The sequence below is a fragment of the Pyrus communis genome, chromosome 4 (assembly GCF_963583255.1).
Source record: "Pyrus communis chromosome 4, drPyrComm1.1, whole genome shotgun sequence".
NCBI classification, from domain to species: Eukaryota; Viridiplantae; Streptophyta; class Magnoliopsida; order Rosales; family Rosaceae; genus Pyrus; species Pyrus communis.
Window position 1 is genome coordinate 11177755 of NC_084806.1, and position 71423 is coordinate 11249177.

The following is a 71423-nucleotide window of genomic DNA, read 5'->3' on the forward strand; positions in this document are numbered from 1 at the left end:
CTCATGGCACCATGGCCATGGCCGAAGCCATGTCACTCCAAGCCTACTGTGAGCCCAACGCGTTACCAAGACGAGCCCTAGCTTCGCTCCCACGTGTGCCATATGCCGAGCAGCCCATTCTCGTGGCCCAGCCTGCTCTCGCTGAACAATCTGCTCTCATGGCCCAGCCTGCTTCCATGGTCCAACCTACTCCCACCGAGCAACCTACTCCCATGGCTTAGCCTGTTCTCACAGCCCAGTCTGTTCTCGTGGCCTTCCAAGTAGCCTAAATTGGTCCAAGACTAGTTCAACCGTCCTGTCTCCAAATTTCCGGACCGATGATCAAACTGAGAGCATTTTCACCATATTTTTCTGCAGATTTGACATTTCCCAGCTCAAATCTCGTTCCCGGAGTCTACCACACTTTCACTGCTCAAGAAGAAACATTCATTCCAAGCTCTTCCAACCTAAATGGCGAACAACACTTGTCTCGACAAGTTATAAAGTTGACGAGTGCCCTAGCACAGCAAACGACCTTGGTGAACCAGCTCTTGCAGCGCACCAAGATGCAATGTGTTCCAAACGAGGTGTTCCGAAGAAGGACAAGGGCAGACGAAGAACCTCTCTAGCAGCGTCCCGACAAGCAGCCACTTGACCAACCATGAACCGAGCGTTTGGGCAATGTACACTTCCGATTAGGCCCCCAAGATAGTGTATACTCCCGTCTTAGCTTGCAGAGGAGCGTGCACTTCTCGGCTAGGCCCACAGATGATCATACATTCACGGTTGGGATCACACTCCGATAGTCAACATGAGCAACCTTCCAAGTGAAGTGTTCATTCGCGGCTACAAAGAACATCATCCACCTTACATCGGAGTAGGCAGTACGACGGATGGAGAGAATCAGTCACTCAATTCGGCTCAAGTTCAATCGGCAGTCTGTGAAGAACTCGCTCGCCTGCTAAGAACGCACCACAAACATTGCATCCGCGGCATAGACGAGCTAAACACATGGAAGAGCAACCTAGAACAGTAAGTCATGACTGGGGGCAGCCGATGGCTCTGCCACCCCAACAATGGCAAATTCAGGAAGAAGTAGAAATACTCTTGAACGAGTGATTGCCTGATTTCCTGCGCAACGAAGCTATTGATAAGGCGCTTCTATAAGACATGACCAACATAAGTAGGTCATCTTTCAATGACAAGATTGAACAGACGGGACTACCCTATATAGATTGCTGGATATAAAGACTACTTCTATTCCGACAAATGTAGCGGCTCAACCTAATGGCACGTCGGGGGTGGACGAGTACCAAAAGGACACACCAAGCCTAACTACTAAGAACTGGGGGCAGGTTAAAGATTATTTCGGTTGTCCCAGCAGTCTAGTTTTCCTCAGTTACACTCACGACAATGATTTTCATGCTCTCCAGTGTGAGAGGGTAAACTAATTCCCCGACACCCATATGGGTTTGCTTTACAGTACGAGAGGGTAAACCAATTCCCCAACACCTGTATGGGTCTGTTCTCTAGTGCGAGATGATAAACTAATTGCTCTCTAGTGCGAGAGGGTAAACCAATTCATCGACACCCATATGGGTTTACTCTTCAGTGTGAGAGGATACACTAATTGCTCTCCAGTGCAAGATGGTAAACTAATTGCTCTCCAGTGCGAGAGGGTAAACTAATTCCCCGACACCCATATGGGTTTACTCTCCAGTGTGAGAGGATAAACTAATTGCTCTCTAGTACGAGAGGGTAAATTAATTTCCCGACACCCATATGGGTATGCTCTCCAGTGCGAGAGAATAAACTAATTCATCTTCAGTGCGAGAGGGTAAACCAATTCCTCAACATCCGTATGGGTCTGCTCTCCAGGGTAAACCAATTCTTCGACATCTGTATAGGTCTGCTCTTCAGTGCAAGAGGATAAACTAATTGCTCTCCAGTGCAAAAGGGTAAACCAATTCCCCGACAGACGTATAGGTTTGCTCTCCAGTGCGAGAGGATAAACTAATTGCTCTCTGGTGCGAGAGGGTAAACCAATTCCCCAACACCCATATAGGTTTACTCCAGTACGAGAGGGTAAACTAATTGCTCTCCAGTGCCAGAGGGTAAACTAATTGCTCTCTAACGCGAGAGGGTAAACTAATTGCTCTCCAGTGTGAGAGGGTAAACTAATTGCTCTTCAGTGCCAGAGGGTAAACTAATTCCCTAACACCTATTTAGGTATGCTCTCCAGTGCGAGAAGGCCACATAGCTTAAAAGATCGAATGCTTGAAGATCAACTAGGCAGCAAATGGTCAAGGGGCAGTAGCCACTTTTGCACTTAACAGTTCACTCATCCGACATTTCATCTTCAGCAGCTCCGATCTTGGCAACTTTATCCTTGACTGCTCTATCTACGTCAGTTGAGAAATCAAACTCAAGCAGTTTCCTCATTTTTGGCAAAACAACTTAGACATGGCAGCCTAAACCATTGCCCATGCCACGTCAATTCCTCGACTCATGCCGAGCCAATCCTTGGCTTCAATCAAGCCGGGTAACACAAGCAATGACCCCTGCTACACCACATCCTAGGCCCATGACAAGCCGACTCCTAGCCTTTGCCAACCGACGTACCGCACCACCTTAACGGCTGCCCCGTGGAAGCACCACCCAAGAAGAAGACAAGGAGAATTAAGTTTTTCTTACATCGGTGCGACGCGAAGAAGACGAAGAAAGCAACGAAAGCCGATCATTTGCACGGGCAAGTGTAGAAAATTGCTAAGGGATGAGGAACAAATATCCTCTAGCTTTTTCTTTCTTGTAGGGTAGAATAAATTGCTCTCCAAAGTTGATTTAACAAACCACTTAAGGTGGACTTAAATAAGCTTTGAGAGAAATTTATTTCCCTTTCCTAGAATGATCTAATTTCATATTAAAGAGGGAATCTACATCAAAATAGGAAGTAGTACTAGAGCAAGAAGATCTTTACACCTGTTTCCCTTTCCTACGAGCAGCCCAGCAGGTGTGGGGGTATTTGTGGAGCAAAAAATAATCAAGAGGCGACATGTGGATTTTCAGGTAAAGAGGACAAAATTACCCTCGAGACACACCGGGTTTCCTACACGCAAGCAGTGGAGAATCATCCATCGATCGAGTCAAGAGTGCCCAAAATAGGTAACAAGTTCAAATTTATCTCATCCATCTTTACTCCATATCATCTACAAGGAAATCATTCCATAACCTTCAAAACCTTCCTTATAAATTAAATTAATTAAGCTAATTAATGGATTAATTCCTAATTAATCCATTAATCACCCAATTAATCACCCATTAATCACCATTACATCACCCAAAAAACATCTAAGGGCCGGCCATTCTCTCTTCCAAAGAGGGCGGGCCATGCTCTATAAATAAGACTCCATTTTCTTTGAAAGACTAGTCCCACACTCTTGCAAAACTCCCAAAAACTCTCAAACACTTTTTTCTCTAAATTTTAACTTTGGCATCGGAGGTTCTTCGGCCAAAGCCCTCCCCATTCATCGTGGGTGCGTAAGGCTCTTGGCTTTGACCTAAGGTGTTATTTGTTTTGTAGGTGCAATTTTGTCCAAGATCAAGGAGGAAGAAATTTGCATCCATAAATATGTCTTGGTGTTGAATTCGTTGATGTATCATGTCTTGGTCGGGTTGATACATACGGCATAATCTTCATGGATCATTGTTGGGACTCAACGATGAATGAAAACAACAATTATTTCGAATATGCTCAATAAGAACTCCTAACCATGTCTCACGTGTGCTGTAGTGAAGTGAGGTGAGTCTTGGAACGTTTTGAAGATTTCGCAATTAAGGTCATATAGTGGACCTTCAAGATATTGTATATCCCTTAATGGTAAAGACATAACCACTCGGGGATTTTACCTTGTTCGGGTTTGATAAGTAACCAACGTCAATATAACAACAAGGCAAACATCATTTCGAAGATCAGGGGGGTCAGATCTGCTCGAGATATGTTAGGATTTGCCCAAATCCGTAGTACTTTTAGGGTACGTCTTTAATACTAATTCAATGGTTGCGTGTAGGCGCAGTGCTGCATCTTTACCAATAGATCAACAACAAATGAGATGTCATGTATATAACGTCTTCAATGAGCTAAGTACAACAAAACGCAAAGTTGAACTCATATATGGAATTTCAGACTCCAAAACCTCTTCAAAGGTCTCATTTGTATATAACGTATGAAAGATCACAGGTATACTCAAAGGTAACACATTCAGGGTGTAGTTCGATTGGTAGACCAAAGTACCGTTAGAACAATACTTCAACTTCAGCTCAAGGCATAAACGAGTTTTCTCAAGATCCTTCATCTTAAATTTCATCTTCAGGTGTGAGGCAGTTTTCTCAAGCTATTCTAAAGTTTTAGTGAGATCCATGTCAACGACATAAACTGTAACTCTAGCAATTCAGAATAAGACTTCATAGTTTAACACGCAAGGGCATTCATTCATATCCCTGACTGATCAAATAATCACTTAGACGAGTATACAACATCCATCGGATTGTTTCAATTTGTAAGTGAATGCCTCAAACAAGTTAATAGGGTGTTCCGTGGTTTGAAATTAATTGAACCAACCCATGTAATTCTTCAAAAACTTACATGTAAATCTCCGTATCTATATCCCCATGGAGAAACACTAACCATATTTCATAATGCTATTATCAATCACAAAACATTTGAGAGAAATCTTGTGCCGTAAGGCGTGCATTATATCGCATTATTTCATTCATCTCATTACACTTCCTTTCCCACTTGTAATACAACATATTTACCTTGGGCAGTGTAGGAACGATATGTCCAAAACACACTTTGGTAAGGAATTTGACCTAGATTGTAATTTCGATTGTTCAATCAGTTCTACGTTGTCACTTAATCAACGGAACACAGTTCGATATCGTCACTTTTCATTTATGTCGGTAGCTACCATATAAGTGAAAACACCATTGATGGTAATCTTATTTCAATTCCATTAACTTATCCAAACTAGTATACTGGACCAAGAACTTCAAGTCTCGAGAGTAATCCGGATTAATCTTATGAGATGGGAATGATTTGAGACAACGATTAGTATAGATTCATTTTGTGCCGTGTCTTCCTCTTCTAGGGAAGTGAATCCTATAAACCGAGTGATCTGTCGTGCTCTAGGCCAAGACAGATTGATTAACTATCCGTCGGTGTACCAAGTCATCCAAAAGAGGATGCTAAACTGTCCAACAAGGGTGGCACACCTTTTGGGGATGTTGACTCGACATCCGTTAAATACATCTATCTCTACAGGCATGTTTGCAGTTGGTATATGATCTTATCACTTCACCTAGATCAGAGGAATGAGTCTGGAGCAACATTCTGAAAGCTAGAATTCATCGCACTTACTTATCACACTTGTGCGGTATGAGGATCGGGATGACACATAGTGGGCAATGTCTACACAAATTCGTGCCGTTCTCCAGGAATGTTGACGTTCTTTTCTCTCCCTAACGGCGGGATGACTGTCTCATTGAAGTGATAATTCACAAATGAGCGGTAAAGAGATCGCATGCAAAGGCTCTATGAGAGCTAGTGTGAAAGAGAATTATGATTGACAAAGATTCACATCCTTCTTTTGAGGACCCATATTAGTTCGTTGTGGCGGCACAACTTGGCACATGGAATGCACACCCAAATACGTAAGTATGAAACGTCAGGTTCATACCCAGTAACCAACTGTAACGTCAAATTAGTTAGGTGATACACCCCGATCCCAATGTCCGGAGAACAGCAGGATGGCCACGTGTTGGCCTACACCTGAGGGTGACGCAAGCCATTTAATGAATGCATATGCTGAGAGCATGTGAAACATGCATATAAATTTCTTTGTCCTGAGGGGGTGCAAAACAAAACATGAGTGAACCAAGTTTATTTATGAGTAGTACTAAAACAGTTATTCATCAATGTACTAATCTCTAGCTTAGAAAACTCATATAGCTAATAAGTAATAAGTTTCTCCGAAAACCCTAGCATGCCATAAAACTTCATAAAACAAAAATCATATATAGTGTGCTTAATAGTGGTATCACAATCGCATGTAGGCATTACATCTCCCGGCCGAAGCCAATATAAGTATCTTCCACTCGTAGGCACTACATCTCCCGGCTGAAGCCAATATAATTATCTTCCGCCAATATGCACTGCATCTCCCGGCCGAAGCCAATATATAAGTATCATTCACCCGTAGGCACATAGTATAAGTAACCACTAAATAAGCACAGAAAAATATGAACATAATATTTCCAAAATATAGCTCATCGAAGCTCAATAGTTCAAACATCATATCATGAATCATATTCGTAAATATCTAAGTAAAGTATGATATTTCATAAAACGTAAATCCAATTTACTCATAAACGTTTCATAAAATGTAGCCATAAAATCATGCTTTTCATATATGCATTTCTAATAGTAAAAATCATGCATTTTGGAAGGGGGTCCACTCACAGATACTCCGTCGTCGAAAAGTCATACGAACTAGGGAGAACGGAAATGCCACTAACCAACACACCTAAGTACATAAAGGGACCAATTAATAAAACCCTACTGAAACAGTTGAATTTCAGAAAGCAAATGTCATAAATAGATTCAGAATGTCGAAAAACATAAGGAGGGACCTCGGGTACCCCCATGCACCGCCACGGGGCAACGACCCAGATGGCCATGAGCCAAGTTCGGTCACCAAAAAGTTGGTTGAACAAGTTATCAACGCTGCCGTGGACGACGGCGGAGCACAATACCTATAGTGGAGGCGTGTGTGTTACAAGCGTCGACCAAGACAAACGCCCCACGCGTGCCCATGTGTAGGCCCATGCGTAAACCCACACACTGACTGGGATCTGGGATCCGATCAGGTTGGGTCAGATCTGGGTTTTGGGTTGGGCTTGGTTATGGGTTTGGGCCTAAGATTCTGGGCTGGGTTAGTGGGTCACAAATATGGATTTGGGCTGGATAGTTGTGCTGGGTAGTAACTTGGGTTTGAAATCAGGTTTAAGGTTATCGGGTTAGGTCGACCTAGTTTCAGGCCGTGGGTCGGCCAGTTTCTGGGCAAACTTTCAAACGCTTATAACTTTTTCCATAGTCAACCAAATCAAGTGATTCAAAAACAAAAATCATAGTTCTCAATGAGACGAAGAGAATGGTATGTTGCACGATGGCTAACTTGTCGTGGTTTGGCTGGAAAATGGCCTGGAAGTCACGGGTTCTCGCTGGAATCTGGGGAAAGCTCACTCTGAGCTAAAACTGCTTTTAACAAGGGTGTACAACGTAAAACAAGCATTGATCTAACCTTAAAACATGTCCTATGGGTGTGAAGAAGCTTACCTACGTCGAAAAAGTCTCGAAAGCCACCGGAGCTCATCGGGGAAGGTGTGCATCATGGCTATCACAATGGGGTTCCCTATTTTGGTCTGATGTTCTTGAAGCCTTTCAATCTAGGTGATGAGCTTAGGGTTGATGTTGCTGAGCTCAGAGATGAGAGTGAGAGTTTGAAGAGAGGTGAGAGCTCAGTGATTTTTAAGGGAGAAAAAGAGAAAGTGAGGGGGAAAAAGAGATAAAGAAAGTGTTATAAAAGGAAATAAGAAAATCTGAAAAGGGGGGAGGGTATCTGGATAGGGTAAGGTTAAGGGGACAAGAATCCAAAGTGGGTCCCTTTGGTTCGCAATTTAAGAATGTATAAAACAAAACATAAATATCCGAAAACGTTTAACGGTTCGAACGTAGAACCTTCGTTATACGTCCTATTTTGAATTCATTTGCACCTACGTGTTTGTGTCGATAAGTATGATACGAATAAATTAATTAACTTAAGATTACGAGTTTTGACGATTTGGTCAACGAAAGTCAACTCAAGGGTAATTTGGTAATTTCATAAGTCCAACAATATGAAAATACAAGAAGTTAAGGACAGGGTTTCACATTGGGTGGCAATAGGCCTCGAGGTGGACTAACATAGCTGTGTACAAGATTGCATAGCCCTAGGCAGAAACCAAAAACTCGGTACATTCACCAAGGTCCGGGGGATCATTTAAATTTCGCTTTATGATCACTATGCGAGGCTATTTGGGGTTAACATGGGAATTCATTGTTCGATTATAAACCCAAAAAACATGTAATACTTTATCGAAAACCGTCGATATAAACTCTCTTGCATTATCCAGTTTCCCAGACTTTAAGGGATAAGTAGGGTGGTGAACCCTTAAAATTGGCTAGGAGGTTTAGCATCAATGTGTGTGGACAAACATATGACCAGATTCATCAACCAAAACCATAATTATTTATATGGTCCGTATTTTGGTTGGATTAGTCCATATACATTCCATTGAATCCACTGTGAAAAAAGAGTCGTTCCGTATCTTTGCAAGGAATGATATAAAAATCAAATTTCTCAAACGAGCAGGTTTGGGCTAGGGGCGCAAGGACAGGGCCTAGCATGTGGCTACAGGTCATGCTGGAGATGGGTTGGGCTATAAGCTTAACTGAAAACTTGCCCAAGCTAGAAGCCTGGTCAGTCTTGCACGCAACAAGCCAAAAAGGCTGCTGCCTTGGTTCGGATGTCAAACGACGTCGTCTTGGTGGTTGCTCAACACGGCTGGGCTTCAGGACAGCCAACGTGTTTTGGCTTGGCTTAAGGTCGTGACTCATGTCACAAAAAAAAAAAAAAAAAAATCTCAATTTTTAACTTTTTTTTTTCGACACTAAGGTTTGAAAAACCCTAATTGCTTCTAATTTATTTTGATGCTATGGCTCACAAATTCCACATAGCAAAAAATGCGTAATGCATGAAACATATATATATATATATATATATATATATATATGTATTGACAAATATATGAAACATATACAATATATATATATCGGAAGGTTTTGTAAATGTAAGGGGTTCATGCATCATAGGGAATGTTTTCATACTTCATGGTCATTTCAAATATCCTCTTTTATTTTAAGCCGACCTGATTGACAAAAAACAATAAAAGCCTTTGAATTTGTAGAAGATCATTCTCAGAAAGCCGTAATTGCATCTCCAATGCATTATATCACGTTCAACACAGAAAAATTAAATTGAATCAATAGCATGTAGATCAATTCAATAAAATAATAAATTAATCATAAAAAGAATGATTAAAACGTAATACTTCCCTGATTGAAGAATAAACTTTCTTTAGCGCAGCTTCAAGAGTGTGCTGATAACGTGTTGTAGGCATAATTTACTAAACAATTATGGAGGCCATAGGGAGATGGGGTGCAACACATGGAGAGAAGAGAGAGATGTGTAATTGTGAGGTGTGTTCTATTCCACCCCATAGTGCCTTTATTTATAGTAGTAAGGAAGGTTAATTCCTTACCCTTTTAGGATCACAACTCTAATAGGATAATATCTAGTCCAAGAGATATGGTAGAATCCCATAAGGATATCCTAGATATGTTAAGATTTACGCAATCATATTCCTAATCTAATAGGACTGCAACATAATTTAGATTGTCGTTCACTTAATACTTAAACTTTCAATTATGATGCTTTATTTGACCCTCAAATAAAACTTAAAGTCTCATTTTAATTATGTACTTGAATATTCGAAAACATTAAAAAAAACTTGTAAAATATATGACTGTGTAAATTATGTTATGAATTTTTTTTAAGGGTACTATGATTTTGAAACTTCTAAATAACTCAAAAGTTTCAAGTTTGAAAACTTTTTCTAATCCAAACTTTTTGGAATGAAAATTGAAAGCTTTGTTCTTGGTCCGATCTATTCAAAAATCATCTCTAGTGTTTATCTTTAGTATTTTTTTTTTAACAAGCAATATTATCTACACTAAAAGGATGAGAAAGTGGGCTATGTCTCACAATGGGCAAGCCATAAGTTTGTCATTTTGTTCAAATTCACTTTAGGTTTGCAATCTTGGTCATGTTGTCACTATATTCAAATTGGAAAATAATCATTAATTCATATAAAAGTACAACAATATTTATTTTAAAATACAAAAATTATTTATAAAAAGAATTAAAATTCAAAAGTAATAATTATAAGTAGGCATTTTAGGCTTGAAGTGATTTCAAAATGGGCCACAAAGTTTCAATTTTCTCATCTTGCAGCTCAAGATATTGAAATTATACCAATTTGTGCACTTGTCTAATTGATTGTATGATAATTCATTAAATTGATGATGTGGTGAGCTTGAAGCTCCTATATAGACTAATTGTAAAGGATCAAGATTTTCTGCCCTCCTACTTTCCATCCCCTTCCATCCCTTCCTACTTTTCTAACCATTGATTTCATGTTAACTTAATTTAATGTTCCAGATTTTGCCACCTCAGCAACTCCTCCAAAGCATCTTTAAAGCCCAATTTTTCAGACTTTTTCTACTGCCTTTCCCGCCTCATTCTTTCCTCTCTCTCTCTATCTCTCTATCTTTCTCCACTCCTCCACTCTCTCTCCTCCTTTGAGACCCATAAACCAAAACAATGTATGAACTTTGAATCCCCATAAATCCACATCCCCACCCAATTCACCAAAAACACCATCTGGGTTTCCACCAAAATACATTCCCCAAGCCAAAGGCTTTCCCTTTCCTTCTTCTCCCTGCTGGTTTTGCTCCTTCTTGTAAAACCAAATCTGGCTTCTGACCACGCTGCTCTACTAGCCCTGGGCTCCTCCATCGGCGGCCGAACTTTGCTTTGGAGTAGAAAAAGTCTAGAAAATTTGGCTTTAAAGATGCTTTGGAGGAGTTGGTGAGGTGGCAAAGTCTGGAGTATTAAATTAACTTAACATGAAATTAATGGTTAAAAAAGTAGAAGGGGATGGAAAGTAGGAGGGCAGACAATCTTAGTCCAATTGTAAAAGCACATTTCTATCATATTGACAAAAAACTCATTAATTTAATGGATGATTAGACATCCAAAAAGACAAATCGTTGCATTGATACAATTTTAAATTCTCAGTGTAATGTATGAAAATTAAAAGGGTAATGCTAGGGGGACTAAATTTATAAACCAAATTTGCAAACGAAATAATGTGCCACCAATAAGAAACTAGCATGTTAATCTAAATTTATAAACCAAATTTGCAAATGAAATGATGTGTCGTCAATAATAAACAAGCATGTTAATCGACACTTAATTAGTAATCCAATCATCTACAGCCACATCATTTAGTTTGCAAATTTGATTTAAAAAATTTGATCTCTTTAGCATTATCCAAATTAAAAACTCATGACCCATTTTGAAAGCACATCAAACGAATAATTATTATAATTTTCTTGTCATCGACAAATGTAAATGTAAGGGAGGAATAAAGAGATTCAAAATTTGTTCTCGAAAACATTTAAATAAGGTTTGGGTAAGATATAAGCACATTAATTAATATTTAAATAATAATTCAATCATCAATTTTCATGTCATTTAGTTTGCAAATTTAGTCTATCTGACATTACTCTTACTTTTTAATTTTCTCTTTGAATAGAAAGATATATTTACACTATTTAGCCATAAGAATTTAATTTGAATTCGTTTTCGATAAGAGTTGAACCTAAAACTTCATATTTTTTTCATTTTTGAGGAACTTATATCTCGCACTTACAAATGAATAGAAATTGGTAGACTAAAATTTGTAAACTATATTTGCAGACTAAATTTTGTAAACTAAATGATATAGAAGTTGATGACTGGATTATTACTTAAGTGTTGATTAATGTACTTATTTTTTTGTTACTGACACATTATATGGTTTATAATTTTAGCCTACCTAACATTACACAACATTTTTTATTATCAAAGTTAAAAGATACGAATCATCCATGTTAATTATTAATTAAAAAGTTGTTTGAAGAATGATCCGGCATTCTCTTTTGAGTAAATTACATAAAACTACCTAAACTATTAGGTCATTAACAGTTTCATACCTCATCTTTAAAAAGTTTCAATGTCATACCTTATCTTCGAATTTTGTTGCAATGTCATACCTTTCGTCAGTTGTCTGTCAATTCCTCTGTTAAATGCTGACATGGCTTGTGACGTGGCACACTTTATATTAAAAAACTAATAAACTATTATTAAAAATTTAATTAAATATTAAAAAAATTAAAAAAAAAATCATTAATTTTTTTTTTTTTTGCACGGGGACTGACCCCGTACCCTTTATTCCCCCTCCATTTTCTCCCCTACTTCTCTCCTTCACCGTGCCCAGAACCCGATCCATCGTCCCCATTCGTCCCCCTCACCCCGCGTCATCTTCCCCATCCATCGTCCCTCCCTACACCCATCCTTCACCTCCTCTACGCACCCATTTCCCATCTTCCTCCCCTTCAACCCGAGCCCAACCTGCAACCCAGAAAAAAAAAAAAAAAAAAAAAAAAAAAAAAAAAAAAAACCCATCTTCATCCCCCCTTTCTTTGCAACCTAGATCCTGTCTTTTCCAATGGATGTGGATTTAAGGAGTGGAGTGTGTAAAGGAGGGAAAAGGGTGGGTGTGCTTTTTTTTTTTATTTTTGCCTTTTTCTTTTTTTTTCTTCTTCTTTTGGGTTGCAGGTTGGGTTTGGCAAGGGGAGGGGGAGGGGAGGACGAATTGGGTTTACTTTTTTTTTTTTTTTTTTTTTTTCCTTCTCATCATCATCATCATCATCATCATCTTCTTCTTCTTCTCATCTTCTTTTCCTGGGTTGCAGGTTGGGTGAGGGGGGGATGAATTGGGTTTGTTTTTTTTTTTTTTGTTTTTTTTCTTCTCTTCTTCTTCTAGGTTGCAGGTTGGGTGGTGGGGGGAGGGGACGAATTGGGTTTGCATCTTTTTTTTTTTTTTTTAAATTTTTTTTATTTTTTTCTCTTCTTCTGGGTTGCAAGTTGGGGTGGGGGAGGGGGGACGAACTGCGTTTGCTTCTTTTTTTTTTTAATTTTTTTTCCCCTTCTTCTTCTTCTTCTTCTTCTTCTTCTTCTTCTAGGTTGCAGGTTGGGTGGGGAAAAGGGGACGGGGTTTCGGGGGGTGGGGTTGGGCGGGCAGGTGATGGGATATGGGTTTAGTTTTTATTTATTTATTTTTTTAAATTAATTTTAATTTTTTAATATTAGTTAATATTTTTTTAAAGTTTTTAATAATTTTTTTTAATATAAAGTGTGCCATGTCACAAGCCACGTCATTATTTAATAGAGGAATTGACAAACAACTGACGGAAGGTATGACATTGCAACAAAATTCGAAGATAAGGTATGACATTGAAACTTTTTAAAGACGATGTATGAAACTGTTAATGACCTAAAATTTGAGGTAGTTTTTTGTAATTTACCTTCTCTTTTTCTCTAGCACTGGGATTATCATAAGGAGATATTTTTTAGTTTGAGCAGCACACAAAATGGTACACCACGTGTCATTATACAAATGGTAGGATATATGTGTGTTAAAAAAGTTAATAACTTAAAAAACAAAATTTTCCACCACTTACATCAAAACATGTGGTGTACCACCCGTGTTCCTGTTATAATAAAAAAAATTTCTAAAATAAGAGGAGCAAGTAGAGAAATCCACCAAGACCACAAATTCGGACCCTTAAAATTTGATTCAACGACTAAAGTTATTATAATTTTTAAAGTAGACTTCTATCTGTATCCGTTACATCAAATTTTAAAAATCCGAATACGTGGGGTTAGTGTATTTGATGGAAGGGATTCGGGAAAGTACGCCTTTCCCAAGTAGAGCGTGGAATGCATCATTCGGGTGCCGTTGACTTGATTTCTCCTGCATCTCTGGTCTTCTTCTCTGCAAACTGCAATCTATCTCTCTCCCCTTTGCTGATTGCTTCTTCACAAACAGAAAACAAAACAAAGATGGTAGAAGCAGTTCCATTTGGCATCGCCACCCACTTACTGGTGAAGCTTGGTTCTTCCACTTTCCAAGAACTTGGCCTCATCTACGGCGTCGACAAGGAGCTGACCAAGCTCGAAAGCACACTTTCCACCATCAGAGCTGTTCTTTCCGACGCCGAGGAGAAACAAGAGACGAGCCATTTGGTGCAAGAATGGATGAGGAAGCTCAAAGATGTTGTGTACCGTGCTGATAACGTGTTCGATGTTTTCGAAACCAAAGCTAATGACGGCAAAGATCAGCTGCTGCTGCTGCAGGTACGCGGGTTTTTTTCACCTTCAAACCATCTCGCTTTTCGTCACAAGATGGGGCGCGAGATCAAAGAGATTAGAGAGAGTCTAGATGAGATTGCTGCTGATATTTCCAAGTTCAACTTCAGGGCGGGATCGGTGACAGTTTATGCAGATATTGGGCTCCAAAATGGTTACGAGAAGGAAGAGACACACTCTTTTGTGTTGCCTTCGACTGTAATTGGAAGAGACAAAGATAAAGAGGAGATGGTGAGATCTTTGATGTGGGAATGCGACCGAGAGAATGTGTCTATCGCGGCCATTGTTGGTATTGGGGGACTGGGGAAGACTACTCTTGCGAAAATGTTGTACAATGACGAGAGGGTAGTGAGCTATTTTCAGCTTAAGATGTGGGTGTGGGCTTATGGAAACTTCGATGTGCGATCAATTGCTTCGAAGATTTTGAGTACTGGCACTGCAGATGAATTACAAGAGTCGGAATTTTCTCATCTGCGAAATGGTCCGCAGAAAAAAATGGTCATGGAATTGGAGGAATTGCAGATTCTGCTTCGAAAGAAATTGGATGGGAAACTCTACCTACTTGTTCTTGACGATGTATGGAATGAAAATCGTAATAGTTGGCTTCAGCTGAATGATTTGTTAAGTGGTGGTGCCAAGGGAAGCAAGATTGTGGTAACAACTCGTAGCACCAAGGTTACCTCGGTTATGGATATAGATTCACCTTATGTGCTGCAAGGTCTACGAGAGGAAGAGTGTTGGACATTGTTCAAGAAAATGGCATTCAGAAAAGGAAGGGAGGATGAGAACCCGATGTTGGTGCCAATTGGAAGAAGAATTGCAGACAAGTGCCAAGGCGTTCCTCTTGCAATAAGGACTCTCGGAAGCTTGATGAGATACAAAACTAGCGAAAGCGAGTGGCTGGCAATTCAAAATAAAGAAATTTGGGAGTTTCCGAAGGAGGAGAACGACATTTTAGCAGTACTGAAGCTAAGCTATGACCACATGCCAGTTTATTTGAAACAATGCTTCTCCTACTGTGCCTTGTTCCCCAAGGGATATGAAATTGGTAAAAGGTTGTTGATCCAGCTGTGGATAGCTCAAGGTTACATTCACCCACCAAGTAAAGACAGCAACTTAGAAGATATCGGTGATACATATTTCAAAGAATTGTTATGGAGGTCATTGCTTCAAGAGGTTAAGAAAGACGTTGATGGAAATGTAATTAGTTGCAATATGCATGACCTTATACAGGATCTTGCACGAGCAGTTGCAGGATCCGAATGCTCAATTTGCAATGTTGATTCAGGAAATGTATCTGAAAGAGTTCATCATGTTTCATTTAGTCAATATCTGCCTTCCTCATGGGAAGTTCCAACAACGTTGCTCAAAGCAAGGAAGGTGAGGACATTTGTTTTACCACTTCAGTATCAAACACATAAGATCTCCACCAGCCACAGTACAATCATTTCAAGTTTGAGGTGTCTGCGCGCATTGGATCTACATAACATAAGAACTAAGGAGCTTCCGGATGTCATAGGCAAGTTGACTCATCTTAGGTATCTTGATCTCTCTGGTAATGTTTATCTGGTGGTACTGCCTGGTTCGATATGCAATCTGCAGAATCTGCAGACACTTAAACTCAATCGGTGTTACAGGCTTAAGCACCTCCCTAGAAATCTCGGGAAGATGATCAGCCTCAGACATCTGGAGATCAGTGGTTGCTGCAACTTGACCCACATGCCGCCTGGGCTGGGAAAATTGATCTCTCTTCAGACATTACCAATATTCGTCTTGTGCAAGAAGTCTCTTTCTTCTAGTGGACTAGACGAGTTGAGTGGCCTGAACTGTCTCAGAGGGATGCTTCATATTGTTCATTTAGAACATGTCAAAAACGTTACAAGAGGGTCGAACAGATCAATCTTGAGCCAAAAGCAATGTCTTCAGTCGTTAAAGTTATCCTGGTGCAGAGAGGAGGACAAAGGTTGTAATGGAGATGACATATTGTTGGAAGGCCTACGACCCCATCAGAATTTGAAGGCACTGCACATAGCTGGGTATTGCAGCGTTCAATTCCCTAACTGGTTGATGCCCAACACTGCATTGTCTTTGCCAAGTCTAGTTGAAATCACTATTGAGGGTTGGAGCAGATGCCAACATCTTCCGCCATTCGACCAACTGCCTTCTCTGAAATTTCTCAAAATCTACTCTTTAGGTAGTGTTGAGTACATCAACAATGGCGCCAACTGTTCTTCCACTACTCGTTTGGTTGATGGGAAAAGAGAAGCATTGTTTTTTCCCTCCTTGAAAGAGCTTGTACTTTATGATTTGCCACTCTTGAAGGAATGGCAAGCACAGATAGTAAAAACAGACACCATGGGAACAGGAAGTACGCCAAAACATCAGTCGCTATCATTTCCTTCCCTCACCAAATTAACTATTATGGACACCCCCAGTTTGCTGTCCATGCCAATGCTTCCACAAGTTGAAGAACTGATTATGGTCAATGTCACTGAGAAGCTGCTCAAGTCAATGGTGACAGTAGTAAAAGCAGCTCTGGAAAGCCCAACAGCCTCTTCCTCATCCTCCTCCACCTCCCCCTCCTCCCTTGCTATGTTGAAGTTTCTGAGAATCCAATCCTGCAACGATCTCATGTCTTTGCCTGATAACGGGATGCAGAACCTCACTTCTCTTGAGCTCCTAGAGATTGTAGATTGTGAAAATTTGAAATCTCTACCTAAAGAAATGCATTGCAAGTGCACTTGGTCAGGATTTAAGAATGCAGAACTCTGCATCGTCTAGTGACAAAATGCTAAGGCATCAGCTTCAGAGACGGTTGGGGAGGTTTATACAACATTGTTTTTTGAATACATTGCTGAGTGATTCATCATAAATATTTTATACGTCTAATACTTGTCCTGTAGTTATACATAGAAGTATGGAATTGTTCGAAAGATCCAATGTTATATATAACACATATGTGATCAGCGCAATGACAGGAACGGAAATGCAACTTGTACTGAAAGCCACAAAAATTTATTTCGAAGATCGAAGCTGAAGAATTATACACATTGCCTACTTTATTTTCCTCAGTTCTTGAAAAATAACATGAAAAAAAAAAAAAGAACTACATAATTCTCCTTTATTTTGGTTTCTAAGATAAAGGACTTGAATGAATACTGATAAACTGCATTTATTTACAAGCGAAGAGTCACCGGTTATGTAGATCTTTCTGAGACAGCAACTTGAGCTGCTGCTAGCCTAGCAATAGGTACCCTGTCAAAGAATTTGGATCAGTAATCGATGTAGTTATAGACATAGTCTATGCAACTTAAGTAGACAGGTGAAAGAAAAAGAAAACCTGAATGGAGAACATGAAACATAGTCTAGTCCGGCCTCTGCGAAAAATGCAACAGAAGAAGGCTCTCCACCATGCTCTCCGCATATTCCAACCTGTTTGTTTATAATCACGTGGGAAATTATCAGAAGAAGAGAAAAATGGAAGAAGAAAAATCTTGTTACCATATGACGCATCATTCAAATCAAGTTGACACCCCAATTTCTTATACAATGCTTGTGCATTGCTGGTTACCTTTAAGCTAGGCCTAGCTGCACGACCCTTTTCCGTTGCCATCTTGATGAGCTGCCCAACACCTTGTTGATCAAGTACCTGCAGAAAGCCTTGTGAGACGATTCTGGTAATATCGAAGAAAACCTATTCGTGATGAAGCCTGCATGGACTTGCATAATATGTGACTAACCTGGAAGGGATCGTTCTGAAGAAGGCCTTTGGAGAGGTAAATAGGTAGAAACTTGCCCACATCATCTCTACTGTACCCGAATGTCATTTGTGTGAGATCATTGGTCCCGAAGGAGAAGAACTCAGCTTCCTTTGCAATCTATCATCGTAGATCAAAGAAAAAAAAAGATATTATTCAGCAGAATATGAATAATTCTTCAATCTACATTGAAATAACAAAGTCAGCCTATCAATTTACTCTTACCTCATCTGCAACCAGAGCAGCTCTAGGGATCTCGATCATAGTTCCAACCTTATAGCTCACGGTGGTACCCATCTCAGAGAACACGTTAACCGCGACACTGTGAATGAGCTTCACTTGATGTCCCAGTTCCTGAAGGCAAAAATTTCATTTAGGATGAAATCTCTATCACTTTGCATTTCTCACAAGTCCATACGAATGAATTATGAAGTCAGTATGTTTACCAAAAAAATGAAAAATTATGAATCCAATATCGTAAATAAATAATGAGAAATGAGAAAGTGAAGAAAAAGAATGCAGGATCATGCCTGAGGTATTCCGACAAGGGGAACCATTATCTCAGGGAAAACTTTGACACCCTGGTTGCTCACTGAGACTGCAGCTTGAAAGATTGCGCGTGCCTGCATTTCGGTGAGCTCTGGGTAGGATATCCCTAGCCTGTTGACACATTAGAAGTTCTTCATTTAAATTTTATCAACCCATTTATGCATAGAAGCATTCGTGCAGCAAAAACATGTGACGCTGAGATATGAAACTTTTGTCAGAGTTGCAAATAACATAGATCCAACGTGATAGGCAACCAAGTTTATGATGCATATGAACTATGAAGTTACTAAATCAAGTGAATGAAGTTCATCAGTTAGAGAACGTTTTCCGGAACAATTAAAATTGGAGTGAATATTTAGATTGGAGAGCCCATGTGAAGAATGAAGAGCCACGAAACCTGCAGCCGCGGAAACCAAGCATGGGGTTCACTTCTGATAATTTTTCAACTCTGGAGAAAACTTCGTCCTCAGTCATGCCAGTCTGTGCAGTTAGTTGGCCGACAATCTGCTCCAAGTTACCTTCTGGAAGAAATTCATGAAGTGGAGGGTCTAACAGGCGGATTGTTACCGGAAGACCTGAAATTTCATAAATTTATGTGATAAATAAGCTAATAAAACTACAAAGTTAAAGCAAAATATTGATAAAATCTTAAATACATATACTACGGTCCTAACAATCACAGGGAATTTTGTCAATGAGGTAAACATACTAACAAATTTCAAATTTATAAATCAAATTTGTGAAAAATACCATCCATTGCACGGAAAATTCCTTCAAAGTCAGATCTCTGATATGGTAGTAAGAGGTCCATTGCCGCCTTCCTCTGTTCAGGTGTAGCCGCCATGATCATTTTTCTTACTGCCTTTATTCTATCATCCGAAGCAAAGAACTGAAACATAAAAAACATGTGAAATATAAAAAGAGATCTACAACCTGACATTATTTGTTAACAGCCAAACATTTTAGCAACGACAAATAATTACCATGTGTTCTGTCCTGCAAAGTCCAATCCCTTGTGCACCGTTATTTCTTGCTGTTATCGCATCTTCAGGCGTGTCAGCATTTGCCATCACCTGTTGCAACATTACCATGAACATTGTTAGAGAAATCGGTACTCGTACCAGTGAAAAGGAAAAAAAGGGAAGGAAATAAGTCACCTTGAGACGCCTGACTTTATCAGCCCAAGACATAAAGGTTTCCAAATCGCCACTCAAAGCCGGAGGAGAAAGTGGCTGTTTTCCCAATATGACTTCACCAGTCGATCCATTGAGTGAAAGCCATTCTCCTTCATTGACCACCGTTTTCCCGATCAAAACCAGCTGTATAATCAATGAATAACCCTCATTTAATACCATTCTCTTGACACTTCACAGAAAAAATATATTGTTTACAAGGGAAAGCTGTTACTACCACCTTCTCTCTGTCATTTACTCGGATGTCAGCGCAGCCAGAAACACAACATTTGCCCCACCCACGGGCTACAACAGCTGCATGAGATGTCATGCCACCTCTAGCTGTCAAGATTCCAGCAGCGGCATGCATACCCCCAACATCTTCGGGGCTAGTTTCAGTCCTTACCTGTAATAGTGCACAACAACGATTCTCAATGATGAAATAGGGCCATGGCTCAACATATTCCGGAAGATAAATATGATTATTTAGCTTACCAGGATAACTTTCTTTCCTTGTGCATGCCATGATTCAGCATCTTCTGCATTGAACACGACTTGTCCTACTGCTGCTCCTGGAGATGCAGGTAACCCAGTGGCGAGCACTTTGTCTTTGTAAGCGGTTGGATTCTCAAACTAATCAGACAAAATTATACATAAGGAAGTTATAAATTCATCGGTACATTACACAAATCGGCCTATTGATATGTAAACTTAGAAATGAGTATAAATACCTGTGGATGAAGAAGTTGGTCAAGGTGCTGTGGTTCCACCATCTTGATTGCAGCATGCTTATTCACAAGCCCTTCGTTAGCCATGTCTACGGCTATCTTAACAGCTCCTTTACCAGTACGCTTTCCAACACGGCATTGCAACATCCACAACCTATTTTCTTGGACTGTGAACTCAATGTCCTGTAATTGTTCCCCATGCTTATAAAAAACTGTATGTTCCGATAAACCAAATAGATGTGAATGTAATACTGATAGGAATATATCATATATGGAAATGATAACTCTTACCATCATATCTTTGTAATGCTTTTCCAGAATTTCACAGTTCTCCACAAGCTCCTTGTAAGCTTCGGGCATGCAATTTTTCATAGCATCCACATCTTCTGGCGTCCTGATCCCGGCAACTACATCTTCTCCCTATTCATTCCAATTTTTGAGCTATAAACAGTATACTACTATCGACTTAGAAAAAGAAGTTTGGTATATATAGCAGTATCAAAAACCTGAGCATTGACTAGAAACTCGCCATAAAGCTTCCTTTCACCCGTGCTTGGATTTCTAGTGAACAGAACACCTGTCCCTGAAGTACTTCCCATGTTCCCGAAAACCATGCACTGAATGTTAACTGCGGTTCCCTTCAAACCTGTTATCTGATTGATGCTCCGGTATTTAATGGCCCTTGAGCTGTCCCAAGAATCGAAAACTGCTTTAACAGCCAAGAGAAGCTGTTGTTTTGCATCTGCAAATATACATGGGAACAAGGACATGTAAACGCAGAGTTGTGCCACGAAAAAGTGGAAAATATGAAGTTGTTGTCGTTTTACTTTGTACCTGAAGGGAACTTTTCACCAGTCGTTTCAAGATAGACATTTTTGTATTGGTCTACCAGCTCTTTAAGATCAGAAGCTGTTAGCTTTGTATCAAGCTCAACTCCTTTTTTACCTTTTAGTTTTTCCAATTTCTCCTCGAACGATGAGTGTGGAATTCCCATAACCTTCAAACATAAAATGGATGAATTCATAATACATCTTGACAAAAAAATCATCAATTTTCACATATGAACATTGCTAGATGTATCAATTAAGACTTACAACATCTCCAAACATGTCTAGGAAACGTCTATACGAGTCATAAGCAAAGCGCTCTCCGCTTTTTGCGGCCAAACCAGCAACCACCTTGTCATTGAGTCCAAGGTTGAGGACAGTGTCCATCATGCCAGGCATGGAAATCTAGGCGCAATGGGCGAAAATCAGTTGGTGCACGACATAAACTAATTCTTATTAAACAGACTGTTGTCCTTTTGCCATTGCTAAGATAAATACAGAAGCCATAAAGGCTGTAAATTCGAAGAATTGAAAAACTCTTACAGCGGCACCAGAGCGAACAGAGACAAGAAGAGGCTTGGAAGGATCACCAAGAATAGCACCAATATCCTTCTGCACAATCTCCAAGCCCTCTAATATCTCCTCCCACAAACCTTGTGGTAAGTCTTTGCCATTGAGTTGATACTCTTGGCATGCTTCTGTTGATATAGTAAGTCCAGGCGGGACGGATAGGCCAATGCTAGCCATTTCTGCCAGGTTTGCCCCTTTCCCTCCCAACTACAATGCAAAGGCATGATGAACAAAATTCAGATTCTATGACTAAATCGAACATGTAAATCAATGGACAAGTACAAACTGAACAATTATGTTATGTAGCATAAACATATGTTCGATTGAGTTAAATGTAAAACTCCTCGTGCAAAACCGGGCTGTACAAATGCTAGCACTTCACTTTCTCGCACTGGTAGCATGTCAAAAGTGAAGTAAAACTTACCAATGACTTCATGCCCTTGTTGCCTTCACTGTTTCCTTTTCCGAAAGTAAATACTCGCTGTGGACACAAAAGAGAAGCCTTTTAATAACTACAGGCATCTTGAACAAAATGCTTATACAAAGTTCATAACCAGTCAAAATGATCATGATAATTAGTAATGAAACCGCTCAATATAAGTTCGATTTGCATTTTTTTCAGGTTTCCAATGTGAAACTTTACAACGGATGTAGAGGTCCAAGATGTCCAAAGGATTAGAATAATCCGAGGCGGGCTTTTTATCTTTTCAACAGAGGATACAATATGAGTACCTTTTTGATTGTTGCTGCATTTTGATCTGCAACTGGGGACAGAACGGATTTTGCTTGGCTTTGTCCAGGCTCATACTTCTTCAGGTTTGGGTTCGTGGTCCCGTTTACTTTCACAGTGGACGGCATTTTTTCTACTCTCCCTGCTTGAGAAACCCAAGCAAATATTAACAATGTACACAAATCATACAACAATGTTTAATTGATGAGTACTAATACACTTCTAAGCAATATAAAATAATTTTAACTGAAATCATAAAAATTGGATTTGAAAATGGAATTGTTATAAGCACTGCAAAATAGTCATCGTGCACTCATGCGGCCTTGATATTTTTCGTTTGGGAGGAATGCATAATTGATTATTTTGGAGGGCTGATAACAGCTCCGCACAGAGAATTATTGTGAAATCTTAATAGAAATCATACTAATTAGATTAAAAAAGAGAATTCTTATAAACACTCCAAGGTATTCGTTCTACACTCCTCCACCCTAGTTAAAATTCATTATGGACGAGCGCATGATTGGCTGTTTTAAAGTGCCAATAACAACTCATATACATACTTGCTGAAGATTGAACTGAGCAGAAGAAGAGTGAGAACAGCTGCAAAAGTTGCTAAGTGATCTTGAGCTCCAACTCTTTGCTTTGTTTGTAAGTGTAATGGTGTGATGAATTGTAGCGCTAACTCCTCCTTTTAAAGGCACAGCCACCTGGCGGAGATGATGACATGTAAGAAGCCAAATATTATTTTTTACCACTCCGTTTAAGTAATATTAAGAGCTTTTTTAGTTGGTGATGAGTTGAAAACGGAGATCTAGATCCGGGCACAGTCAAGTTGACTAAATCAGTTATTGTTTGGATAACTCTTTGATAAATATTAATACCTTTATAAATAAATAAATAAAAGTTATTATTACCGTGGACGGTGTCTGATGATGACTTGGCAAACTCTCAAGTCCAAAGTTACGCACACCAAACCTAATCAATGAATGAGGATCCTCGCCGAATCCTCTTTGAGGATTCAGAAGATCTTCAAATTACATCCGTTTATGGTATGTCATGCGATTAGAAATCATTGTAAATTTTTTTATTTAAAATTGAATATAAATAGTACCTGACGAAAATTGGCCGTACAATCTACAATGAACGGATGTGATTAGAGGATCACCGGGATCCTCAAAATGAGAACCCTAATGATCAATAACCACGTCATTTTAGAAATAATTGTTTTTCTTGTTTATATATTTACTTTCTAAATTACCCAAAACCCAAAACCCTACCTATTTATCTTTTTTACAAAAAAGGAAACTACGAATTTAATACTAATTTAGATTCCTCTTATTTTGATGCTTATAATTTTGATTTTGCCGCAAAATATCTTATTGGTTCGACTTTTGTATTGTTATTAAAGTTGGAAGATGTTCTATGTTCGAATCACCTTTTGAACATTCAATGCCTTTCCTATTAATGTGAAATTCAATCTCAACACCTTCTTGGATTGTAGTGCATTGACTCTCTGAAGAGGAAGCTTGTTAGGGAGCCATTGCTAATAAACTCACACTACTAGAAATCATGGCAAAACACCGCCAGAAATGCCATTTAGTCACGTTTTAAATAAATGTGCGCAAAGTGGTTTAGGCTCCAAATGGACACACTACCTTCACTTCAACTGAAGAAACCATACAGAAAAAAACCCCAATAGAAACATAAAGGAGCTTTGAAGCTCATTCAGGTTTTGAATTATTTCCACATTTTGTGATTTTGAGTGTGAACAAAATTGTATTTTCGCACCACTTTTGTGAATTTCGCGAATACACATATCATTAACATGATAGTGGATTATAAGGAAAATAAACTCTGGTTTCTAGCTAACATTTAATGGGAAGCGTATGAATTGAATTGAACAAAGCTTCACTAATTTTGTGAGGAAGACTAATATCATTTAACTCCGTAATTGTCATTCAAGATTTAATTTACAACATAAATAATTTTAGATGAGATATTTGAGAAAATTAAAATCAAGAATATCATTTTCATTTTTGGAATATCTTTTTTACTTTTTGTTAAGCTGAACGAGGTTGTAATCACTCTTATCATTTTAATTTTTTTTTTTATCAAATATGCACATATATGCATGCTGAGGATTGAATTGCTTTCTGATCAGAAGAAGAGTCAAGAACTGCTTGCATAAGTTGCAAATAGATTTTGATCTCCTAACTCTTGCTTTGTTTGTGACTGTAATAGTGTGATATATACAGCGCTAAATTCTTCATTTCAAACAGATAGTTTATCTACTACAACGTGACACATAGCATAGCTAATAACATGTCACATGTCTAATGCCTTACTATTGTAATTAATTAGCTTTTTTTTTCATTGAACAACCTAAAAGTTTGGAACTTATCTACTACTAATTTGTTGTAAAATGCAAAAGTTTTTTTAGTTCACGATAAGTTGAAAAATGAAAATCTAAATACGAGTGCGGTCGAGTTGACTAAACCAGTTTAATATTAATATTAATACCGTTTTTAAATGAAAAAAGATGTTATATTATTGTTGACACTGTCCAGTGATAGACCTGGCAAACTCCCGAGTCCAAAGCTGTTATGATATAATTTATGACCAAAGAGTTGTTACGATGGCACCGGCTCCTCCTCTTCCTTTGTAGAAAATCTGAAACCAAAGAGCTCATGCCACGTAGATATGGATATCGGTGGAGCCATGCTGCCGAAGGAGAGTGAAAAGTTTGCATTGTTCTTGGTCTAAAACTTCTTTGAAATCTTCATGTAGAACTAGGCGTTGAATTCTCAGTTAGTTTCTTCTTTCCAAATACTTGATTGAAGAAATTGACCTGTCAATGTTTGAATCCGTAGCTGAATATCATCCGTTCGTGTCTTCATATCATTCGCATGGTTCATGTTTTATTTCGGTGCCACAAGGAGATAAGCTAAAGAAGTGAAGTTGCCTCTTTGTGAAGATTGAAGACTACTACATCTAGTGCAACATGAAGTTGCACAAAGGTACAAGCTGCTCCACAGAATAGGTCTAGGAATTGAGTTTGTTATTATTATCCTTGTATGAACCTTATTTCCACTAGTAGACCAGACTCCATAGAGTCTCCCAATTTTTTATCTAGTTATGTATTTTCCAGGCACAAAATTGATGTGTGTATTTTGGTTCATGTTGTCTACATTTATGGTTGTGGTCAGAATACTTGCATAATGAACTGATAAGTTAATTGTCTAATCATTTCAATTAAAAAATTATGCCGAATTTAAGTTATCCGTTCCAACCCAATCTTTTATACCAAATGATAGCTATATGAATCCAAGCGAAGTGATATGCAATCTCCAAAATTTGCCCAACTTGACAAAAGAATTTTTGAATATCATGGAAAATAAGAAGAAATTTCATGGCCGTCCAATTCATTCTTGTTGACTGTGATTTTGATATGTAAATAGAAAAAGAAAAATCGTTAGGCTTCACACATATAATATGCTCTAGTACCATGAAGAAAGTTGAAATTCCATCATAAAATCATTGGTAATCTGAGGAGTATCCCAATTACTTATAAGCACATGAAAGTCTCTTCTCTTATCAATGTGTGATTCATTCTCACACACCTTCTTCGATAGTTTGACATCGACTCTTTAGGCACCAAATAAACACACTACCTTCAACTCAAGAAACCATAAAACTACACGGCTCAGTTCTACCAGACCAAATCTAACAGCAAGGAAAAGACAATAAACAAAAAGGCAAAAGAAAATAAAATAAACCATAGCCCAGTAGAGACACATAAGGAGGTTTTAAATTCTTTCAGGTTTTGAATTATTTTTCCACATTTAATTTGTGAATTTGAGTGTGAACAAAATTGTATCATCACACCACTTTTGTGAACATGATAGTGAATTATAAGGAAAAGAAACTTTGGTTTCTAACTAGTATTCACGAGGAAGCGTATGGATATTGGATTGAACAAAATTTCCATAATTTTGTGACGAACATGAATTTCATTTAACTCCTCTATTTTGAATAGTTTATATTCAGATGAAAGTAGTTTTAGATGAGATATTTGAGAAAACTAAAAATGATCAATATCATGTTTCATTTTTGGTTAATAAGCAAGCAAGGTTGTAACCACTCTATAACCATAATTAGTCTCATATTTGTTTTATTTACCCAAATTTCTATATACTAAAATCCAGTCGGAAAAATAATGTTAACCAACAGTGTTACACTGTTTCTTTTCCTTTTTATTTTTCAATTTGCACAATAAAATTACTAGAATGCCCTTTAGTCATCTTACCGTTTCATTCCTTTTCTTTTCTCCTTTTCTCTCTCTTGACTCTTTCTCTCCTCACGACTCCGACTAGTTTCCTTCGAATCTGGGCATGGCATGGGTCGGGATCACCACCAAATGATTTCTATTGAACTCAGGTACATGGTAGAACAATTGCATGTGAAGTTTTATCTCGATTCAGTGTTGATTTGAATGAGAGTTTACCGACTTCTTTTTTTGGCGAGTTGTAGGGGTTTGGCGAAGCTTTCCCAACCAAATCTTTGGATTGCAGTTGGTTATGTTTGCTTTCACCATTTCCCATTTCTTCAGTCTATATTTTCTTTTACGTCGGCATATTTTCACTCTTTCACAATGTGATCCAATATCTCTCAATCCCACTTTAGGGTTTCGAAAATTTCAAAACTAAAATTTTCTTTTCAAATTTCAAACCCCAGCTTGGAGATCACCTAAGGCTCTGATTCAAGAAGCGTATGCTGTTGGCTGTTAAGATTCTGATTTATGACGTGTCCCAGAGCAGGTACCATTTAGGTTTTTTAAACTTATTTATTTATTTTAATTTTTTGTTTGGGTTATGGGTTTCTGATATTTATGTGCATGCGCGGATTCAGAATTTTGATATAGGCTGGTTTCAATATAAGAGTTTCAAAACTAAAGAGTGTGATATTGGTGGAGAAAGGTGGTGGAGATCAGAATAATTGATAACGTTGCATGTCTTCTTGTTTCTCAAGGATTTTGACTGTTCAATCACTCACGTCGCCGACTTTGGCAATTTCGACTCTCTTGCAACCTTTTTACTGTTCTAGGTTTCGACTCTCTTGCAACCTTTTTGCATGTTCTAGGAGAACAATACTCAATTTATACAACTGTTAATTTTAAGTGTGCCGATTCTGTAGATTGCTATATAAATATCATGCATGTGATCAATGCAAACACAGGAATGCAACTTGTACTGTTGTATCAAGTCACGAGTTTAACATTAAAGATAATTTATTCCCAAAGATCCCACTTTATTTTCCCTGTTCTTATAAATTAATATGAAAAATAAAAAAAATTTACAAGTGCAGATTCGCTGTTATGCAGTATTTCTCACACAGCAACTTGAGCAGCTGCTAGCCTAGCAATAGGTACCCTGTCAAAGAATTTAGGATCAGGAATTTGATCTGGATGCAACTTTAAGTTGATAGAGGAAAGAAAAAGAGAACCTGAATGGAGAGCACGAAACATAGTCTAGTCCGGCCTCTGCAAAAAAGGCAATAGAAGAAGGCTCTCCACCATGCTCTCCACATATTCCAACCTGTTCATTTATAATCACAGTACGAAAATATCAGATGAAGAAAATAATGGAAGAAGAAAAATCTTGTAACCATATGGAGCATCATCAATATTAAGTTCACACCCAAATTTGTGATAGGATGCTTAAAATCACTGCAATGCCAGTTACCTTTAAGCTAGGCCTAGCTGCGCGTCCCTTTTCCGTGGCCGTCTTAATGAGCTGCCCGACACCTCCTTGATCCAGTACCTGCAGTCAACAAATCAGTTTGAATTATTTTAATGTTCCCTTATAAAACGATTCTGGTGCCATTGGAAAACCCCTATCTGCAATTATGACTAACCTGGAATGGATCGCTTTGAAGAAGGCCTTTGGACAGGTAAACAGGTAGAAACTTGCCCACATCATCTCTACTGTATCCAAAGGTCATTTGGGTGAGATCATTGGTCCCGAAGGAGAAGAAGTCAGCTTCTTTCGCAATCTGTAATAGTTGATAGAAGATAAATATCATATAATTTAGTAGAAAATATGAACATCATCTTCCTCCTACGCAGGGAAGTTTCGAAAAGTAAAAAATAAAAGGGAAAACATATCAATTTAGCCTTACCTCATCTGCAACAAGAGCAGCTCTAGGGATCTCAATCATGGTTCCAACCTTATAGCTCAAGGTGGTACCCATCTCGGAGAACACTTTAACTGCAACACTGTGGATGACCTTCACTTGATGTCCTAGTTCCTGAAAGACGAATATTCAATCAGGATTGAATTTGCATCTCATTTTTTTTCACAAATAAATTAAGATAAAGAAGAAAGGGAGGAAAAAGAATTGCAGGATCATGCCTGAGGTATTCCGACAAGGGGAACCATTATCTCGGGGAAAACTTTGACACCCTGGTTGCTCATTGAGACTGCTGCCTCCAAGATTGCACGGGCCTGCATTTCAGTGAGTTCTGGGTACGATATGCCTAGTCTGTTGATTACATCATTAGAACCCTTTCATCAATAACAAAGAGATCAACTATTTATCAACTATTTAAGCATATAACATTCATGTAGCGAAAACATGTGACACCAAGATATCAAACTTGTGCCATATTTCCATATAACATTATTATGGATACAAAGCAGGTAACTAATTTTATGGTTTTTTGCTGATTGAAGTTCATCAGTTAAAAGCGCTTTGTTAGAGAAATTTTGAGAAAATTATTTGTGAGTTTGTGCGGAGATTGAAGAGCCAGCAACCTGCAGCCACGGAAACCAAGCATCGGATTTACTTCTGATAATTTATCAACTCTTGAAAAAACTTCATCCTCAGTCATGCCAGTCTCTGCAGTTAGTTGGCCAACAATCTGTTCCATGTTACCTTCCGGAAGAAATTCATGAAGTGGAGGGTCTAACAGGCGGATTGTAACCGGAAGACCTGGAAATTCATAAAATTATGTGATAAATAAGCTACTACAACAACAAATATACAGCAAAATATTGACAAAATGATAAACAAGTAGATTTAGATCCAAGACTTCCGGATAGTTTTGTCGCAGTCAATGAGGTAAGAATAAGAAAATTTCAAATTCATAAATTAACATTTGTGAAAAATACCATCCATTGCACGGAAAATTCCTTCAAAGTCAGATCTTTGATATGGCAGTAAGAGGTCCAATGCCACCTTCCTCTGTTCAGGTGTAGCCGCCATGATCATTTTTCTTACCGCCTTTATTCTATCATCCGAAGCAAAGAACTGTAACATAAAAACAAGAGAAATATCAAAAGAGCTCCATAACACAAAATTGCAACGAAACAAGGCTACAACATTGATAGAACATTACAAATTCAGCCAAACATTTTTAGCAACGGAAAAATAGTTACCATGTGCTCTGTCCTGCAAAGTCCAATCCCTTGTGCACCGTTATTTCTTGCAGTTAGCGCGTCTTCAGGTGTGTCAGCATTCGCCATAACCTGTTTCAGCATCGCCGCAAGTTTTTATGGAGATGTTGGAAATGGGACACGTGAAAGAAAAATAAGGCAAGAAAATATGGTACCTTGAGACGCCGGACATTGTCAGCCCAAGACATAAAGGTTTCCAAATCGCCACTAAAAGCCGGAGGAGAAAGTGGCTGTTTTCCTAATATGACTTCACCAGTGGATCCATTGAGCGAAATCCATTCTCCTTCTTTGATCACCGTGTTCCCGATCACAACCAGCTGTTTCATCAATGAACAAAACCCAGTTATGCCATTTTCACTTTTGGTTTTACTGCGGGAGATTGTTTATAAAGAGTAAACAATGGAAACAACCTTCTCAGCGTCATTTACTCGGATATCAGCGCAGCCAGAAACACAACATTTGCCCCACCCACGGGCTACAACAGCCGCATGAGATGTCATGCCTCCTCTGGCTGTCAGGATCCCTGCAGCTGCATGCATACCCCCAACATCTTCGGGGCTAGTTTCAGTCCTTACCTAAATATGCACAACTCAAAGTGTGTCGGAAAGAGAAAAAAGTTATCAGTGAATAAGACGAACATGGATAAAATTTTACCAAGATGACACTCTTTCCTTGTGCCTGCCATGTTTCGGCATCCTCAGCACTGAACACGACTGTCCCTACAGCTGCTCCTGGAGATGCAGCCAATCCAGTGGCGATGACTTTGTTTTTGTAAGCGGTTGGATTCTCAAACTGATCGGACAAATATATACAGAAGAAGTAAAAAATCCTAGTGTGTTTATTCATGGATACATTGATAACGCATATGCATGTCTGGCCTAAATACCTGTGGGTGAAGAAGTTGGTCAAGGTGCTGTGGTTCCACCATCTTGATTGCTGTGCGCTTGTCCACGAGCCCCTCATTAGCCATGTCTACAGCTATCTTAATCGCTCCTTTACCAGTACGCTTTCCAACGCGGCATTGCAACATCCACAACCTATTTTCTTGGACTGTAAACTCGATGTCCTGCAAATTTTCCCCATGCTTTATTTTCCTAAAACCATATGTTCTGATAACCGAAAAACTGTGAATGAAATACTGAAACGAATAAAATACATGGAAATGAAAAATCTTACCATCATATCTTTGTAATGTTTTTCTAGGATTTCACAGTTCTCCACAAGCTCCTTGTAAGCTTCTGGCATGCAATTTTTCATAGCATCCACGTCTTCTGGCGTCCTGATCCCGGCAACTACATCTTCTCCCTGTTCAATTCCAATTTTGGAGCTACTCATTAAACCCTAACAAAAGAGTCTATATTGTTGTCGACTTAGAAGGAGAAGTTAGGTATAAATAGTGGTGTCAAAAACCTGAGCATTGACTAGAAACTCGCCATAAAGCTTCCTTTCACCGGTGCTTGGATTCCTAGTGAACAGAACACCTGTCCCTGAAGTATTTCCCATGTTCCCGAAAACCATGCATTGAATGTTAACCGCGGTTCCCTTCAAACCAGTTATCTGATTGATGCTCCGGTATTTAATGGCCCTTTGGCTGTCCCAAGAATCAAAAACTGCTTTAACAGCCAAGAGAAGCTGTTGTTTTGGATCTGCAGATATTCACGGGGACAAGGACATGTAAACATACAGAGTTGTGCTACGCAGAAGTGGAAAATACGAAGAAGTTTTTGGCGGTTTGATTTGTACCTGGAGGGAACTTTTTACCCGTTGTTTCGAGATAAACATTTTTGTATTGTTCTACCAGCTCTTTAAGATCAGAAGCTGTTAGCTTTGTATCAAGCTCAACTCCTTTTTTACGTTTTAGTTTTTCCAATTTCTCCTCGAATGATGAGTGTGGAATTTCCATAACCTTCAAATGTATAATTGATTAATTCAGATTGCATCTTGAAACAGAAAAGATAAGGTTGAATTTATTAAGCCAAAGTTTAGATAAAAATATCTAGTTTAGACACATAAACATCGTGAAATGCATCAATAAAACCACTTACAACATCGCCAAACATGTCCAGGAACCGTCTGTAAGAGTCATAAGCAAAGCGCTCTCCACTTTTTGCGGCCAAACCAGCAACCACCTCGTCATTGAGCCCAAGGTTGAGGACAGTGTCCATCATGCCAGGCATGGAAATCTAGGTACATAGCTCACAAATCAGTTGGTGCAAGACATAGATTAGTTATTGTTAAACAGACCGTTGTCAAAGGTGCCATTCTAAAGTACTACATAAGACATTACGGCTGTAAATAGTAATTGAAAGAACTCTTACCGCGGCACCAGAGCGAACAGAGACAAGAAGAGGCTTGGAAGGATCTCCAAGAACAGCACCAATGTCCTCCTGCACAATCTCCAAGCCCTCTAATATCTCCTCCCACAAACCTAGAGGTAAGCCTTTGCCATTGAGCTGATACTCTTGGCATGCTTCTGTTGATATAGTAAGTCCAGGCGGGACGGATAGGCCAATGCTAGCCATTTCTGCCAGGTTTGCACCTTTCCCTCCCAACTACAAGGCATAGCCATGATGAACACGGAATTCAGATTCTATGATTAAATCGAACATGTAGATCAATGGACAAGTACCAATTGAACAATTCTGTTATGTTACATAAACGTATGTCCGATTGGTATCAAATTTAAACTCCTCTTGCCAAATCGGGAAAGTGAAGTAAAACTTACCAATGACTTCATGCCTTTGTTTCCTTCACTCTTTCCTTTTCCGAAAGTAAATACTCGCTGTAGAAACAAAGGAGAAGCCCTTCAGGAACTAGAGGCACCATGAACAATATGTTTGCACGTAGTTCATAACTAGCCTAAATTGATCGTGATATAGTACCTTTTTGGTTGGTGGTGCACTTGGAACTGCAACTGGGGACAGAACGGCTCCGGGCTCATACTTCTTCAGGATTGGATTCGTGATCCCGTTTACTTCTTCGGGGTTGGCTTTCACAGTGGGCGGCATTTTTATACTTTCTCTGCTTTAGAAACCCAAGTCAATATTACAATGAATGTTTCATTAATCAGTAATAATCAACTTCCAAGAAATATGAAATACTTAAATCTTAATAGAAATCATACTAATTAGATTCGAAAATGAAATTGTTACAAGCACTGCAAAATAGTCATTACGCACTCCCGATCTTGATATTTTTCATTAGGACGGAGCACATAATTGACTGTTTTAGAATGCTAATAACAACTTTCGAAAATGAATTTTCTATGGGTCAAAGAGTGAAACAGAATTCAAAGTCATATGATCAAATATGCAAATATACAAACCAGTTGAAGATTGAAGTGCTTTTTTTTTTCTTCAGAAGAACAGTCGAGAACTACTTGCAAAAGTTGTAAAGAGATCTTGAGCTCCAATTCTTAATTCGTTGTGACTTTAATGGTGTGATATTATATATAGTACATGTCTAATGGCTACTACATAGTTGCCCTTTCAGCTGGGAAACATTATCTACTGCATCGTGACACGTGCCCGATGACATGTCACATATCTAATGGCTAACTATGGTAATTATCTTCTTCTTTTTTTTTTTTTTTTTTTTTTTTTTTTCATTAAACACTCTAAAAGTTTGGAACTTATCTATTACTCATTTGTTGTAAAATGCAATATTAAAAGCTTTTTTTATTTCACTAAAAGCTGAAAACGAGATCTAAATCAGAGTGCAGTCAAGTTGACTACATCAGCTCTTATCGTTTAGAAATGACTAATTTTTTTTCTTTTAATATTAATACATTTTGTACTATGAATTTCGTTCTTAGTTGCAAGGCTTGGAATTTTCGGCGTTGAAACTTTATTGGTTGCTGACAAGCTAATACAAACACATAAAAACCTTAAGCACCACTCTGTCGATTTGAATTCAGAAATCTGAATAACAAGCTACGCTGCCTTTCGATATGCTTCTATAGGAAGCGCCTCTGCTTGCAAGTGCTTCAAACTTTGTGGTGTTGGGGGCCATCTAACAAACAACATGTCATATATATTACTACCATTGTCCTCCGCACCAAGTTAACTTTAATTACTGAAGATATTGCTCATGGCTCAAGTTTGATCTGTTCGAATCTCATGTAACATTTTCGACGTGTTCTAGAAACAATATGAAGCAGCCCTCTAGGGATGTTTGAGTCTACAGCAATTCTTGAGTTCTAAGTGTCTGTAGATTATGCAGATTGCTCTATATATATCATAAATGTGATCAATCCAAATACATATGCAACTTGTACAGTTGTAACAAGTGACACGTCTAACATTAGAGATAATTTATTCCCAAAAGATCGAAGCCGAACAAGTATTCACATTTCTAATTTGTTTTTATCCTTGTTCTTTATCAAGTAATATGAACATATATATGTATATATTATTTCCCCTGTATTTTGGTTTCTATATAATGACAAAGGATTTGTATAAACAACAGAAAAACTCCATTTATTTACAAGTGCAGAGTCGCTGGTTATGCAATCTTTCTCACACAGCAACTTGAGCAGCTGCTAGCCTAGCAATAGGTACCCTGTCAAAGAATTTAGGATCAGGAATTTGATCTGGTTATAAAAGTAGTTTATGCAGCCTAAATAAGATAGATAAAAGCAAACGAACCTGAATGGAGAACACGAAACATAGTCTAGTCCAGCCTCTGCAAAGAATGCAACAGAAGAAGGCTCCCCACCATGCTCTCCGCATATTCCAACCTGTTAGTATAATTACCATGTGAAAATATCAGAAGAACAGAAAAAACAAAAATCTTGTGACTGTATGACACATCGTTGATATAAATTGACACCCCAATTTGTGATAGAATGCTCATAATCTATGCATTTCCGGTCACCTTTAAACTAGGCCTAGATGCGCGCCCCTTTTCCGTGGCCATCTTGATGAGCTGCCCAACACCTCTTTGATCAAGTACCTGAAAGCAGTGCATTTTGACTGTTAGTGTCCTTTTCCTTTTTGTTCTTTTTTTTAATTCCCTTGTAAGATGATTCTGGTGCTATTCGGGAAAAACCTATCTACAACGAAGCCTGCGTGGACTTGCATAAATGTGACTAACCTCAAATGGATCACTTTGAAGAAGGCCTTTCGCAAGGTAGATAGGTAGAAACTTGCCCACATCATCTCTACTGTAGCCAAATGTCATTTGTGTGAGATCATTGGTCCCGAAGGAGAAGAACTCAGCTTCCTTCGCAATCTATCATTGTTGATAAAAGAAAAAATAGGACGATGAATATTGTTTTATTCAGTTTACTTTTAAATAACGAAGTCAGCCTATCAATTTAGCCTTACCTCATCTGCAACCAGAGCAGCTCTGGGGATCTCAATCATAGTCCCAACCTTATAACTCAAGGTAGTATCCATCTCGGAGAACACCTTGACCGCAACACTGTGAATGAGTCCCACTTGATGTCCTAGTTCCTGAAAGGGAAAATTTTCATTCAGGATTCACTTTCCATTACTTCACATTTATTTTGCAAATAAATAATCAGAACGAAGAAAGGGAGGAACAAGAATTGGAGGATCATGCCTGAGGTGTTCCGACAAGGGGAACCATTATCTCGGGGAAAACTTTGACACCCTGGTTGCTCATTGAGACTGCAGCTTGAAAGATTGCATGCGTCTGCATTTCGGTGAGTTCTGGATATGATATCCCCAACCTGTTAAAACATCAGAACAAACTTTTCATCAATAACAAGGAGATCATATTTGTGCATCTTTGAACTTCTTGACTTGAAGTTTATGACATTAAGCATATAAGCATTCGCGCAGCGAAACATGTGATATTTGAAAGAAATAGTAAACATATTTTGTGAGTGAAATAAAACATGTTTACTATTTCTTTCACTGATGAAGCCCATGTGAAGAATGAAGAGCCACCAAACCTGCAGCCGCGGAAACCAAGCATGGGGTTTACTTCTGATAATTTCTCAATTCTTGAGAATACTTCATCCTCAGTCATACCAGTCTCTGCAGATAGTTCGCCAACAATCTGTTCTAAGTCACCTTCTGGAAGAAATTCATGAAGTGGAGGGTCTAACAGGCGGATTGTTACCGGAAGACCTGACATTATGATAGATAGCCAACAATTACAAATCTAAAGAAAAATGTAGATTAATTTTTAAACGCATAGCCTCAGAGCCTAACAATCCTTGAGAATTTTGTTGTATTAGTGGTCCATGAGGTGAAAATACTAGCAAACTTCAACGCGTTTACCATCCATTGCCTGGAAAATTCCTTCAAAATCAGATCTTTGATACGGTAGTAAGAGGTTCAGTGTCGCCTTCCTCTGTTCAGTTGTAACTGCCATGATCATTTTTCTTACCGCCTTTATTCTATCATCCGAAGCGAAAAACTAGAAAATAATAAAAAACACAGAAATATCAGAAGAGATCTCTAACATGACACGATTTGTTAAGCAAACAGAAGTACGACAGTGATGGAACTTGCAGCAAACCATAAAACATTACACATCCAACTAAACACTTTAGTAAGTAAAAGTAGTTACCATGTGCTCTGTCCTGCAAAGTCCAATCCCTTCCGCACCGTTATTTCTTGCTGTTAGAGCATCTTCAGGTGTGTCCGCGTTTGCCATAACCTATAATAGCATTACCACACAACTTTTTATAGAGAAATGCTAGTGGTAACAATGAAAACCATAATACACAAACAATATGGTACCTTGAGACGCCGGACTTTATCAGCCCAAGACATGAAGGTCTCCAAATCGCCACTTAAAGCGGGAGGAGAAAGTGGCTGTTTTCCTAATATGACTTCGCCAGTGGATCCGTTGAGTGAAAGCCATTCTCCTTCATTGACCACTGTATTCCCGATCACAACCAGCTGCAAATCATCAATGAACGAACCAAATTATGTCATTTTCTCTTTAGACTTTGCAACAACAGATAATGTTCATAAAGAGAAAACAATGGAAACCACCTTCTCAGCGTCATTTACTCGGATGTCAGCGCAGCCAGAAACACAACATTTGCCCCACCCACGGGCTACAACGGCTGCATGAGATGTCATGCCACCTCTAGCTGTCAAGATCCCTGCAGCAGCATGCATACCCCCAACATCTTCGGGGCTAGTCTCCGTTCTTACCTATGAATATGTACAACAACAATTCGTAATGATGAAACAGGGCCATGGCTCCACATGTTCCAGGACAAAAGAACATTTAGCTTACCAGGATGACACTCTTTCCTTGTGCATGCCATGCTTCAGCATCATCAGCACTGAATACGACTGTCCCTACAGCTGCTCCTGGAGATGCCGGTAATCCAGTGGCGATCACTTTGTCTTTGTAAGCGGTTGGATTCTCAAACTAGTCAGACAAAATTATACATAAGGAAGTCATAAATCCATCGGTACATTATACAAATCGGTCTATGATATGTGAACTTAGAAATGAGCATAAATACCTGTGGGTGAAGAAGTTGGTCAAGGTGCTGTGGTTCCACCATCTTGATTGCAGCACGCTTATCCACAAGCCCTTCGTTCACCATGTCTACAGCTATCTTAACCGCACCTTTACCAGTACGCTTTCCAGTGCGGCATTGTAACATCCACAACCTATTTTCTTGGACTGTGAACTCAATGTCCTGCAAATGTACCCCATGTTTTAGTTCTACAAAAACATGCGTTCCCATGAACCGGAAAATGTGAATGTAATGCTGATAGGAATATCATATATGGAAATGATAACTCTTACCATCATATCTTTGTAATGCTTTTCTAGAATTTCACAGTTCTCCACAAGCTCATCATAAGCTTCGGGCATACAATTTTTCATAGTATCCAAGTCTTCTGGCGTCCTAATGCCAGCAACTACATCTTCTCCCTGTTCAATTCCGTTATGGAGTTACTTTCACAAAACCATAGGAAAAATAGTGTCTATTACTATCGACTTAGAAGCAAAAGTTTTGTATAGTTGTATCAAATACCTGAGCATTGATTAAAAATTCGCCATATAGCTTCCTTTCTCCGGTGCTTGGATTCCTAGTGAACAATACACCTGTCCCTGAAGTATTTCCCATGTTCCCAAAAACCATGCATTGAATGTTAACTGCGGTTCCCTTCAAACCGGTTATCTGATTGATGCTCCGGTATTTATTGGCCCTTGGACTGTCCCATGAATCAAAAACTGCTTTGATAGCCAACAGTAGCTGTTGTTTTGGATCTGCAGATATCCATGGGGACAAGTACAAATTAACATAAAGAGGTGAGCTATGAAAATGTGGAAAAACATGAAGAAGTTGTCGGCGTTTTACTTTGTACCTGAAGGGAACTTTTCACCCGTGGTTTCGAGATACACATTTTTGTATTGTTCTACCAGTTCTTTAAGATCAGAGGCTGTTAGCTTTGTGTCAAGCTCAACTCCTTTCGTACCTTTTAGTTTTTCCAGCTGCTCCTCGAATGATGAGTGTGGAATTCCCATAACCTTCAAACGTAAAACTTTTGAATTCAGAATATGTCTTGAAACAGAAAAGATAAGGTTGAAATTATTATGCCAAAATGAGAAAATTTTCAATATTTAGACACATGAACATTGTGAAATGCCTCAATAAAACCACTTACAACATCTCCAAACATGTCTAGAAAACGTCTGTACGAGTCATAAGCAAAGCGCTCTCCACTTTTTGCGGCCAAACCAGCAACCACCTCATCATTCAGTCCAAGGTTGAGGACAGTGTCCATCATACCAGGCATGGAAATCTAGGTATATAGAGCGAAAATCAGTTGGTGTACGTCATAAACTAATTATTATTAAACAGATTGTAGTAAATGCGGCATTGCTTAAAATTACATATATGCGTCTCCATATGTGCCCTTGTGAACTAATGCTACAACGGCTGTGATTGGAACTGAAAGAACCGAGAATAATTGGAACTGAAAGAACTCTTACCGCAGCACCAGAGCGAACGGAGAGGAGGAGAGGCTTGGCAGGGTCACCGAGAATAGCACCCATGTCCTTCTGCACACTCTCTAAGCCCTCTAATATCTCCTCCCACAAACCTTGTGGTAAATCTTTGCCATTGAGCTGATACTCTTGGCATGCTTCTGTTGAAATAGTAAGTCCAGGTGGGACGGATAGCCCAATGCTAGCCATTTCTGCCAGGTTTGCACCTTTCCCTCCCAACTACAATGCATAGGCATGATGAACACAGAATTCAAATTCTATGACTAAATCCAACATTTAGATTAATGAAAAAGTACAAATTGAAAAAATTCTAAACTAAATCAAACATATGGATCGATGGATAAGTGCAAATTGAACATTCCGTTATGTAGCATAAACTTATGTTCGACTGAGATGAAAGTAAAACTCCTCATCCAAAACTGGGCCATACTATGCTAGAATTTCCAGTTCTCGTACTGGTAGCATGTCGAAAGTGAAGTAAAAGTTACCAGTGACTTCATGGCCTTGTTGCCTTCACTCTTTCCTTTTCCAAAAGTAAATACTCGCTGCAGAAACAAAACAGAAACCGTTCAGGAACTAGAAGCACCATGAACAAAATGCTTGTACATAGTTCAGATTGCCAGTCAAATTGATCATGATATTGTTATGAGTTTAGAGTGCGCAATCCGATAGTTGTGAGGTTTTACACAAAAGGCCTCGATGAAATTATTAGTAGAAGCGAAATGGAACCACTTAGTATAAGCTCTATTTAAATTTTGTCAGGTTTCCGACGCTGGATTTTACAACCCTTAACGTCACAAACTATTCTAATACCAAGTCAAAACTAAAGCATCCGGCTGAAAACTAATTAGAAAGGGATGGAGAAATCCAAGGTCTTGCAAGGATTAGAATAATCTGAGGCGGGATTTTTATCCTTTGAATAAAAGGATGCAATATAACTACCTTTCTGGTTGTTGGTGCAGTCTGATCTGCGAATGGGGACAGAACAGCGTTTGCTTCGATGTGTCCTGGCTCGTTCTTCTTCGGGTTTGGATTTGTGATAGTGTTTATAATTTGCATCTGCTGCGGGTGACAGCGCTTGAGGACAACTCGACCCGACGAGTTAAGGCCATGGAAGGAAGCGTTTTCTCTAGCAAGATCAAATTGATCCACATATTTTCCCTTGAACAATCTCTGCCTATAAACCTCAGCTGGAGTCCTTATGAGCATGCCTTTCACAGTGGATGACATTTTTATACTCACTCTGCTTGAGAAACCCAAGTAAATATTACCAATGGATACAAATCATACTACTATCTTTAACTGATCAGTACTAATTTAGTTCCAAGCAATATAAAATAATCTTAAAAAAAAAATTCGAAAAGAGAATCGTTATTATCACTGCAAAATAATCATCCTGCACTCCTCCGTCTCTTGTGTTAACACTTGTCTCAATGCATGATCAGCGGCTATTTTAGTGTGCCAATAACAGCTTGTAGAAATAACTTGTTATGGATCAAACAGTGAAACAGAATCTGAAATCATTTGATCAAATATGCACACACACATACCTGCTGAAGACAGAAGTGCTTTTCTGATCAGAAGAAGATGAGAGTTTCTACTTGCAAAAGTTACAGGAGATGTTGAGGTCTAGAGCTTCTTCAGACAAGAAAAAATGGCGGTTGGTGTTGTCTTTGTTTTGTTACTGGTGTGATGAGCGACATGAGTGGACCAAATTCTAGCGCTAAATCAGCTTTCAAAACTGCCCATTCACAATTATTTGTGCCAATAAAATTGTGGAAAATAATTGACTACCAATCATTTTGTTTTGAAAAGTAATATTAAGACTTTTTTTTTTTTTTAGTTTACGATTGGTTGAAAACGGAGATCTAGATCCGGCCGCAATTAAGTAGTTCTTGCGGTTTGGATAATGATTAACTTATTTGATAATGTTAATACTTGAAAAAAAATAAAAATAAAAAACAAAGAAACTTGTTTGATAATAAATACCGGGAAGAGTTGTTTAGGGAAAAGTGAGTAAAGATTTAGAATTCTCAACTCAAATTTCAACTCTATAAATACATTTTTTGATGCGACTGGTTTTATTTTTGTCATCGTTTGATTTGAATGCTAAAACATATTATCATCTTACGTGATATAGACACTTCGTTAAAAAGAGATTAGTTTGTTTGTGCCAATATATCTTTTACATTTAAAAAAACAAATAATATCGAAATGATGCTGTCTAAAATGATAAAATGAAAATACGGCACACATTTCGACGACCACATCTTAAGGAAGAGATGATATGAGGGGTATTTCAAGCATTTCAAGTTGCTAAGAAAGAAAAAAAAAAAAAAAATTATGAGGGAGTCAGGTATTATGGTTGACGCCCAGATGATGACTTGGCAAACTCCCGAGCCCAAGGCTGTCAATATAATTGCAGACCAAAATAGATTGTTACTGTAAAAAAAAAATTTCATTGTGACTGAAAAACATGAGGTATATCACATGTTTTATATAAGTGGTGAAAAAATTTATTTTTTAAGTTATTAAGTTTTTAACATACATATCTTATCATTTATATAATAACATGTGATGTACCATCCTGTGTACCGATCACATTGAAAAATTTCTTATTATTATGGGGCCCTTTTCCTCCTCTACAAGAGATTTTATACCATTTCATTTCTTCTACTGATGGAGTTCGAAACAAGAGACGAAATATCATATGTGATTATAAAGATGTTAGGAAAAAAAATTAATTGTATAATGACATATATTGTTATTATGTATTTCTGATATTAAAAAAAATGAAATCTCTCTTTTAAGAGATATTTTTCAATGTGGTCGGAATACAGGATGATACATCACGTATTATCATTCAAATTGTGAGATTTGTGTGTTAAAAAATTAATAACTTAAAAAGTAAAATGTTCTACCACTTATAAAAAAACATATGGTATACCATTCATGTTTCGATCATAATAAAAAATTTCTTTTTCTCCACCTCCGGAGAAAACTTGAATCCAAAGATCTCATGCCAGGTGGCTCGCTGGTGGACAATCGTCACCATGGAATCCTGCTCTCTCTTTCCTTATCCTCATGGCAGTTCCCTGACAAGCAATATTTTAATGATTAAAATTACAAAGAAAAAAAGGCATTCTTTCTTCAAAATATAGAATAAGTCATGTGGTTTTGTGTTCTGATGTTGGTCTGCTAAGTGTTGTGTTTGTGTTAATCAAGTTTTGTATTCGTGTCGTTTTATTAAAACGAGAAGAATAAAAAAATACAATTAAAATATAAGAGCACACAAAGTTAAAAAAAGTGCAAAAAGTGAAAAAAATTGTTATAAACTTTTTGTTTAATTGTGATTATATAAATCCTAGATTATATTTGATTTTAGTTATTCTTTCCTATATAGACTTGTATTCCTTAGAAGAGGAGAATGATTTCTTCTCTCTCTTATTACTATAAATAAAGATATTGCGTAGGAGGAATAACATATCATCTTCCCTTCTCAGATAAAATAGGTTACAATACGTTATCAACACACTCCTACCGTTGCGCTTCGAAATCAGACATGGAAGCTTTTTGCATCAAACCAGTTCACCAATATTATCACTCAATCAGGTTCTTCCAAAACAACAATTTTCATCTCGATATTTTTGCAGCCTTGATAGCATGAACATTCACCATAATGCATGACCCAACTTTACGTTTTTCAAATTTTAGATTATACATAAATTGTGTATGCATTATATCCATAATTGTTGAATTATGTGAATTTGATATTGCCATGAATTGCATCAAATATATGTTCATTCATTAAATTATATATTGAATATGAATTGAATTAATTGGAAAAAAAAAAAAAAAAAAAAAAAAAAAAAAAAAACTCGAAAATTGCTAGGCTTCTTTGAACCCATGACCCGAGCCGTTAACCCAGGCCTATAGCCTGTCACCGAGTTGCGAGACCATAGAGCCGTAGCCATTGGCTCCTGGTTTTGAAACTCAGAAAACCCGACGCCTTTAGCGGTGTTTCCACCATCACAGGTGGCCCTGCAGCCCAACCTTGACCTTAGGTCGCCATCCCGACGGCCTAAAGCTTGTGCACCAACGTAGATTGACCAAGATTCCTTTGAATCTCGTCGAATTTTTCAATTTTTCGATTTGAATTTCTTGGGTTTTGGTTGAAATGTTGAGATTACTTTATCTCTGTTCATATTCGTGATCCCCGTCTCCTCATGAACTCGCCCCAAGAATTTTTATCCCAAAACACGGCCGCCTAAAGCGGTGGCCCTGATCTTTTTCCCCGACGAGCGCACCCGGCTATGATTGGGGTGTTTTTGATTTCATCCCAAGCCCAATTGGGCCTCGATTTCTCAGCTTGAAATTTTTCCCTTTCTTTTGGGCTCGCTTGCAACCGCCCAAACCATTAGCTTGGCCTGTGAATATCACCTGTCCAAGACGGTCTTGGAGTCCCCTCTTGCTCCGCGTTGTACCAAATCCCAGGCCAGGTGTTGGTATATCTGTGTCCATGTCGCACCGGATCCCAGCCTATGCACTGGTGCTTCCGTGTCCACGAATCATCATATCAGAGCCTGTTTGGGCCTCTGCCCTTGGGCTTGCACTTGCAGCCCATTTTTCTATGATGCTCAGTCCACCTACATGATATGTCGTAACCAACCCAGCCCAATTTCTTTGGGCCTGGACCTCACAATACAAATTTACTCAGCCCACCCGTGGGCTTTGGTCCAAGTTTTTGGGCCCCGAGTTTTAATTGCCTTTTTTTTTAGGCCCAATGGGTTTTATAATTTTTCACCCATACTTTAAAGTCCAAATAATTAATTAAATTATAATTATAGACCTGAAGTTGTATTTGCATATTTTCTTGTTGCATATTTCTGTGTGTGTGTGTGTGTGTGTGTGTGTGTGTGTGTGTATTTGAGTTTGTCTGCAGGAACATATGAACCTGAAGTTCATAATTATTTCGAAACTTGAAGTTTCTAGAAACATGTCTGGTTTGAAAACCTAAAGTTTTCCTTAAAAACATCACCCATGCAAACCCGAAGCTTTTTTCATGTGAATTTAAACCCATAATGTCTATTATAACCTAAATGTTCTACTCCTATGTGAATTGATTGATTTTCTTTCTCCATTATACTAATCACATCTTGTCCTTTATTTTGTGATAGGAACATGTCAAATTTGAACAAACTCGACTTTACTGCCTTGGAGGTCTCTGGAATGAACTACCTCAAGTGGGTCCAAGATGTGAAGTTTCACCTCACTGCAAAAAATTTGCATCCCGTCATTGAAGATGAGATGGACAACCCGGTTGGCGAAGCTGAGAAAACCACTGCCATGATCTTCATCTGAAGACATATTCATGATGCATTGCAAACTGAGTGCCTTATTGAGAAGGATCCACGAGCACTATGGGTCATTTTGGCTGATCGTTTTGATCACCAAAATGACATCTTCTTGCCTGAAGCAAGACATAACTGGTAGCATTTGCGCTTCCAACACTTTAAGTCTGTGAATGAATATAAGTTTGTCGAATTCGATCACTTCTCAAGTTTTGCAACGAAACTTTGACCGAAGAGGATCTCCTAGAGAAGACTTATTCGACCTTCTCTGCTACTAATGTTGTTCTGCAACAACAATATAAAGCTCTGAAGTTCACTAAGTTCTCAGATTTGATCTTTGTTTTACTTATCGCTGAAAAGCAGAATCAGCTGTTGATGAAGAATCATCAAGCTTGACCTACTAGGGCGACTATTGTGCCTGAAGCACACTATAGGACAAACCAATGCCCAAAACGTCAAAAAAGGCGTGGTAGAGGCGGCCAGAAGCCACCCCGCCAAGGTCAATAGAGTCAAGGCCCATCTAAGGGAGGAAACAAAGCCCGAAAGCGCTCTAACCTTGCTTCTAAGGCCCGAAACTTCAAGAATAAGGGCAAAGCACCTAAAACCATGGATGCAGACATGTGCTATCGTTGTGGTTCAAATGACCATTGGTCCCGTGTTTGCCAAGCTCCCTAGAAGGTTGTAGCTGAATATCATTCTTGTTGTATGAAGTTTGAATCAAACTTTGTGCAAGTGGACGAACCAAAGAGTACCAAGATGGAGGTTTCTGACTTTCAGGAGAATACCACCCCTATGGAAGATTAGAATCTTATACATAAACTATTTTTCTAGTTGAAATTTAGACAATGGGGCTGAATTCCACCCAGTGGCCGAACCCCCTTGTGTTGTTTGGTTAATTTTGAACAATTTTTCCTTATGTTCGGATTATTTGTTGGTGATTTGTTTTTGGATATTAAGTTTTTAACTAATTACCATCCTTGAATACTTAAATTATTTTGAATGGTTATTTGTTTTAAGAACTTTTATGCTTGTGGCTGATTCAAATTAAATTTTATTCTAGGTATGACTAATGAGAAAGTTAGTTGTCTGGCAAATAGTGCAACCACGCACACAGTTTTGCGTGAATGCATCTATTTCACTAACTTCATACCTAAGAATGCACCTTTAATAACCTTGTGAGGCTCATCCAACCTGATCGAAGGATACGGTAAGACACGTATAATGTTGTCCAATGGTACAATTTTGACCATTGATGAGGCACTTTATTCTCCGCGTTCCGGAAGAATGTTGTTGAGTTTCAAGGACATTAAAGATAATATTTATCACGCTAAAACCTATGTAGAAAATGGAGTTGAATTTATGTGCATAACTACTTACGAATATGGCCAGAAACATATTCTAGAGAAGATGGAGCGTATCCTTAATGGTCTGTATACTACGACTATACGGCCCATAGAGAACCACTATGTGGCCGGCCCTACCTTTGGGACCGTGCACAAAATTACACTTTGGCATGATCGTTTGAGACACCCTGGACAAACAGCGATGCGCCGTATCCTCAAATCATCACACGGGTATCCATTAACCCGAAGTTTAGGTTCGATTCAAGGAATCGCATGTCAAACATGTTCTATGGGAAAGCTTATTATTAAGCTTCCTTATGACAAGATTCGTTCGAATCTTCTTATTTTTCTACAAAGGATTTAGGGGAACATTTGTGGACGGATTCACCCCCTATGCGGACCATTTAGATATTTTATGGTTTTGGTTGACGCCTCCACACGTTGGTCACATATGTGCTTGTTGTCCACAAGGAACATTGCATTCTCCAAACTGTTAGCTCAGGTTATCAAGCTCAGGGCTCACCACCCTGATTATTCGATTGGATAATGCTGGAGAATTCATATCTAAAACTTTTGATAACTATTACATGTCAGTTGAGGTTGAAGTTGAACATCCAGTACCTCATCTTCACACCCAAAATAGCCTGGCAGAGGCATTCATTGAGCGCTTACAAATGATTACTCAATCGTTGGTCATACATACCAAGCTTCTGATCGCTGCTTAGGGCCATGCAATATTACACGCAGCCATGTTGGTCAGCCTAAGGCCTATTACGACCCAACCATATAGCGCCTTTTCAGTTGGTTACCGGATATGAACCTGACATGTCACATCTGTGCATTTTTGGTTGTGCGGTCTACGTGCCGATTTCTCACCCTTACATACAAAAATGGGGCCTCAACGAAGGATGAGAATATATGTTGGATATGATTCTCTTTCAATCATTCGTTACTTAGAACCTTTGACAAGCGATCTGTTTACTGCTCATTTCGCGGATTGTCACTTCTATGAAACAGTCTTCCTGTCCTTAGGGGGAGATAAGAATGTCAACATTCCTGAAGAACGACACGAATTATCATGGACGACTCCCACTTTTTCTTATTTAGATCCCCACACCGCTCAGTCTGAAACTGAAGTGCAGCGCATATTAGATCTCCAAAGCATAGCTCAGAGCATGCTAGATGCTTTCACCGATCTAGTGCGAGTGACAAGATCACATATTCCAGTTGCGAATGTGCCTGTAAAGATGGATGTACCAAATGTACGACGAATTTCCATCTTGGAGGCCCAAGACACCAAATTTGGTGATCCACGTACATTAGCGGCTACCCAATCATCTGCCTTTACACAAAAGCGTTGCAGACCACTTAGTTCAAAGAATTCACACCCCCGGAAGATGAAAACCCATGGCACAGGCACTTGAAGAGCTTATAGTGAATCCAACTATCGCTTACTCATTCTATCCAACTCATGAGGAAATTCTAGATTACGAAAGCGTCATTGAAGAGATGAATCCACCTCCCAAGAATAATGAGATTTCAATGTATTATACTAGCTTAGATGATGTGTGGTGTAGAAGTGAGATGATCGTCGATGATGCATTAGCATATGCAGTAGCTACTGAGATCATGTTGAGCGATGATGTTGAATCTCGTTCTGTTGATGAATGTCGACGTAGAACCAATTGGTCAAACTAGAAACAAGCAATCCAAGTCGAACTCGATTCGCTTGCGAAACGTAAGGTGTTTGGACCTGTAGCTCAGACTCCTCCACATGTGAAGCCCATTAGCCATAAGTGGGTTTTCATTCAGAAGTATAATGAGAAGAACGAAATTGTACATTACAAAGCTCGTCTTGTTGCGCAAGGCTTCTCACAACACCCCGGGATTAACTATGATGAAACTTATTCACCCGTTATGGATGTGATTAGTTTTACTACCTTATCGGTTTGGTAGTTTTCGAAAAACTGAGTATGCAAGTGATAGACGTAGCAACTGCGTATCTAGATGGGGATCTTGATATGAAAATTTATATGAAAGTTCCCGAAGGACTTACATTGATTGGATCAAATATTTCCAAACCCCGGACAAGCTTTCAATTCGGTTGAGGTGTTCACTATATAGTTTGAAGCAATCCAGAAGAATGTGGTATAACCGTCTGAGTGAGTATTTAACTAGTAAGGGATATGTGAACAACGAACTATGCCCTTGTATGTTTATTAAGAAGTCACATTCCGGTTTTGCGAATGTTGCAGTATATGTCGATGATATGAACCTTATCAAAACTCCTGAAGAGCTCGCGAGGACTGTCGTGCACCTGAAGTCAGAATTTGAGATGAAAAATCTAAGAAATACTCGAACTGTCTCGGTCTTAAGATAGAGCACCGTTTGGATGGAATCTTAGTGCATCAAACGAACTACACCCAAAAGGTGTTGTGTCGCTTTAATGAGGATAAAGCAAAGCCTTCGAGTACTCCTATGGTTGTTTGATCGTGAGATGCAAAACGGGATCCCTTCCGTCCAAAGGATGATGATGAAGAGATTTTGGTGCCTGAAGTTCCTTATCTAAGTGTGATAGGCGCTTTGTTATACTTAGCTCAATGCACTAGACCCGACATCTCCGTCGCTGTTAATCTTTTGGCAAGATACAATAATGCACCAACACGCAGATACTGGACTAGTGTTAAAGACATTTTCCGTTACCTTAAGGGTACTACGGATTTGGGTTTGTTATATCCCTACGGATCCTCAAGTGATGCCATACCCCCTTATCTCGAGTCGATTCTCGCCTTGTTGGTTATGCCGACACATGATACTTATCTGATTTGCACAAAGCGCGCTCTCAAACGAGTTATGTTTTTACCGTTGGAGGCATCGCAATCTCTTGGAGGTCAACTAAACAGACCTTAGTTGCCACTTCGTTTAACCATGCTAAAATTCTCGCCTTACATGAAGCAACTTAGAAATACATTTGGGTGAGGGCAGTTGTGGACTATATTCGAAGCTCTTGCGATCTTTACCTTGTCATTGATGTCTTGACGATGACCTATGAAGACAACGTAACATGCATCGAACAACTCAAGAAGGGTTCCATCAAAGGAGACAACACCAAGCACATTGCGCCGAAGTTTTTCTTTTCACATTAACAACATCAGAAGATTGCATTCACGCAAATCCGTTCACAAGACAATCTAACTCACATCTTCACCAAATCACTACTGAATGCGACGTTTCAGAAGCTTGTTTAAGAAATTGGTATGCATAAACTTTCTGAGTTGTAACATTGCTAGTTCTCTTTGGAATTGTGTCAAACTCAAGGAGAGTATCCTGAAGTATACTTGCTTGATCTTAATGTACTATGTTTCCCTACGATTAGGAGCATTTTTCCCACTGAGTTTTTGCTACCTAACTAGGTTTTAACGAGGCACCCACCTTGGGTTGATCATATCCTTGATGACGTCTCGTAAACGTTTCATTTGACTTTGCATTTCTCACGCATTTTTCCTTAGACTATGGGTTTTTTTCATACTCAGGTTTATACCATAGCCATAGGGTTTTTTAGTGAGACTTAGTTCCTTATGCAAGTTTCTACCTTATTGAGAATAGCGTGTTCCCATAATCAGTGCCGACGAGTCGACTTCCTTACCCTCTACATGATGCCGAATCTACTTGAGTATTTACACACTCAAGAGGGAATGTTATAAACTTCTTGTTTAAGTGTGATTGTGTAAATTCTAGATTATATTTGATTCTAGTTATTCTTTCTTATATGGACTTGTATTCCTTGGAGGAGAATGATTTTTTCTCTCTTATTACTATAAATAAAGGTACTACGTAGGGGAATAACACATCCTTTACAAACACATCTCTCTCTCTGCCGTCACCCCCTTCCCTTGTCAGATAAAATAGGTTACAACAAAAATCACTTAAATTAAAAAGTGCGAAAATCATTTTTCACGAGACTTTCTAGTTTTTGTACATTTAACTACAGTAACCAACATTGATTTTGGGTTTCATACAATATTTTTGAATAATTTAGAACAAATTCACAATGTGGGAACAAAATTTAGAGCTAACAACACATAGCCCTCTATAAATTTCAAACTAGTACAATGATGTGAAAATTTATCAAACCACCCAGAGGATCAAACCTCAGAATACAAGGCAACTTACAACTGTCAAAAACTCCTCGACGGAGTGATCCAAACGTATTTATTCTGTTTATATGAGTCCCACAAATCTTTATTCAGAACACTCCACTCAGATTCTACGGACTTTTATTAAGAAAGAGCATAACGTACAGAAATTCGCCACTGTATCGGGCTCCTACAAGACGGGCAATCCTTCATGCCCTGTTTCTCGTGGAGCTCATTGCACGTCCTGCAAACCACTTGATGGGCGCACGGGAGGAAGACCACAGACATCTCCTCCGAGAGGCACATGACACACTCCCGTTCACGTTTCACCCCTCCTGTCTCAGTGTAGTCTTGAATATCCTTTACTGCTTCTGAGATGTATGGGATCCTGGACCCCTTGTCATCCAGGCCATTTTCGATATCTGTTACTTTGCTGGAATAGCTTCCATCAATGCCCCTCCGCAGCGCAGCAATTTTTGAAGAATCACTCTTGAGTCTTAATTGAGAGATTTCCTTTTCGAGTTGCTGAATATCGTCTTTGTACTTCTGCAGATTGTTTTCTGCTTTCAGTTTAATCGCATCCTCCTCGGATTTTGTTGAAGCCTCTATCTGTTCCCTTTCTTTTCTTATCAAACTGACCTGCCCAACTAGTTCTTCCTTTGATTTCTCTTCCTTTTGCCATCTAGCCTGCGACATACTCTCTCTTTTAGTGAGAAGAAACTCAGAACTAAAAACCTACGGCAGAAAGTAGGAATGAAACTATTGTAAAACCAACAACACAACATTTTCGAGATTGTTTCAAAATGAACTGTGCAACACCGTTACATGCTCTTTCTCAAAGTTCAAACCATCGGTCCATCAATCCCTGGTTACAAAATGCCTGTTTGCACACGTGCACATATGTGTGCTAATATAAGCGAATGATAAACTCCAAAAGGAGAAAGCAAATTGAGTACATAAATAATCAACAGCTCAAATCTATATAGCAAGCAAATGACAAGACTAAATCATCTTCATTACAAAACATGCACAAGTACCACTTGTATTCCAAACGACTGCACAATCTGTCATCCCAAAGAAGCATGTTATACTTATAAGACGTGTAAATACCTCAAATCCAAATAAAGCTTACATGCATGAATTGCCAATTTGGAGTACTTGGAAATAAAGTATTTACTAAGTACCTCCAATTGTTCCTGGAGATCTTTTGCTTGTTCTAGTTCCTGCAGGAGCTGTTTTAACTTGCGCTTTTCAGTCACAAGTTCTTCATTGAACATGGTTTTCTGCTTCTCCCAGGACTGAAACTTCATCAGTGTTTTCTTCTCCCTCTTTGATACCTCCTGACAGCTTGCAGCGGACTCTGCAGCACGTACCTTAGCAGCCTCCATTTCCTGCCTCAAGGCAGCATTCTCCACCTCAAGCCTCCGGACAGAAGAATTTGCTCGTTCAACCTGGCTACTAGCCTTGCACAGAGAATTTTCCATCTCAGAAAGCTTCTTCATGGTGTTTTCCTCCAGCGTTTGCTTCTCTTTCTTCAGCCGCTCAACTTCTTCTTTCTCTTGCCTCAATGACTTAAGTTCAGCCTTGTCCTTACTCAATCTACGTGCAGCCTGCATAACCTTCTGATTGGCCCACTCTGTCCACTCTTGGAGCTGACTTTGCAAGTCCCGTGCCCTCGGAACCAACTTTAAAATCATTTCATCTTTCTTGTCCCGGGGAACCCATTGCCCCAAGGACTTATCATACGGTATCCCAGAAAAAACAGAATTAGTTGCATCAGAGTGACAGCTAATAGGAACTGGATTTGAAATGCTTTTTATAGGCAGAGAAAGGGAAAGCTCAGTATCAGCAACTGATAATGCAGGCAGAGTATTTGGTGCAGGTAATGCTGCTGCAGTATTGACTACAGGTAATGCCATTGAAGTACTGACAGAAGGTAATGCTGTTGAAGTACCAACAGCAGGTAATGCCGTTGAAGTACCGACAGCAGGTAATGCCGTTGAATTACCGACAGCAGGTAATATGGACGGGACACTGTTCTTAGGCAAAACAGAAGCAGTATTGTCAACATCCAGGTTAAATGGTCTAGGGGAAGAAGGCCCTGCATTGGCAGAAAGATTGTTGTTTCCACTGTCTTGAGGCACATCAACTCCCATAGCCTTGCTTATTTTTATGGAAGCATTCTTTAAATTAACAGCGGTAGAGTCTGACACAGATTTTAGTTTCTTATCCAAGATTAAACCACCCAAACCATTCAGCTTCCCAGCTCTTGAAGACCCTTTACATCCATAAGTCCGATAGCTTTTCTCCAAATGAAGCGACTTGTGCCGAAGCATGTAGTCTCTCTTGGTAGTAACAGAATGGACCTTTCTACTACTTAAAAGCTTTTCCTCTACTGCGGGAGATTGAGATGTTCCAGATGCACAAAAAGATTTATCCCCATTATCAGATGTGGAATGTGCGCCCTCTCTCTCAAACAATGATCCACTATGAACAACAGAATTTTTCGGTTTAGCTATGCTGGGAACCCCTCCTGCAATGGTAGGTGTCTCAGACTGTGAGCTATGAGAACCTGGAACTGAAGGAACTGTCATAGAATTATTCAGATTATTCAATTCCGAACTTTTGGATTCTGTTTCCGACTGGGGTTGATTCGGGATGGAGGGACTTCCATTTGAAGCTCCATCACCAATGAAACTATTGAAGGGATCGCCATCCATTGCACAAGCATGAGAGACATTCATGTCACAAATCAACAAGCACCACATTGCATCACCAGTGCTGAAGAAAGGCCTAACCTCCCGAAGAACGCAAACCAGTTCTGCCAATATGTACTTCTCCAGCTGCTGTAGATCTTCAAAACAGTGCTCTCTTGAAGGATCAATTTCTTGGCCACTTCTAAGATAAGCTAAAGTATTATCCACTATATTAGACACGGTGTCTTTACACCCATAACAAAGACCAGACCGCAAAACAGCCTTTGTAGCAACTTCTTCTGCATAACCACAAGCAACAATCTTTTTTATTGCACTCTTGAAAATCATGTCCAAATTACTTAGAACAAGCTCTTCAAGTTGGGTTTCTGTGAGGTCACTCCAATCAGCATCCTGAAACTCATCTGCCTCTAGTTCCTCTCTGGGCCGGCTTGGGCCAACCTCGGATGGAACAACAGCATTAGACAATCCAAGGTCGAGTTTCAACCCATCAGAATGGTCTTGATTAACACTGCACAGGTCACAGACACCAATTTGTCCATGACTCTGCGTGATTTCGAATTTTTCAGCTGAAAACTCATAACTTGTGGATTCAGTCTGAGATAAAGGAATAATCTTACTAGGGTAACCTAAAGGCGGATCAGTCCGGAACTTCCTCTTATTTCTACTTCCCTTTTCTTGAAAAGTTATCGAGGAAGAGACTTGGGTGGTACAACCATTACTGCCCTTGGCTACCATTGATGCCATTTCAGCTGCACAAAACAATCTAATTTTAATACATTCTCATCTGTATATGCATCGAGTCCTATCTAACAGTTCCGAATGCAATACCAAAACACCAAATTCACCAATTCTACCAAAAATCTATCAAACAACAAACTACTGAAACCAACATTCATAGCTGCAATCAATCAAAAATCCAGCTCACAACATCATCAACTGGTCAATCTAAACAACCCAATTAAACCCAGATTACTAAAGGTTAAATCCCAGTATTAAAATTAACGATTTTTAACATTCCAGAACCAAAATCAACAAGAACACATCAATCAGATTATGAGAGGGGAAAAAAAAAAAAAAAAAGAGACTACCCAGAAGCAAAAACTGAATAATCAATCCGTTTGCAAGATACCCAGTTGGATTCAGATAACGATTATGAGCTACCAATGTGAAACTCAATACAAATCTCAAAAACAAAATCAGGAAGATTAGATCAAAAAAGAAAAATCAATTGCAAAATCTGGTATGTGGGGGTGTTCATGAAAAATAAAGATCTTTAATACAAAATACAAGAATTTGAGGTGATTAATCAGAAGATAGATACGGTCGAAACGCACCCGATTTGAGCTAATTGTTCGATCAATCAAAGGTACGAACCAGTCTCAGAACATCAGAAAATCACAAAGAGAATTTATAGTTGGCTTTTTTTTTTTTTCCCTCTTAATTATTAGCCTAAAGAGAAATATGAGAGAATTGAACGTCTGTCTCTCTCAAAAGTTTCATTCTGGGGGGTAATTTTTTTTATTTTTTTATTTTTGTCATAAGCAGACCAATTAACCAATGTTTTCAACGACCTAAATAAAAAATAAAAAATAAAAAAAAAACAAAGGATTGCTGAATTTCAATTTACTAATAACCATATTTAAGGAAAATTAGCCACCAAGCCCATGTAGATGAATTATTTTCATAACTAGCTTCTTGGCCCGTTCCTACGCTCGTAATGTTGACGTATTATTATTTTACATATGTAACACTTTAAATGACGTAGATAATACTTGAATATTTATATTTGAAAATTTGATCTCATTTTTTTTTTGTAACAAAAGTCTCTTTCTTTACTTATAGATTATAGTAATAAAAAATAATAATTTCGTTTTCGTTTTGCTAATGATTTTTTTCTCTTATATAACGATATATTTATGGTAATAAATATTTAAATTAATGTTTTTAAAATTAAGTTAAGTTCAATATTTGTACCCTCCATTGTGAAAAAAGAAAAAAGAAAAATCAAATCCTTCAGCAAAAGCACAAAAAATAATCAAATTATTACGATTTTTGAATTTTTATTATTTATGCTATCAATTATCTTACTCTTTATCACTTTATATTAATATTATGGTGCATTTTGGGTTTAATACTAATAAATCTCAACAGAGTGAATCATTTATCACATCATAAAATAGAGATCAAATTTATGTACACACTATGAGTTTGCTAATAATGTTTTTCCTCCTTTATATTTAATTATTTTACACTAGGTGAGGGATTTTCCCCCTATAATGTGACATTTAGAAATTTACAAGTTATGTACATGCACATTGTGGGAGAAATTGTGCTTTATCTTTTTTATAGGTGGTGTTATCTGCACACTCTTGTTAGCTTTCATTCACACCTTTTAATTTTCGACCATTAGATCGATGTGAATTGTGTGGAGCCAAAAATAATCAAGAAGAATATGGAGACCACATGTGGATTTTTGGGTAAAATGACAAAATTACCCTCGAGGCACACCGGAACTCCCACGCGCAAGCAACGGATAATCACAACTCAATCAAGGTAAAAGTGATCAAAATAGGTATTTATTCAAAACTTATTTCATCCATCCTCATCAAATCCTCCCCACAAGGTAACCCTCCATTATTCATTCAAATTAGGGTTATTACCTAAATTAATCGATTAATTTCCTAATTAATTAATTTTCTAATTAATTTCCTAATCGATTGCAAGATATTATTTTGACATAATATCTTGTAATTACACCCAAAAACCACCATAAGTGGCCGGACCCCTTTTCTCCAAATAGGGGCCGGCCACGCCCCTATAAATAGCTCCAATTTCTCCTAAAAACCTAATTCCAACTCTCTTACAAAATTCTCCAAATTTCTATAAACACTTTTGCCTCAAATTCTAATTTTGGCATCGAAGGTTCTTCAGCCAAAGCCCTCCCTCCCCCCCCCCCCCCCCCCAAATTTATCGTGGGCGCGTGAGGCACTTGGCCTTGACTTAAGATGTTAATTGTTTTGCAGGTGCAATTTCATCCAAGAAGAAGAAGGCGGAAATTTGCACACAAATTGGTGTTTTCATTGAGAGTCTTAATTCACACGCTCGAAGAAGACTTTCGCATTCAAGGTTTCTATTTTTTTTGTTCATTCGTAGATTTTTCGTATGTTCTCATTCCTATAATTTTTTTATACAAAAAATCTTTGAATAAACGTAAAAGAAAAGTACAATGACAAGAAATTCGAAAACCACAACGAATGGAACTTCCTTCTTTCAAGGATTTAGACCGCGACGATGTGTGAGGCTCAATGCGACGACGAATGGAGCGACACCTCCCCCACGGGGAACTACCGTGGCAGCCACCATGGTAGCAACCACGACAGCAACCCTCGGCGAGCCCACTGCCTACGGTGAACAGGGCACCTAGCAGCAGCAGGCCCAGGCCACAATGCAGCTAACACAACGTAAGACAACCCATATTCAAGCCCACGATGCTACAATGACAGCTGAAGCCTAAGCAACTGCAGCAATTGGAGCTGCCCAAACCTTATGGGCCCAAGGCTAGCACGAGCCCAGTGCACTTTAAGGCCGAGCCTAGGACCAGTGGATCCAACCCGGCCATGCCACTCCAAACCACGCGGGCCCAAGCACAAAGCGAGCCGACCTGAGCCGCGACCTAACGCACACTCGAGACAAGCCCAATCTTCGTACCCACATGTGTCACATGGGGACCAACCCACCTCCGTGGTTTCCCAAGCAGCTAAACCGGTCCAAGACTAGTTCAACTGTCCCAACTTTAGATTTATAGGCTGACGATTGAACCGGGGGCATTTTCACCTCATTTCTCTACGGATTTGACATTTCCCAACTCAAATCTCACGCCCGGAGTCCATTACACTTCCGTTACTCAAGAAGAAGTATTTTGTCTAAGCTTTTCTAACCCGAATGTAGAACAACACTTGTCTCGACAAGTCATGGAGTTAACAAGCGTCATCGCACAGTAGACGACCTCGATGAACCATCTTTTGCAGCGCATCGAAATGTAATGTGCCCTTGACGAGGTGTCTCGAAGTAGGACAAGGGCAGACGAAGAACCTTTCCAGCAGCGTCTCAGTAAGCAGCCACTCGACTAGCCGCGAACTAAGCGTTCTGGCGGTGTACACTCCCGATTGGGCCCTCGAGACAGCGTATACTCTCGTCTTAGTGCGCGGAGGAGCATGCACTCTCGGTTAGGCCCACGGATGAGCATACACTCACAGGTTGGGGTCATACTTCGATAATCAACATGAGGAACCTTTCAGGCGAATTGTTCATTGGCGGCTAGGCATGCAAACAGTATCATCCACCTAACATCGGAGTAAGCAGCACAACGGACGGAGAGAAGTAGTCACTCAATTCGGCTCAAATTCAACCGAAAGGTCACGATTGGGCATAGACGAGCTAAACACATGGAAAAACAGCCTAGACCAGTAGGTAATGACTAGGGGTAATCGAGAGCTTCGTTACCCCTAACAAGGGCAAATTCAGGAAAAAGTAAAAAGATTCTTAACCAAGTGATTGCACGATTTCCAACGCAACGAGACCCCTTTCATCAACAAGATCGAGCAGGCAGAGCCTACACCAAGTTCTGCATGTCGCATTTCATATCCTTCAAAAGGGATGAAGACCTGAAGAGACACCTAAAACACTATCGAAGTGCAATAATTCTCTGTCGGAACAACGATGCTCTCATATGCAAGATATTTGCCACTGTTCTACAAGGTGAGGTGCAAGATTAGTCCCACACCCTGCCACCATAATCCATCCAGAGTTTCGACGAACTTTCTTTGGTTTTCACCAAAGAATATTCATCATATCGCTCAATCAATAAGAAGTCCAACCACTTGTTTAACATCAAGAAGAACCCAAAGGAATCGCTTCGCGACTATATGAAGAAGTTCAAAACAGAGAAGGCAAAGATAGTCTGATACAATGACTCGATAGTTAGTGCAGCCTTCAAAAAAAGACTCTCAACAAACCACCCGTTATTCGGAGAATTGATCATGAAAGAATATCTAACTGTAGCAGACTCTTTCGTTATGGCAGAGAAGCATGCACTTTGGGATGAGGCTCGCCAATGCACATTTAAGGAAAATCCGAGCAATCTTGAATATGAAATCCCCTACTGCTCTGAAAGAGATTCAAGGTTTGACTAGACGAACAACCGCATTTAAAGTAACAATAAACTCTACCCTCATACGAGAATAGTTCGAGGCCCAACTACCTGTATTCCACAGTTCAAAAGCTCTCATTCATGCGGAAACCAGCTATCAGAAATTCAAAATATAACTTTGGCGACAGTTGTTGCAACCCAAAAACTCAAGTTATACCTTCAGACGCACGCAATCATCCTCATGACGCCCTCTTTTGCCTAATCCAAATGCGCGACGATAATGGCGCAGACATTGACGATGCAAAGTTTTTTGACAAATGCAACAATTCGGCCCAAAAGGCAATCCAAAGGCAGATGAACACTAGAAGGACACTCGGAAGCAAGTTTTGTCCTCGTCGCCCCATAAGATTGTACATAAGAGCAACATGTACTGATAGTTGAGCACCACCTCCTGCTGCGTGTCACACGACCCCAACCAACCTTTGCTCCATAATTTAACTCTAGAGTGGCTCGATACCGGTAGTTGAGCATCTCTTGCTACATGTAACATGGCCCCAACTCCATGACTCTCTACAACATAATAGAGCAACCTAAGAACGCTTCGAAGGCAGCCGAGCACGCCCTAGCTACACATGCTTCACCCGATGAAGATTTTTGGCATTTGCACGACGATGACGTATCCAACTATAAGGGTTTAGGAGCAGACGTGGCCCTTGTCACCCTAGACAGTTCGATGCTCGAGTAGGCAATCACTCTAGGCTTCAAATCATCCACCAACGAAGCAGAGTACGAAGCCCTACTAGTAAGCCTCCGAATGGCAAAAGACTTGGCGATGAAAAAGCTTGCAATTCATTTCGATTCCCAGCTAATCACTAGCCAGAATACTGGGGAGTAAACGACAAAACATCTAAGGATAGCACAATACTTAGAGAAAATACGCAAGCAACTTGAGGCATTTCAGTCTTACACCTTTACTCAAGTTTCGCGGGCAGATAATGCATATATGGACGCACTAGCCGCCTAGGCTCCGCCCTTAACCACTAACTCAAACGTTCTATCCTGATGGAGTACCTAGACAAGCCAAGCATAGAGGCAGAGCCAGCAGCCGAAGTGTCACAGGTTAGTACAACTTTAAATTGGCAAAGTTCTATTATAGACTACCTGGTCAATGACACACTCTTCTCGGAAAGGTTGGAATCTAGAAAGCTCCAAATAAAGGCAGCACATTACTACATATGGAATTGCATCTCGCCCGAAGATCCTACAGTGGACCATATCTTCACTGCCTAGCGCTTCTCGACGACCTAAAGGTTATAAAGCTCAATCCATGAAGGCGTTTGTGGAAATCACTCCAGACGCTGATCCTTAGTGCAGAAGGCTTTAAACACAGGTTACTACTGGCCTACCATGCATCAAGACGCTAAGGAGATAATGCACGACTGCTGCCAACGCTACAAGCCGATACCAGCATTGTCTGCCAACTAACTACACCTACAGACAAGTTCTTAGCCATTCATGAAGTGGACAATCGACTTGGTAGGGCCAATGACACCCGTTACTAGGGGCAGAGGTATGATGATCATGACAACCGATTACTTCACCAAATGGGTAGAAGCAGAGTCTATGACAACCACGACTCAGGCGGACATAGAGTGTTTCATATGGAGGAACATTATTTTCCAATCCATCGTCACCGACAACGTCCCGTAATTCATGGGCAAAGATTTGGTGAAGTTCTTCCAAAAGTATGGCATCAAGCAGTACATGTCCACGCCGAAATATCCTCAAGGCAATGGGCAGGCCGAAGCATCCAACAAGACAATTCTCGATTGCCTCAAGAAATCCCTCTCTAACAATAAGGGAAAGTGGCCAGATGAACTTCCCGGATGTCTATGGGTATATCACACGACCAAACGACGAGCCATCGGTGAGACTCATTTCTCTTTGGCATTTTGTTCAGAAACAATCATTCATTTTAAATATCATTGTGCCAAGTCTCTACACTCTACTGCCAAACATTGATCATAACAGTAAGGAGATAACCACAAGCTTAGATCTAGCAGAGGAGAAGAGCAAGCAGACCATTACCCATATCGCAGCCTACCGGCAGCAACTCCTCTTCAGCTACAACAAAAGGGCCAAGATCCGGCAGTTCCAACCCAGAGATCTAATCCTAAGAAAAACCTTCATCACTACCCGTAAAGAATGCTCCAAAAAGATGGAACTTATCTGGAAAGGTCCGTACAAAATCAGCAAAGTAGGCGGCAAAGGTAGTTACATCTTCGCCACCATAAACGACAAAGAGATCGAAAAGTAGTGGAATGCTTACAATCTGAGGAAGTACCATATATGACCTCTCACCACATCAAAGCCCAAAAACTCAAGCAGCTTGACGGACACCACCTCGTCAGCCGAGAATTATCTAGTTGTTATGTAGTTTCTACCTTATAGTTAAGTTCTCGTTCGTTTCACTCGTTTCTCAATGAGGAATTCAGAAGTAATCTACAACTTGGCTCGGCTGCATGCTTACAACAACTGATCATTCCTGCACTTCAAAAGAAGACTGCACCCTTCTTAGGGACTCATCATAGGAATTGCACCCCTTGAGGGACCAACTATGCTCTCCAGTGCGAAAGGGTAAACCAATTCCCTAACACCTACATGGGTCTGCTCTCCAAGGCGGGAGGATAGACTTACACTCTGAATATCCAAACGTGGATGAGCCGAGCTGCCCTGGTAACTAGATGCACAATGGCTTATGCCGGGATTCCTAAAAGTAGCCACAATGGTCTTTTTCAAGGCTTAGCTAATTGAAGGATTTTAGGTTTCTTGGCCTAATTTGCAGGGAACCGGGCCTTAGATACGGATGAGGCACATTATGCAGTACGCCCCATGATTGACTTCTTGGAACTCTAAAGCTGCTACCGAGTGCACTAAGATAGCCTACGATTTCTGGAAGACTGCCTACGGCTTGCCCTTTGAGCAGTAAAGCCATCCTAGACTTATATAACCGCACATTCTTGTGAAATGTTAAACAACTAAGCGTGCATATACGAAGCTTTATCTACTGCCGACATGCTATGCAGTCGATAAACTTCACCTCAGCCAAGCGCGGAATGATCAATTAAATCTACACTAGTTCCTAAAGTGTTGTGATACGTGCTACACAACCCACATAATTGGTTACATAAAGAGCAAAGAGTTCTCTTGAACCTTTACTTGCGAATTTCCATACAACCACGTAATTTTGATATGAAAGGTTAGCGAATTTCATAACCCAAAAATCTTCAGTATGTTGTGATGCAAGCCACACAATTCAAAGAATTGAAGAAAGCCAAGGTTAACAACCAAGTGGTCACGCAAACTGGCATGCTTCTGCAAGTAAGGCGTCCAGTTACCAACCCTATGGTTAACAACCTTGCACAAGTTCTACACCAATACTTATGGCTGCATAGGCTACATGGGCTTGTCTATTTATAGAAAAGCAGCACGCATGCTACTAGTCTAAAAGTCAAAGGTTGGGCATAAACAAAAGAATCGAAGATGAAGAAAAACGAAGGGAGCAAGTTTATTAAATTTTCTAGCAAAATTAATAAACGACTGGCTAAGGCCGAATGAGTTCAAGAAAAACAATAACAACAAGGAAAACAAAAAAAATCCTAAAAGCTACCTAGAAGACTACCTTTAGCAGCTTGGACATCTTATGACTACTCAGCCGTCATACCTTCAGTAGTCGCAACGCTCCTAGCAGCGACATCATCCGACACTTCACCCCCAGTTGCTCCAATCTCTCTGACTACTTCACCAATAGAGGCCTCAAAAGTAAAGGTAAGTAAGTTTTTTTAAGAAATAAATAAGGTTTCGAAGTCTCTCTTAACAAACTCAAAGTCAGACGGCTTACCAAAAAGATGATCTACATAACCCAGCTTGTAGAAATCGGCCTAACTCTGAACAAGCGGAGCCTTGAGCCCAGCCTTTTCACCTTTCAGCTGCCCGTTCTCTTCGAGCAGACCAACATAAACGCGCTGCAGCTCATCCACTTCCTTCTTCAAACTTTCGTCGATCTTCAACATACCTTAGAGTTCCAACACTTGGGGGTTCAAGCCTATCAACGACCTTCTTGAAGTGGATCACTTGGTTATAAGCAACAATTAACTCTTCATCCTTTGCGTAAGCAACAGAATAAAGCTCAGAAACGGCACGCTCAAGATCTTGAATATTAGGTATGTGACATCTGATCTCCTTCTTTGCACTTTTATACTTAACCTTAATCGCGTTAAACCTAGTCTTCAAGTCAACAATCTCTTGGTGAGCAGTCTCAAGCTGAGGAAAAGTGGGGGCAGAGATATTATACCCCTTCAAAGTGACGAGCTCATATTCCAACCTTTTGATCTTCTCGGCAGAAGAATAAGCTTCGGCTACCATAGCCTTTGTCACTTTCTTCGCAGCATTGGCATCATCTTGGTCAAGGAGCATAGACTTGGCTGCTAGAATAGTCGTCTTCTGCATCATTCCAAGTAGAGCAGTCTTTATATACTCAGTCGTATATTTCACAAAGGAACTTAGGCAAACAACATTTTTAACGCCATCAACAAACTTGGCACAAGCTTCAATGTCTTTAACCAGATCTGGTTTCAAAAGTGCACAGATTTGAGTAGCCTCTCCAAAAGCAAGCTTAGTAGATTTCTCACAGCTGCCCACGCGAGCAGTCTTCTCTTTCCTTGCAGGCGAATCAGTCTCAACAGCAGAGTGAGTAGGCCTTAGCGCCACTTTAGCAGCAGAGTCTACCTTATCGCTCTTCATAGTAGCAAGTCTCTCCAAAGGTGAACTAGACTTAGCCCTCGATGGACGTTTTGGCACAAATTTTGGCATTGGGGGCATGATGGAACTTCTACGTTGAGCAATCCTATCAGCAATCGTACTAGCCACCTTTAACACCACAAACGTCATTGGCTCATATTTAGCAGCCTCATCTTTCTTCCCTTTGGAATAAGTTAAGTCAATCACAAGCTTATTAGTAGCAGGCAGACCCTTACGAGTAGCAGAGGAAGTCTTTGGCTTTTTTGAGCATGTGGGGAAGATTTTATTTGTTTTCCACTTTCATTCGTCCACGACAGCAATCGAACGAGCCAATGCATCCGCCTTGATCATCTTCATCTCATCTCTTGAGAACAACCTACCTTTCTCTTGGCAAAAAGGATTAAGCAGCCAACGACATTCACGATACTTGGTAGGGGAGCTTAACCCATGTTGGCTTTTCCCTTATTTTTTTTTTCTTTCACACCAGCAGGTAGGAAACCTGCATGGCTAACATTCCAGCTGCCTATGAGGCCTGCGACCTCCTCATTGCTCTCAATCGCTGGCTTGGCTCGCATCAGGTCCAAAAGCCCAAAAGACATAAGCTATGTAGCTCACCTAGCACTGTGCCCCAATGCCTTGATCTGTGACCCCAGCTGCACAACTACCATTGGCTTTAGCAAATCTGAGTAACCCAAGCAGTGGTCCCTACCACAACACCTCCTCGGGCCATGCTGAGCCAACTACTGGCCCCTGCCAGCCGATGTACCGCACTACCCCGACGACTACCCTGCGACAATACTATCTAAGAAGAAGACAAGGAAAATTAATTTTTTCTTATCTCGATGCGGTGCGGAGAAGACAAAAAAAACAATGAAATATAGTCCTTTGCACGGGCAAGTGTAAAAGATTGCTAAGGTAGGGGGAACAAATATCCTCTAACTTTCTCTCTATTGTAGGGTAGAATAACTTACTCTCTGAAGTTGATTTAATCATCTACTTAAGGTAGACTTAAATAGACTTTGGAAGTGATCTATTTCCTTTTCCTAGAAGGATCTAATTTCTAATTAAAGAGGGAATCTACATCAAAATAGGAAACAATCCTATGTTTTCTAAAGCAAGAAGATCTCTACACCTGCTGCCCTTTCTTGGGAGTACCCCAACAGGTGTGGGGGTATTTGTGGAGCCAAAAATAATCAAGAAGAATGGAGACAACAAGTGGATTTTTGGGTAAGAAGACAAAATTACCCTCAAGGCACACCAAATCTCCCGTGCGCAAGCAGCGGACAATCACAACTCAATCAAGGTTAAAAGTGATCAAAATAGGTTTAATCAAAATCTATTTCATCCATCCTCATCAAATCCTCCCCATAAGGTAACCCTTCATTATTCCTTCAAACTAGGGTTAATTACCTTAATTAATTGATTAATTTCCTAATTAATTAATTTTCTAATTAATTTCCTAATTGATTGCAAGATATTATTTTGACATAATATCTTGCAATTGCACCCAAAAACCACCATAAGTGGCCGGACCCCTTTTCTCCAAATAGGGGCTGGCCATGCCCTTATAAATGGCTCCCATTTCTCCCAAAAACCTAATTCCAACTCTCTTACAAAATTCTCCAAAATTCTCTAAACAATTTTCCCTCAAATTCTAACTTTGGCATCGGAGGTTCTTCGACCAAAGCCCCTCCCTCCCCACCCCGCCCCCCCCCCCCCCAAAAAAAAAATATCGTGGGCGCGTGAGGCTCTTGGCCTTGACCTCAGGTATTAATTATTTAGCAGTGCAATTTCGTCCAAGAAGAAGAAGGCAGAAATTTGCATCATCAAATTGAAGATGATCAAAGTACATAAATTTACTAAGATGTGTGGATAGCACCACCCTTTTTATTTGTTTACTTGTTTACTCACTTTTATTCACTACGCTTAACATCTACCCACACATGTTATGGATACGAATTGTATATGTAATGCGTATCTATCGCGTGCTATAATTTGTCTCATCCCACTTACTTAACCAACTTATTCTAATGTTTGATTTATATTTCCTTTTTAACAAAGTTTCAATAATTTGGAATAAGAATAATGCTAGCTACATTTTTCATTTATGGAGCATTTTTGCTCATCACCATTAAGTATGGTAGATGTTCACCATCCATCTCATAATATTGTGTCCAATTAACTGATCCTAGTTAACTTTGATTCAAATGAGTAATGTTAGAGAAATTACATTTTTATACCACATAGATGTGTCATCTCTTGTGACAAGTGATGTATACAACTAATATCTATTAAGATAAATTCATCGATAAGTAACATGTACACATCACTTGTCACATTAAACAATACACATATATAGTAAAAAAAAAGTAATTTTCCTAACGTTTTTCTTTCTAAATATGATGTGCCAAGTTCAATTTTTTTTGCTCAGATCATAAATACATAAGAATAAGAATAAAAGAAAGTGAGAAAGGAGCATACGATATGGTTTGTTTGGTTAGGAACTCAGTAAAGCCTATATCAAGCTGCCAAATGTGGGGATGAAGATATGCCACATAGTAGGGAAAAGGATCCTCACCGGATCTTTTTCCTAGGGATTCTAAGGATCCCGCAATCCTGCAATCGTGTCCATTCATCGTATATTGTACGGTCAGTTTTCATTAGATACTATTCATATTTGAATTTTAAATTTTAAATTTTAAATGATTTCTAACCGCACGATGTACGATAAATGGACACGATCACGGGATCCCTAGAATCCCTAGGAAAATGATCCGATGAGGATCTTTTTCCACATACTAGGGACCAAGGGGAAAACGACGCTGTTTCCACTTTAGTTACTAGGTAGTAGGTAGCTCGTTTTCTTTAACATTATTAATTTTTCATTTAATCATATCTTAGTGTTTTCATTTAGTCACTAATAGACATTTTAATATTTGGTGACTCATTAATTTATGAGATTATCTCATCACATGTGAGTTTGGGAAATTGGAGCATATGATCAAAAGAGTGTTCTCATCCTTTTAGACTCGAGTTATTTTCCTTAGTGGATGTCAAAGTCTTAAAAAAACATTAAATACTAGTCGGACAGTAGACTAGGGCCTATCACTTAGGCAGCTAACCGAAGCCAAGGCAAACTAGGCAAATTTAATTAAATTTATTATATGACATATAAATAAGTGTCTTACGCTAAAAACTAACACACTATACTTGTATTAAGACTTTGAAAAACATAAAACTTAAGCCATCATGGCATTGCCATCATCACAAACTAATACAGCAAAAATAAGAAAAATCCAAAACCAATTCGAAAATCATTCATTTATAATTTGGGTTCTTTTGAGCAGGTTACTTAGAAAACCTTTTTTTATTTTTATTTTTGTCAAACAATAGATTTTGTTAGATTAGATGTTAGATTAGTCGCTGATGGGGTTCGAACCCCCACCGTCATGCAAGAGCTCAACACATTTTCACCACTGTGGTAAAGGGTTACTTGCCACTCAAACCCTTTAACTTAATTATAAAAAAATTTAAAACAATAGAACCACCTAGCCACTGTCTAGCCCACCTAGCCTTTATCCGATTTTTCTCAACGTTTTGGCTTAAATCGCATCGGTCCTCCGCTGCCTAGCCGATTTTTAGAACAATGATGGACGCATAGAGAGATATGGAGGGTAGCCTGACCCGGCCTGTTGTAAACTGAAATAGAAAGGAACGAAGTTACCCGAAAAATGTAAAAGCCTTGAGTGGTGAATGATTCTTGGGATAAATCACGGACTAAATCGCTCTTTTTAAGACGTTTTGCAGCTTTGCCCAAAGTGTGCAAGCATTTCACAAATACCACATCATCCCCAGGATAAAACAGCCCAGAATCTTCTTCTTCTGATGAGATTCTTCCTTGCACAATGGAAGAACCTTTGAACTTACACCTTTTCAATATGTTGCTATTAAATCAATATATGTAAAATTTCTATTTTTTCTTCTTAACCTTTCTGCAATACGCATTTCAATATATATCTTTCTATATATATATATATATATTATATAAAGAAAGAGATGTTGGGGGTGCAAAACTGTAAGAAATCAAGGGAGTTATTAGGGGGTGCAAAACCGTAGGAAATCAAAAGGAAAAAAATAAAATGGACGAGATCAAAATGGAAAGAAAAAAAAAATCAATACGGAATGATTATGGATAAAGACTTGTTCTTCTTCTCTATACAGAGAAGGAATCTCAAAATATATTTATGTGGTGCCAATTACTCCTTATTAACTGATAAGGTTAATAGCAATTAACAATTATATACTTAATATTTCTAATAAAACACAAAATAAATATATATATGAATATTTAAATAAAAACATAACTGATCCAACAATCCCCCACTTGTTTTTGTTTAAAAAATGTAAATCAAGCAACATATCATAAAGCTTTGCATAAGTAAAAGTGTTTCTCAACTTGAACTTGTACATAGTGTTAGTAATCCAGATTATACTAGAGTAACTTATAGTTTTGAACTCTATCTCTGACAGCACCACACACACAACTTTATTAAGGTGAAGTTCAAAAAGCCAGCACACAACGGCTATGTGCTTGTATCCCAGTGTAGTGAACGCTCTAGAAACTTTCCCAAAATTTCATAGGAAGCGGCCTCACTTCCACATTCACATAGGTAAGATTATCAAGGATATTCCTACAGCTACGTATCCCACTCAACATAGAGTATAGACTTTACTAAGAGAAAAAAAAAATCTCAAACTAAAAACACTTCAAGATGTCATGCTTCTTAAGGATAGACATGGAATAATATTCCAAATTGAAATTAGTAAGACTTCACTCATATCACTTGTGACTTGTTATTACCCTTTGAACCTATTTCTTGGGATCTCTAGTCTATAGGTTGGGTTGTTATCACAAATGACTCAATTTTCTAAGGGCTTTAGTCCCATCCCTTTCGAGGTTTTCCAAACCTTTTCTCGTGCTAGTCATTTAGTCAAATGATCAGCCAAGTTTTCTTCATACTATATATGATCCACTCTTACAGCTCCATTAGAGAGATAATTTCTTATAGTGTTGTGCTTACGACATACTTGTCGCCTTTTCTCGTTATAATAATGGTTTTGCACTTTAGCTATTGCCAATGTGCTATCATAAAGGATCAAAACTGTTGGAATCGGTTTCTCCCATAAAGGGGTATCTGATAGTAGGTTTCTCAACCATCCTGCTTCTTTGCTTGTCGTAGCTAGCACTATTAATTCTGACTCCATAGTAGACTAAGCCAAGATAGTCTGTTTCTTAGACTTCCATGACACAGCCTAGCCACCAATACTAAAAATATATCCATTAGTGGCTTTAGAGTCATTTGAAAGAGTATTCCAATTAGCATCATTGTAACCTTCTAGGACAATGGGAAACTTCTCATAGTGTAACCTAAAATTCATCGTCCTTTTAAGGTATCTCATAAGCCTCTCTATAGCATGCCAATGCTCCAAACTAGGTCTGCTAGTAAACCTGCATAAAACTCCTACGGCATAAGATATATCAGGCCTAGTGCAATTAGTAGCATAACGAAGGCTACCAATAATACTTGCATACTCAGATTGTTAACACTGTCACCAGTGTTCTTGAACAGTTTTACACTAGGATCATAAGGAGTACATACTGGTTTACAATTGAAATAATTATACTTTCTTAAAACTTTTTCTATGTAGTGGGATTGATCTAAAGAAACCCCATTTTCGAACCTAGTTATTTTCAAACCAAGTATAACACTAGCTTCACCCAAGTCTTTCATATCAAAAGTAGCACATAACAAAGATTTGACATTATTCACAACATGAATATTCGAACCAAAAACAAGCAAATCATCCACATATAGGCATATTATAGAGCATGTATTATTTTCAAACTTATAATCAATGCATTTGTCACTTTCATTTATTTTGAAACCATTCGAAGTAACCAAACAATCAAATTTTGCATGCCATTGTTTAGGAGCCTGTTTCAATGCATAAAGAGACTTATCTAACTTGCAAATTTTATTTTCTTTTCCTAGAATAATAAAAAGCTCTGGTTCATCCATATATATTTCTTCCTCTAATTCACCATTTATGAAAGTTGCTTTAACGTCCAATTGGTGCACAACAAGATCATGAATAGAAGCTAAAGCAAACAATACACGAATAGATGTTATTATAGTCATAGGTGAATAAGTATAAAAGAAATCAATATTTTCTCTTTGCCTATAGCCTTTGGTAACAAGCCAGGCTTTAAATTTTTCAATAGAATCATTAGGTTTTAATTTCCTTTTAAGAATCCATTTGCAACCTATTGTTTTGCAACCAATTGGAAGATCCACCAAGTGCCAAGTTTGATTTGACTCCAGGGAGTCCATTTCATCATTTATAGCTTCTTACCACAAATATGCATCTAAAGAAGTTAAAGCTTCTTGAATTGTATTAGGATCTTCTTGTAAGTTATATACATGAAAATCAGGCCCAAAATCTTTAGCTATTCGAGCTCTTTTACTTTTCCTAGGTTCTAATGTAGATTGACTATGTTCCACAATAGTAGGTTCATAAATTCTAGAAGAATTAGAACCGTCACTATTTCGAAGATTGAAAGGAAATTTATTCTCATCAAAATCAGCATCAAGTGACTCAATTATGATATGGTTTTTCAAATCATAAAATCTATATGCTTTGCTATTACATGCATAACCAATAAACACACATTCATATGCTCTACTAGCCAATTTCAATCTTTTTGGATCAAGTTTATGAACATAAGCTAAACAACCCTAAGTTTTGAAATACAACACATTTAGTTTCTTATTTTTCCAAATTTCATAAAGAGAAATATTCGTTTTTGAGTTAGGAATTCTATTTAACACATAACATACAGTCAATACAATTTCACCCCACCAATAAGAAGTAGCTCCAGAACTAAGTAAAGTAGCAACAGCCAATTCACAAAGAGTTCGATTTTTTCTCTCTGCTTTACCATTCATTTCAGAAGAATAAAGAGCAGTAGTTTCCACTACTACAATATTAGCTTTAGGTGTCGGATGATGGTGGCAGTTTAATAAGCCATTCTGTCGGATAAAAGATATCTGACACATCATTCAGTTAGTGTCGAATAACAATGAAATCATGTAGGTTATATCCAACATAAATTCCTGGCAGATATTTAGTGTCGAATGCAACTACCATAAAATTATTATAATTGCCAATATTTTTTAATTCTTTTTTTTTATAAATATTTTTAACATATTAATGGTGGCGGTTATAACCGACAGAAATTGACTATTTTATTATTTTATTTTCTAGCAATTATTATTTTAGTATTCTGACAGTTATAACCGACATAAATTAACTATTTTATTATTTTAAAATGTTAAATTGATTAAAAATAAATAAATAAACACATTGTTTAAATTTTCTTTTTTTTTTCACTCATAGCCCTGTTGGATATAACCCACATGAACAAAGTGGTAGTGTGTACAAATAAGTTTGTTTTTTACGATTTTTTACATATGCAATCTCGGAGTGTGTACAAATAAGTTTGACAGTTGGATTGGTGAAAAAAGTTTCGTAGAATGCATATTGCGTCAAAACGATAGAATAAACAAACACTTAGAGTTAATATTATACTTCCATTAAGTATAAAATAAGATCCACTAGTGTAAATATTCTAAGTTGAAAATCGAATTTGTTCATTGCATTCTTATAGGGTCGAGGAGTGTAACTGTAAAAAATCATCAAAATCGGAGTTAAAATAACCGTTAAATTGTGATTTTTCGTTTATAACCGTCGAAAACTTTTGTTATGTTACCTAATATCTGAATGTTTTTTTTTTGTGATTTTTTACGTATGCGATATCAGAGGGTGTACCAACAAGTTTGGCAGTTAGATCATTGAAAAAAGTTTCATAAAATGTATATCGCGTCAAAACGGTAGATTAAATAAACACTTAAGAGTTAATGTTATACTTCCATTAAGTATAAAATAAGATTTTGTGGTATCCACTAGTGTAAATATTTTAAATTGAAGATCAAATTTATTCATTACATTCTTATAGGGTCGAGGAGTGTAGTTGTAAAAAATCATTAAAATCAGAGCTAAAATAATTGTTAAATTCTGAGTTTTCGTTTATAATCGTCGAAAACTTTTGTTCCATTACGTAATCTCTGAATATTTGTTTTTTGCGATTTTTTACGTATGCGATCTCGTAGTGTGTACAAACAAGTTTGACGGTTGGATCGTTGAAAAATGTATCGTAGAATGCGTATCGCATCAAAACGGTAGATTCAATAAACACTTAGAGTTAATGTTATACTTCCGCATCACGTATAAAATAAGATTTTGTGGTATCAATTAGTGAAAATATTTTAAATTGAAGATTGAATTCATTCAATGCATTCTTATAGGGTCGAGGAGTGTAGCTATAAAAAATCATCAAAATCAGAGCTAAAATAACTGTTAAATTGTGATTTTTCATTTATAACCATCGAAAACTTTTGTTCCGTTACATAATCTCTGAATGTTTGTTTTTTACGATTTTTTTACGTATGCAATCTCGGAGTGTTTGCAGATAAGTTTGATGGTTGGATCGTTGAAAAAAGTTTTGTAGAATGCATATCGCGTCAAAACGGTAGATTAAACAAACACTTAGAGTTAATATTATACTTCCATTAAGTATAATAGTGTAAATATTTTAAATTGAAGATCAAATTTATTCATTGCATTCTTATAGGGTCAAGGAGTGTAGCTATAAAAAATCATTAAAATCGGAGCTACAATAACCGTTAAATTGTGATTTTTTGTTTACAACCGTCGAAATTTTTGTTCCGTTATGTAATCTCTAAATGTTTGTTTTTTATGATTTTTTACGTATGCAATCTCGGAGTGTGTACAAATAAGTTTGATAGTTGGATCGTTGAAAAAAGTTTTGTAGAATGCATATCGCGTCAAAACGGTAGATTAAACAAATACTTAGAGTTAATATTATACT

General features: G+C 38.7%; 5 protein-coding genes across 7 annotated transcripts; 1 reads left to right on the forward strand and 4 right to left on the reverse strand.

Moving 5' to 3' along the window:
* Window positions 1-13865: 13865 nt before the first annotated feature.
* LOC137732679 (putative disease resistance protein RGA1) lies at window positions 13866-16952 on the forward strand. The gene has a single exon (XM_068471974.1). It carries the CDS (start codon window positions 13866-13868, stop codon window positions 16950-16952), a length of 3087 nt encoding a protein of 1028 aa, XP_068328075.1.
* A 363-nt stretch (window positions 16953-17315) lies between these two features.
* Window positions 17316-22633, reverse strand: LOC137731515 (pyruvate, phosphate dikinase, chloroplastic-like). Its single transcript, XM_068470637.1, has 20 exons — window positions 22508-22633; window positions 22200-22256; window positions 21749-21982; window positions 21473-21610; window positions 21213-21375; window positions 20885-21120; window positions 20670-20798; window positions 20382-20561; window positions 20146-20283; window positions 19892-20056; window positions 19636-19797; window positions 19462-19551; window positions 19229-19367; window positions 18876-19053; window positions 18460-18589; window positions 18155-18283; window positions 17912-18049; window positions 17743-17820; window positions 17512-17603; window positions 17316-17426 (listed from the first exon to the last, which is right to left on the reverse strand). The coding sequence occupies exons 1-20, from the start codon at window positions 22631-22633 to the stop codon at window positions 17369-17371; spliced, it is 2760 nt and encodes a 919-aa protein (XP_068326738.1). The 3' UTR covers window positions 17316-17368.
* A 5064-nt stretch (window positions 22634-27697) lies between these two features.
* On the reverse strand, window positions 27698-33410 carry LOC137730966 (pyruvate, phosphate dikinase, chloroplastic-like). 2 transcript variants are annotated; one of them, XM_068469985.1, is made up of 21 exons: window positions 33285-33410; window positions 32842-32980; window positions 32685-32741; window positions 32278-32511; window positions 32005-32142; window positions 31703-31865; window positions 31370-31605; window positions 31136-31264; window positions 30846-31025; window positions 30614-30751; window positions 30370-30534; window positions 30115-30276; window positions 29942-30031; window positions 29675-29813; window positions 29318-29495; window positions 28916-29045; window positions 28683-28811; window positions 28419-28556; window positions 28247-28324; window positions 28008-28099; window positions 27698-27934 (listed from the first exon to the last, which is right to left on the reverse strand). In XM_068469985.1, exons 2-21 carry the CDS (start codon window positions 32965-32967, stop codon window positions 27892-27894), a joined length of 2745 nt encoding a protein of 914 aa, XP_068326086.1. In that variant the 5' UTR covers window positions 32968-32980; window positions 33285-33410; the 3' UTR covers window positions 27698-27891. The 2 variants fall into 2 exon arrangements, with proteins under 2 accessions (XP_068326086.1, XP_068326087.1); XM_068469986.1 differs by having other exon boundaries at window positions 32842-32983; window positions 33285-33378.
* Window positions 33411-34085: 675 nt separating this feature from the next.
* On the reverse strand, window positions 34086-40635 carry LOC137731184 (pyruvate, phosphate dikinase, chloroplastic-like). Its single transcript, XM_068470290.1, has 21 exons — window positions 40468-40635; window positions 39860-40160; window positions 39406-39462; window positions 38903-39136; window positions 38575-38712; window positions 38275-38437; window positions 37941-38176; window positions 37709-37837; window positions 37419-37598; window positions 37184-37321; window positions 36934-37098; window positions 36676-36837; window positions 36503-36592; window positions 36211-36349; window positions 35880-36057; window positions 35525-35654; window positions 35287-35415; window positions 35054-35191; window positions 34835-34912; window positions 34606-34697; window positions 34086-34519 (listed from the first exon to the last, which is right to left on the reverse strand). Exons 2-21 carry the CDS (start codon window positions 40145-40147, stop codon window positions 34477-34479), a joined length of 2907 nt encoding a protein of 968 aa, XP_068326391.1. The 5' UTR covers window positions 40148-40160; window positions 40468-40635; the 3' UTR covers window positions 34086-34476.
* Window positions 40636-49663: 9028 nt separating this feature from the next.
* Window positions 49664-53926, reverse strand: LOC137731110 (putative E3 ubiquitin-protein ligase RF298). Of its 2 annotated transcripts, none has more exons than XM_068470195.1 (3): window positions 53799-53926; window positions 50932-53213; window positions 49664-50434 (listed from the first exon to the last, which is right to left on the reverse strand). In XM_068470195.1, the coding sequence occupies exons 2-3, from the start codon at window positions 53206-53208 to the stop codon at window positions 49892-49894; spliced, it is 2820 nt and encodes a 939-aa protein (XP_068326296.1). In that variant the 5' UTR covers window positions 53209-53213; window positions 53799-53926; the 3' UTR covers window positions 49664-49891. The 2 variants fall into 2 exon arrangements, with proteins under 2 accessions (XP_068326296.1, XP_068326295.1); XM_068470194.1 differs by having other exon boundaries at window positions 49664-50482.
* Window positions 53927-71423: the final 17497 nt, after the last annotated feature.

What these genes read in the sequence shown, in the direction of transcription:
- LOC137732679 (XM_068471974.1), top strand. Translation starts at nt 13,866, where the DNA reads ATGGTAGAAGCAGTTCCATTTGGCATCGCCACCCACTTACTGGTGAAG.
- LOC137731110 (XM_068470194.1), bottom strand. Translation starts at nt 53,208, where the DNA reads ATGGCATCAATGGTAGCCAAGGGCAGTAATGGTTGTACCACCCAAGTC. An exon ending in ATCTCCAGGAACAATTGGAG is followed by an intron (nt 50,483 to 50,931) that starts GTACTTAGTAAA and finishes TTTCTGCCGTAG; the next exon opens with GTTTTTAGTTCTGAGTTTCT.
- LOC137730966 (XM_068469985.1), bottom strand. Translation starts at nt 32,967, where the DNA reads ATGCCGCCCACTGTGAAAGCCAACCCCGAAGAAGTAAACGGGATCACG. An exon ending in GAGTAAATGACGCTGAGAAG is followed by an intron (nt 30,277 to 30,369) that starts GTTGTTTCCATT and finishes TTGATGAAACAG; the next exon opens with CTGGTTGTGATCGGGAACAC. An exon ending in CCCTTGTCGGAATACCTCAG is followed by an intron (nt 28,812 to 28,915) that starts GCATGATCCTGC and finishes TTCGTCTTTCAG; the next exon opens with GAACTAGGACATCAAGTGAA.
- LOC137731184 (XM_068470290.1), bottom strand. Translation starts at nt 40,147, where the DNA reads ATGTCATCCACTGTGAAAGGCATGCTCATAAGGACTCCAGCTGAGGTT. An exon ending in ACCAACTTCTTCACCCACAG is followed by an intron (nt 37,322 to 37,418) that starts GTATTTATGCTC and finishes TTGTCTGACTAG; the next exon opens with TTTGAGAATCCAACCGCTTA. An exon ending in GTTTCGTGTTCTCCATTCAG is followed by an intron (nt 34,520 to 34,605) that starts GTTCGTTTGCTT and finishes ATTCTTTGACAG; the next exon opens with GGTACCTATTGCTAGGCTAG.
- LOC137731515 (XM_068470637.1), bottom strand. Translation starts at nt 22,633, where the DNA reads ATGCCGTCCACTGTGAAAGTAAACGGGACCACGAACCCAAACCTGAAG. An exon ending in GAGTAAATGACAGAGAGAAG is followed by an intron (nt 19,798 to 19,891) that starts GTGGTAGTAACA and finishes TTGATTATACAG; the next exon opens with CTGGTTTTGATCGGGAAAAC. An exon ending in TTCAGAACGATCCCTTCCAG is followed by an intron (nt 17,821 to 17,911) that starts GTTAGTCACATA and finishes GGCTTTCTGCAG; the next exon opens with GTACTTGATCAACAAGGTGT.